Below are 72,089 nucleotides of genomic sequence, written 5' to 3'. Positions count from 1 at the left end.
ATGTAATTCTTTCTCTACCACTCAAACCTTATCTATACAATTTCTTCACAATGCACCTTCCAAATGCAAAGGCAATAGTGAATCTTGCATAATGGGAGCTGGAGCTCTAAGAGGATGGAAGAAACAATGGTGTTTCCCTGGGAGCGGCACCAAAAATGTTATGGGCTACCACACCTCCCAAGAGACAACTCTACCCATTCACAATTGGAAGAAGCAATAGACAACAACTATTGTTGGGTACTTACCAATGCTTCAAGCTCACATCCCTTAAAGCTCCCCAAGCTCGCTTCTGGTAGTTCCACTCCTCCAATCTCCACCTCCACATTGTCACCGCAAAGTCGCTCTCACCACAATGCAAGGTAATCTACCTCTCACTCTTCCACACACACATGCATAGAAGAGGAACATGCACTAGAGTACACTCTCACTCTCTCTCTCTCTCACTCACAAAACAAAGAAAGAGCTCTCATAGCACAAAGGGGGATTGTGTCCTTTCATTATGAGAATTTTCCTTTTATACAACTAGCCATTATTCACATGTGGGTGCCCAAAACTTACTAACCAAGGCCTTGGGTGGCAAGTATCTCAAAATGTATAACTTTTATAGTGCCTTTACATAACACTTATTAATGTCCTCAATTGGAGAAGCATCTTTGTTAATTCAAAATGGGATCAGCAAGCACCCGCTCTAGCCATGGGGCAGGGCTAACACCAAAAATGTTAAGAATAGCCATGGAAATAGGGAGGGGGTGGCTGCGGGCATCACGCCCCCATCAACCAGCACTAGGACCTAGACTAGAACGGAACAAACCCGCAAACATCTCGAAATTAATCACTAAGTTCAATGGGACTAGAGACCCCATCCCACACTTAGAGATGTTTAACAAGATCTGTGAAGCCTTTGGCCATGTGGACGATCAAGTTAAGGTGAGTGCCTTTGGCCTCACCTTAGACGATAAAGCTGGACAATGATTTAGGTCCTTGAAAACTAAGAACAAGGCCACCTTCAAAGCTTTGAAAGATGCCTTCAAGGTTGGATATTCTCATCAGGGAATCAGATGGAGTCCCGTTGAGCAAGGATGATAAAACCATCCGAGATTACATTAATAGAGTCAGATATCTCCACTCCCATTGCAGTGCAAGAGACAAGTTCTCTGATGGAAGGTTAATAGGGAGACTTTTGGAAGGTCCGAATGACGTACCCCTACACAATTCCTTGTATGCCTTGGCCAATACCTCCTTCGAGCAATGCTGTAGGAGTGGTATGGACTTCGAGGAGGACAACTTCAAGGGAGCACGTTCCTAAGAACTCCATGAGGGTACATCAGAAGCCTCATTCAAGACCACCAACACATAAGATCTGATGAAAAGAGAAAGGAGTCCACTTCTGGACAACAAGTCAAGAATTTGGATTTGCTGCATTAATGCAGAAAATGACCCAACATTGGAGAACCAGCCAAGGCTGGGATCGGGTTGGCCAATCCCATCTCTATCCAAAGAGGGAGCTAGTATGGCACCAAATCTATCAAGCTAACCATATAGCATGGAGTGTCCACATTTGCGACCCCATTCCAATTTCTACTACACATATTGCCAAAGATGGGGCAATCTTGAAGTCATGAACTGCTATCAGAAAAGGGTTGCACAAGCTCACGCTCTACCTCAAGCCCTGCCTCCTATAAACCCAAGGCAACCACGTTGGCTTTTCCAGCGCATGCGCTTCACAATGTACCTCAACCAGGCCAAGAAGTGGCCCAAAGAGGAATTCTAAGGGTACCTGAAATCCCCTTACCACCCCCAATTCTCCCACCTCAACCCCCATTGCCGCAAGTCACACTTGTTTGTCACCTAACCCTGACGAAAATTTTTGAAGAAGGGGACGAGGGGGAAGTCCTAAAGGTCCTACCTACGAATGTCTGGAGTCAACGAGTCCACCCTCCCAAATTCTAAGCCACTACGTGATGGAGGGAGACCAAATGTTCCTAGTGTAAGCTTCCCCAATCCCACAAGGTCGGGATATGAATATAATGGCTAAATGACCACCCATGCAATGCTACCATTGTGCAGGACCTCACTAAGTGGCCAAGTGCCCAATCAAGAAAGGGATGGCAAGTACCTCTGTAGCACTTTTGCATTAACCCCTTTATGGGTTGTTGGGTGTGGGATAGACCATATGTATAAGGATTGTCTGCCCCGCTGAGACCAGGGACAACAGGGAAGGCTCGTGAAGCTAATCCCAGCACCAGCATTGAGTGTAAGAGACGGCTTCATCCATACGGTCCCTCTCAACGCCATAATGAGATTGCAAAACAAAGAGAGGGCCACAGCTCATGCTGTAGCAGAGGCATCAACCTCACAAGACCAGGGACACACAAAGGTCTTATCTTCAAAAAATGCCCTTGAACAAGCACGAGCAACTAGACGCTCAAGAAAGAAAACCATGAAAATTGGAAAATGAGATAGTCTGGTAGTTATTAAGAGTGGTTTGGAAGATGGCACGACCACACATGCATCAACCTCATCGTTAGAAGAGGAAGATAGTCTGGTAGTTATTAAGAGTGGTTTGGAAGATGGCACGACCACACATGCATCAACCTCTTCGTTAGAAGAGGAAGATCTGCTGCTACACTCAGCCACCAGGGCTAGGGAACCGATTGACACTAACCAGCTCTCTAAAAAGCTTTCCGAATATCCTAACCCCATTGAGGAGAAGGAATGACTTTTGATAGCCCAAGAATTGGTCTGGGACTGCCAAGCTCAGATAGAAGATAAGCCTCCAACTGCTTACCTTGAGCCATGTCCTTCGGTCTCCAACATGAGAACCACTGAAGAGGCTCAAGTATATAATAGAGAGCTCCCAGACCCGTCACCCCACATAGGCCAACACAAACAGCCACTGCGATAGCTACCCGCCACTAGGGAAACCGAGTAGCTGAATATCTCAAAAACCTGGGGGATGACCATCTCAAAAGAATAGACACATAGATTCCCATCCAAATACCTTATACAAATAAGAGCTTGAGAACAAGCCAAGGCGACCTTCCCCCCACGAAATAGCCTTTGCTCCTAGAGACATTACTTGTCTCTCTTCCTTCTTCTCTTTGTGCAGATCCAGATACCCATTGGCACCTTGCTTCAAGGTAGCCTAAGCTTATATGGAAGGATCTGAAGGATCGGATGGAGGGACGCCTTGAGGCAGGCATGCAAGAATCCATAGAGCTAGATAGCTCTAATGACGTCGAGGAAGATGAAATTGAACCCCACGAGATCACCGACACCCCCACAGTTTGAGTAAATAAACTTGGACAATATTTTGTGAAGGTGATAAGCTCAATGCTACATTGCCAATAACCTTTGGTAGCCTCTAGGTCATAGCAATCCTGGATGGGGAAGCAGGAGTGAGCATTGTTACCAAACAATGCTGGGAAAAATGGGGAGCACCCACCATAGATGACACAACATTATTGGTAAAACTCACTACGGAGCCACTGCTAGAAACATTGGTCTATTGAAGGATATAAAAATAAAGATCCTTGGAACCACCTTCCGCCACACCTTTGTGGTGATGAACTTCAGACCTCAGCCTTTGTGATGAACTTCAGACGTCAGCCTTTCATGAGGAAAACTAAAATGATCCATGATTGGAATACACACCATATCTATAGTCGAAGGAAAGATCAGACAGTTAAGATCAACCTATGCACGTTGAAGGTACATCCCATGAGCAATAGACCCTTTGCAGAGGAATCAGTAAATAACTACCAGATCCACTGTAGTCCACCTATGTCAAATGTGCCATAAAACAATCAATGATGAAAAGGGTAGCGAGGAATGTGCACCTCTTTTGGAGCCAGAAGACTCTGAGAATTGGATGCATATACTTGCTACCCTGGACATATTTCCAAGACAGACGGGAACCAAGTTTGCTATAGCAGATGGGTAGGAGATCACATCTCTCTACATGCTTAGCACTGCATACCTGCCTAATATCGCTCCTCATGAACCTGAACAAGCCAATACAGTAGAACAATCACCAGGAACACGTTCACACAGGACTCGCAAGCGTGATGGATTCCTTGGGTAGAATGCTATGTTTTCCCTACTGATTCAGACACCCACTGGCTAAAATATGTAGGGGTGGTTGAAGCACATGACCACTTCAACCAAATATGGTAAAAGGAGTTCACAAATAACTACCTTATGGTCCACATGACCACCTGAAAGCTAATGAAACCCATTGATCCCAAACCCGAATCTAAAAAGCTTTGCCACTCTATGCACAAAGCATGCAATAAGAAGTTAGCACTAGCGGTAAAAGAAGCCAAAAAACGGATAGAAGAAGAGAGCACTAGGGTAGAAGAGACCAAACAAGTGCCCAAACACTTCAAAACCTTCCAGATGGCTGCCAAATTTATGCAAAATGACTCAGCCCAAAGGTCCCATGTTACATTCCCGTAACGCCGCTACGGGCATTACCACAAGAGGGGACGGCCTCTGGCTCATCACCACCCAGCCATAGAGGAAGAATGAGGATTGCCCCTCATTCCCCAGGCTATATAGTGTGTGGCCTACCGTCCACACTAGCCTGGCCGCCCATGACTCCGCATGGGCGTCCTCTCCCACTGAACCCCGGACATGGCCATCCAGTGGTCTGCCGCCGTCGGTCACAGGCATTACAGCCTACGTGACATTACCCCCCCTTAAGAAGAGTTTTCGTCCTCGAAAACAAACTAGGGAAACCTTTTGGAAATTGCACTACGGCGTTCCATGGTTGCTGCCTCCTCATCTTTATCTGTCCATTTAACAAGTACCTTCTGGTACACTTTATGTCGGGTTTGTCTGTCTCGAGACCCAAGAATCCTTTCCGGTTCATGTGGTATCTTTGGTGGCTCTATCAAGTCCACCAAAATATCTGGAGAAACTGCGTTCTCTAACCCGTGAACTGATTTCTTCAGTTTACTGACATGGAAGACAGGATGGACTTGAGAACTCTCCGGTAACTCAAGTTTATATGGTACGTCCCCAATCTTCTTAAGGACCTTGAAAGGACTGCAATATCTAGGAGAAAGTTTATCACACTTTCCCGTTTTCATGGTTGTTGCTGACTGCGCAGGAACCTTTAAAAATACAAAGTCACCTTCTGCAAAGGTCACTTGTCTGCGTCCTTTATAGGCAAATATTTTAGCGCGATCCTGTGCGCTACGAATGCTGACTGCGCAGGAACCTTTAAAAATACAAAGTCACCTTCTGCAAAGGTCACTTGTCTGCGTCCTTTATAGGGGCAAATATTTTAGCGCGATCCTGTGCGCTACGAATGCTCTCACGTGCAGCTTTGAGCATATCATTCATATCTTCAAGGAAATCCTTGACAGATTGAATCTTCTCCTTTTCTAGGCCTACAGCCATCGGAGATCTCGGCTGGAATCCATACATTAACATGAATGGTGTAAATCTAGTCGTCGCTGAATGCTTGGAGTTGTTATAAGCAAACTCCAATATGGGCAAATATTCTTCCCAATTTGATTGCTTCTTACTTACATAAGAACGCAACATATCCTCGAGTATTTGGTTAACTTTTTTAGTTTGACCATCAGACTCCGGATGATCTACCATACTCATACTCAGAGTAGTATCCAATTTTTTGAAGACTTCCCTCCAAAAATGACTGTTGAACTTTCTATCTCTATCCGACACTATATCTGCGGGCAGGCCATATAGCTTGTAGAGATGTTCAATAAAGAGTTTTGCCAACTCTGGCGTTTTTACAGTTTTTCTTCGTGGTAATAAACTTTGCCAGTTTAGTTAATTTGTCCACTACCACCCACACCGAGTCATTCCCTGGACTCGTCTTGGTGGGTAAACCGGTAATGAAATCCATGGAACAAATTTCCCATTTCCCTTGAGGAATCTCCAGCGGATGGAGTAGTCCTTCCACCTTAAGACGTTCATGTTTATTGACCTGGCACTTACTGCATTTCAGCACGTAAGTCTGGACGTTCTTAAACAAACTAGGCCAATAAAACTGTCTTTTTACTAGTGCATAGGTCTTCTGAATCCCAGGATGACCTGCACTTGGACTATCAAAACTATACTTCGAAGGCTCGGCTAGCCTCTCCGGACTAACTCTCGCCTCGCTACCCGCCGCACCTACGGCCAGTCTCTCCGGGACTAGCATTATGTGCCGGCGAGGAAGGTGGGCGCGGCTGTGAGACAAAGTGTGTACGCGTACAGCACGCCAGACCTCTGTAAAGACAGGATCATGTTCACACAAGCCATGATTTGGTATTTCAACCAAAACCCCAAGGCAAATTTTATGCTTTGATTTTGCATCATGCCATTAGCACAGAAGCTAATGTACTGGAGAGCACTCTAGTGGCGCAAGTTCTTAGACTATGCTACTAGAGATTTGTAGACTACGCTACCATGTTGCATCACCAACTTGCTAAAACTTCTCCTTGGAAAGCTCTACAGCCATAGGAGAAATAAACTAGAGTTAATCTAATCATGCATCATAAGGATCTTAGAGTAACATCTTTGCACAAGCATATGCTCTAGAATCTTGTTGAGTTTCTAACTACCATCGATCTACGGATGGTTAAACTCCACTCCAACTCAGAGTAAATGTAAGTTTTGAAAATTTCCCTTCAAATATAACAATCAAACTTCCTATCTCTTATGCCATACTATATATGCGGGGGCAGACCATATAGTATGTGGAGATGTTTGATAAAGATTATTGCACCACTACGGGTGTCTGGAGTTACATCCAATCACTTACAACTCTTTGTTGCTATTACCAGACACATCCCTTCCAGTATTGTCTGGACTCACACAACCATTCCAGTTTATGTGATATTTGAGGATATCCCTCCTTTCCCTCAAGAAAGGTTTTTGTCCTCAAAAACTCTACTCTTAAGCGGACTACGCGCTAGTGTCATAGGTCCAAGAACAAATCTAGACCGGTTTAATATCATATGTTACATTCTTGAGTCCTTCCAAGAAACTTTTAAACATCTTGCAACGAAGATGTGGTATAGTGTCTACGCACATATGGTGGTACTATTGATAAACTGCTTTGCAACAGATCAGTGGTTTCACACTTGTAACAAAGTGCTTCATTGTTGCATATTATTATCCTTCATAAGCGGTTACACACTTATGAATTATTTGGGTGGGTTGTACCATCTATCAAGAAAAATTCCAAACTACTAATAACCACATTATCAATTCCAAACTACTAATCATATTATCAATTCCAAACTACTAATAACCACATTATCAATCCACAGATAATGACTGAGCTTGCTGCGAAGCCATAGGTTGCTAGATAATTGATGGTAATTACACAAGCCCAATGTCTCATTACATCATACATTCAATATAAATGCAAACATCACAGTACTTCGTGATGATGAACTTAGGAATATCATCCTATCCCTGTTTGGTGTTGGTATGAAGTATAACTATGAGAACATTATTTGCTGCCTCCTCATTATAGCGGCAAAGCTACCTACCCACCATCACAGGTGGCAATCTCTACCAAGCTATAACCAATGACAAGCAAATAAACAAGTACTCTTGTAAGAACTTCATAACCATATCACACCCAACTCATAATCACTACGGATTAAATGCCAGGGCTTGCAAAATTGAATGTTATCTGATAGGTAGAGGGGATCATCAAACTACGGATGACCTCGACAACTCACTAGGACTAGTGATGTGTAACTTTTAAGTTACTCTACTCTTCTTGCTTATTTTATACCATCGAACAAATCGGTCCCTCGATTTGAGCAATGTCAACATATTTATGAGTACCTCGATACTCATGGATTGTGGTTCGGTAATTTAAAATGTTGATCTAGAGTATCTTTCACTCGAGGATCTTAATGTTATTAGCAGTTATGTATTAGTAGTGAGTAACTACGTACCCACTATCATCACACTAGTAGCTCCATACTAGTCAGTGAGTAACTCCGTACCCAATGGTGTACCTCCCCCGAGTGGGAGTACCAGATAAAACCATCTATAACAAGATGCTTAAGTCACTTGCTGCTAAGAAGTGACTACACAAATTGACCCCTTTATTGCACATTACAGTACAATCTCTGGTATTACAACACGAATTTTTGGACGTCCTTATCATAGAGGTCATTTAAAAACTAGTGCATCGGCTGACCTAACCACACCACTGGTGACTTCCTACAAAAAATGTGGCGCCGAAGTCACCACCTATGTACTTTAACTCCGTAAAGTACATGGTCTTCATCTATCATCTATGGAAAGTTGTTAAACATTCCTGCGAGATGGATTTTTATCACCCTAAAATTATTGTGCACTATTTTAGTGTGAAGAGCTTTTTTCCTGGGTACCATGGTTCACCCCAAGCTCATCTTTTGCTAAATTCTCCGATTTAACAAAAGATATGTCTGCTCCCGAACACTCCGGTTCAGCCCCAGACTTTGAGTTTACTTCTTAACACTCCGGTTAAGTCAAAACTCACCAAATACAGTAGGATTTACCACTAAGCTCTCTGGCTTAGCCTTCTATCCTAACTCAGCCCGAGTTTATGTACACTTCATATGTCGGATCCGATACTAACAACAACCAGGCTCATCTGGAGTGAGATACTACTTACTATTGCCATGTAAAACCTTATTAAATCCTAGAAATGCTCCACTCATTTCCCAGGGGTCATACGACTCATAGGGTTTACACGCACATGAACTTTGTAAACAAAATAGCCTGTCATGCAATATTACAATTGCTTATGTAGGAAAGTAATATATTTTCCAAATTCATATGGTAGCAACTAAAATGTGCTCACAATCTCACACTTATGTTGAACATAGGCAAGACTACACTTGCAAAATGCTATAGGGCGTCCCCCATGCATGAAGCTGTCCAACCAAACTAGTCTTACTGCTAACCTCTAGATTTAGATCACTCCGGAACTAAATCACTCTGTTAGCACTAGTACACAATCATGGTCTTGCTACCTAGAGCTTCTCCGAACTCTCTACCTGGGTTTTATCCCAACTTATGGCTATATTTGGTAATTTTCAAAGTTCAAATTTTATCTTGCACACTTTATCACTACAGACAAGTGTACATACAAACTTGCCAAAGAGTCAAGTTACATGCACAAGCCTTGGCGTCCCATTCCACCAAGACTACAATCGATTTCGTGAGAATTTGATGTCCCATACCATCAAATTACCACCAAACCAATTGATGTGACATATAAAAAGGCTCTTTCCCCCCTCGAAAGATCACCACAAACTCTCGAGCAGTGGGATGTCAACGCATGGCAATAAAAAGAAGAGAAAACCATGCTAGTGAGTTTAAGAATAGTTCTCTTCGATCAACTTTTATAAGGGTATTGAGCATTACATCTCAAGACTATACCCCTTCAGATTTATCTTTGATTTCTACAAATCAATCCTAAATTTGTATTATTATCTAGGCGTATGCTAATCCTTCAGATTAGTACTCCTAGATAAACCAAATTGAGTAATACACACCTTAGGGATTACTTTTACCAGGCAATCACGTGACTAAATCAAACTAGTCACCACTCTCTAGGCCCAAGTAGTGACACTATTTTGTTACTTTTAACAAGGGTCAGCTTGCCTCTACGGGCTAAGGCCTTTTGTTGCTACAAACAGTAAGCAACTTGTTTGGACACAAGGCATAACCACATCAAGACTACGCTTGTACATGGTTCCCATTTGCCAAAGTTTATCACAATCTTCTAGCAACTGTTAAAAGATTGTGAAGGGTTATGAGCACTATGGCTCAATTAGGCTTACCTTGATTTCTCATGATAAGCGCTTCGTCTAATTTGGGCACAACTGACGCCATTGCCGGTCTTCTTAGCCCAAGTAAAACACACCGTAGTTTTAGATTTACACTATAGCCAAACTACGTGACTTTTATGGTCAATACTAAATCTATGCTCAGCTTAAATTTAGTCTCTTTGAACCAAATGTGTGATCTCTACATGTGCTACTCTCGAGGCGCTACAGCCATAGACGTGTTCACTAGGCACAACGGCCATAGAACGGCTCACTCTCGAAGGACTCGGCACTACGACCGTGGGATTCGTCTCTCTCTTAACACGCGGCGCTACGGCCGTGTGTGGTGGGTCTCTTTCGTGTAAAACGGGCACTACGACCACACGGCACGACGGCCGTGTTGGGTTTGTTTGGTGGAGTGTCTACAGAAGAACACATTTGTTTGTCACTACAGAACAAACACAAATTTGTCCGAACAAAAACTTTGACTCTAGCAAGACGACGTTCGCAAAAGTATAAACTGAAATAATCTGGTGAGGCTACGCTCCCAGAGTCTTCATAAAAAAAAAAATTTATCGAGAGGCTGTGCCTTGCCAGGATTATTCTTGCAGGAATTATCCTTCCTCCCCTTCCGAGAGAAGATTCATTTGAAATTTTCTCATTTTTAATTTCATAAAAATGAATAATAAAAATATATTTAAAAGAAAAAAATGGTTTTTAACTCTTTTCTTTTTTTTTTCTTTTTCTGGCCGCCTGCAGCGCTAGCTGGCTGCTGATGGCTGGCCGCCGCCGCCCCTGGCTGGCCGCCGCCGCCCGCCGTCGTCGCGCCTGGTTGGCTGGCTGGCCGCCGCTGTCGCCTGGTTGGCTGGCTGGCCGGCCTGGCTGGCTACGCAGCACAGGCGCCCCCTTATACAGCCATTCTCAGCACGCCAATCGTGGCTTTCGCTCTCGGGCTGTTCTTCGCCTTTACAAGACAAGCCCCCCCCAGGCTCTTTAACGCGGCTCGGGCTGCTCTTTCCCTTGAGTGTTTTCGCTTCAAAGGTCGCACATAATGTGCTTCACACACAGCAGGCTGCGTGGCCCCCCCCACGCTCTTCAACACGTTTTTTTTCCTTTTCGCAGCACAGATTCGCTCTTCGCCCCCCTTCAACGCAAGGCTTCGCAGCCTACTCTTCGCCTTGGGGCTGGTGTCGCCCCCCACACGCAGGTCAACGGGAAGATTTGCTAATCTTCGCACATTGTGCTCTTTGCGATAGTGGCAGCTCCACACGCTTGCGTAGCCGCCTGGGCTGGCCCCTGGGCTTGCTTCGCCCCACACACACGGCGCATTACAGCAAAACGGCGCTACAGACGGAGTTTTCTCATTAACGCGTGGGGCTGATCTTCGCCCCCCCCACCCCCACACACAGTAGACAGAGCTTCGCTCTCACCAAATGAAATTAGCTTCAACGCAGCAAAAAAACGAAAATTGCTTACCTCCGCACTGTGTGTGTCGCGAGAGAGAGAGAGAGAGAGAGAGAGAGAGAGAGAGAGAGAGAGAGAGAGAGAGAGAGAGAGAGAGAATTCTTCCCTTCCATTCTTCCATGGCCGCCTCCCTCCACACCCTCCATTCGAGATAAGGGTGAGAAGATTGTGGATGAAAACCATCTCCGGTCCCCGTTCACGCGTGGACTCTCACGATCCCCTCGAACCTGGCTCTGATACCAGTGTTACATTCCCGTAACGCCGCTACTACGGGCATTACCACAAGAGGGGACGGCCTCTGGCTCACCACCCAGCCATAGAGGAAGAATGAGGATTGCCCCTCATCCCCCAGGCTATATAGTGTGTGGCCTACCGTCCACACTAGCCTGGCCGCCCATGACTCCGCATGGGCGTCCTCTCCCACTGAACCCCGGACATGGCCATCCGGTCTGCCGTCGGTCACACAGGCATTACAGCCTACGTGACATCCCACAACAAAAAACCAAGGACCTCATATGATGGTCCATCTAAGGTAAAGGAAATTAACCTAGCATGCCCAAGTGAAGACCCACAGGTGAAGACCCAAGGCTAGTATACATTGGAGATGACCTCTCTACCAAGGAAGAGACCAAGCTCATCGCTCTACTCACAGAATTCCAGGATTGCTTTGCTTGGAAGTACACGGATATGAAGGGTGTTCCTCCCGAAGTAGTCAAGCACACCATTCCGATGGTCAATAGAGTGAGATGACTGGTCAAACAAAGGCTTACCCTATGAACCCAAAGTATTCCAGGATGGTCCGGGAAGAAAACAATAGATTCATTGACACTGGATTCATCTACAAAATAGCACACAGAATGGGTATCACCCATCGTCATAGTGCCCAAAAAGAATGGGAAGGTAAGAGGGTGTATGGACCTCAAAAAGGTCAGTGCCCAAAAAGAATGGGAAGGTAAGAGTGTGTGTGGACCTCAAAAAGGTCAGTGCCGCCACCATACAAGATCATTATCCCTTACCCTTTACGGAGCACGTGCTTGACCGAGTCACGGGAAAGGAAGTCTACAGCTTCCTTGATGGATTCTCCAGCTACAACTAGGTGTTGATCAACCCCAAAGATCAGCACAACTCAATCTTTACCATAGAATGGGAAACTTACGCATATTGCATCATGTCTTTCAGGCTGACCAATGCCCCCAATACCTTTCAACGACTAATGTGCATGGCCTATAAGGAATATCTTCAGAAAATCCTTGAGGTTTTTTATGGATGACCTCTGTGTCAACTCCTCATGGAAGGCACACCTTGACTGTTTACGTAAGGTTGCTAGAAAGATACAGGCTGTACCGCATTTCATTGAACCCATTCAAATGTCAGTTTTGGGTTAGGCATGGAGTTATCCTAGGACACATTGTCTCCCGCCGAGAGGGAATCTCCACGGTGATAACAAGGTGCGGCTCATCCTTGAGCTACCCCCACCCACCAATTTTAAGGGAGTCCGCATTTCATGGGACATGTTGGCTATTATCAGTGTTTCATTTTTATGTATGCTGATAGCTCGACCACTTTACGGACTCTTGATCCTTTCTGAGAGAGGACAGAAGAATGCCAATAGGCTTATACCACCCTCAAGAAAGACTTGGCTATTGCTCCTATTCTAAGGTCCCCCAACTAGGATATTATCTTCCATGTCCACATCAACACCTCTTCCTTTGCTGTTGGATGTGTGCTGGCCCCCGACCTAGGGAACACAATATAGATTTTCCCATCAGCTTTGCCAGCCGCCAACTTAAGGCTGAGAGAAATTATACCACAACTGAAAGGGAAGAATTGGCCAGGTTTACACCATCAAGAAGTTTTTCTATTATATTTTGGCGACCAAATTTATCTTCTTTATAGACCATCAAGCTCTTCTATACCTAGTCAATAATCCGTGTACAACAGGAAGAATCACTAGGTACGTACTCATCTTGCTTGACCTCACTATCACAGTGCGAAAGGGCTCACAGCATGTCTTAGCAGACCACATGTCAAGAATCCCCAATGACGAGCCCCGCCCCCTGGGAGTTGATGATGATTTACCAGATGCCGTCCTGTTCCAATTATATTTAATTCTTGAATGGGGTGAGGAGGTAGCACACTTTCTAGCCAATGTCTTACTAGTTGACCCCCTCCTAAACAAGGACCATGCCTGATACCTCATTAAACAATGGCCCCCTACCAACTCATTTGCAGGCCAACTCTACAGGCAAGGAAAAGACAAGATTATCAGATGTTGTATCTGTGAAGACGAATATGTCTTCCTTCTAGAACAGGCTCACTCTGCTTGTGCTGGGGCACTTTGCAGAGCAAATATCACTATAGGCAAAGTCCTCACAGCTGGGTTATGGCCCACCCTGAACCCTGTTGTGTCCTTGCAACCATTCGAAAAGTGGGGCATTGATTTCATTAGGCCCATTAGTCCCGCAAACAGAAGATACACTCGAGCCCGATATATAATCGTTGCCAAAACGGACTATGGACTATTGCACCAAATGGGCCAAAAGCTGATGCACACTCTATCGCAAAATTCCTTTATGAGTCAGTCATCACATACTTTGATTGCCCCCTTGAGCTTGTGAGTGACAATGGAACACACTTTATTAATAAGGTAATCCAATTCCTCTTACGAGAATTCTTTGTCACTCATAGAAAATCTTCCCCATATTACCCCCAAGATAATGGCCAAGCCAAAAGCGCTAACAAAGTTTTATGTGCCATCCTCACCAAAACTGTTGAGGCTAGCCGCAATGATTGGGAACAAAAGTTATCAGCAGCAACACTCTAGGCTTATCAAACTTCCTACAAGGCTGCTACCAAATGCCACACCCTTTAGTTTGACCTATGGTACTAAAGCGGTTATGCCAATGGAGTTCTTGGTCCCAAGCTTACGCATCGCTATACAAGAAAAACTCACGGGGAATATCCTAGGATGTTGCATGTTCGAGCTTGAAAACCTTGATGAAACATGCCTCCTAGCTGTATATAGCATGATTGTAGAAAAGCTAAGGCGTAAATAATGGTTCGATGAGACCAACTAAAAGACAAGAAAATGAACAAAGGTGACATGGTCCTCCTCTTTAGCACAAAAACACATAAAAAGAAACTCAAGCTCAGAGGCTTAGGACCCTTCCTAGTCACTGTAATAACCCCACCAGGCGCTCTGCACATAGAGACACTTGACGGTGTTGAAATGGCAGGGTATTTCAATGGTAGCAAATTAAAACACTACTCTGGACCACTAACCGAAACCACCCTAAGGACTATTCATGACAAAAAAACAAAGAAAAAAGGACCACAAAAAAATGAAACAAACAGCCCAACAAGAGGCTAAAGTGAGGCAAGACAAACTTAGGCAGAAAAATATAGTGGTCAACATGGCCCAAGTTGTAGACCTCGAAGAAGAAGAATGGGAGGTGAAGCCTACTCGGTTATGGTTAGGAATGACCACCCTGATAAGCTTCACCTAAAAATTAGCTCTGATAGATACAGGGGCTAATTACAACCTAATGTCTCATGAGATATGGCTTTCCATCAGGGAACCCCCACTGAAAGAGACTCCTACCATGGTCACAACAGTGGCATCTCAAAAAGTTCCCTACTTAGGCACAGTCACACTTTTGTTCCACATTGGGAATAATCCCTTAGAAGGGAAGCTTTATGTGATGCTTGCAAGAACCATGCACGAAGAGATACTTCTCGAAAGAGGTTGGATGGGACACAACTGATGCAACATTGACTGGGATGCAAGGACGGCTACCCTATAGAGCTGGCCTCCGGCCAAGTTATAGTCCTCACCACATGAGGGACGAAGGACCCATACCCATACCCACTACTCCCTCATGCCAAGAAGTTACCCCTCCATTCACCACCATCATTCCACCCTCCAATCCACATAGCTCTCCATACTGCTCAAAAAGAGGCCATTCCCCACTCCAAACACACCACTACATCTCACATACTCTCCACTACTGCACTCGGGCAGTAGCCCAATTCCACCTCTCAAAAGCCACCCAAGCTACTGACCCCCCCACAGAAAACTAACCACACTAACCCTCCTAATAGCAAATACACACAGGGCAAGCCTTCTTGACAGTGGGTACCTAAAACGCTATGAAGACACTTCTACTTTGTGGATCCCCTCAAGATCCAGCTCTCATCCTCACATATACCCACAACCCACGCCCAAAGGGTATAGGACGAACAAAGGCCCAAATGCTCTCCAAATCCAAACTATCCTCACTCATGCCCTAAGCCATGCCCAACAACTTCCCAGTGGATCCCCAAATCTCTACTTTCAGGCTCAACAGTATTATGAGAGCATTTGCCACATTTGGGTCCCCAAATCACCAAGGCACAAACTCCCTACTCTTGTCTATCCGGTTACCAACCCTTCAATGATGGAAACCCAAAGTGGCCTCTGTCACACGAATACGGCACAAGAGAAAGGGAAGCAAAAGCTTCACGACGACCTTTTGACCCCCCAATCAGTAGCCCACAATCCATACCGAATATATACCCTCGACATGGGCTACTCCCCCACTCGTCATTGTCAGGCTACCTCAGAGTACCCCCAATCAACCCTCAACCTCTCTAGTCTCAGGTACTCCCTCATCACCAGCCTCTGAACTCCCCAAGGAAATCCCAACCTCACCATCACCTAATTGGAATCGACTCCTTCATTTGGCGAATTGGGCACACAGTCAGTACAAAACCCGCAATGGGGTGCTGGCAGCATAGCCCACATGTATAAAACCTGTTTTAGGGTGCCCTTTTAAAAAAAACTATTTGCCACGGTCGTACCATTCCCCTCTACCTTTTCCACGATCGGACCATTCAGACTTCAAGGTATGCCACGACCGTACCAAACTTGCCCACAGCCGTACCATCCACTTGAAATTCCATGGTCATTTCATTCTCATCCTCTTTTGCCACGGTCGTTCCCTCTTTAGTCCCATTTGCCCACGACCGTTCCATCTTCAGCTCCAACTACCACGCCTATTCCAACTTCAACACTCAAAGGACATGGCCATTCTAACCTTAACATCTTCAGCTCCAATTGCCCACGTCCATTCCAACCTCAACACTCAAAGGACACGGCCATTCCAACCATATGGTATACCCGTTCCAAACCGATGCCACACCTGTTTCCCTCGGAATGCCACGCCCGTACCATCATCTCGCCACGGCCACGTCCTTTTGAAAGCTATATATATGGGTCCCACCCTCTCATTTCCTCACTTTCTACTTTTAGCCTACCTAAACTCTTGCCAATTTGTTTCTCAAGCTTTCCCTCACTGACCACCCTCTCTCACCCATGACCGACACATTAAACTCCTCCCTAGAAGTACTCAAGCACCCCACCCTCAGGAAGAAGCACCCGGCGTGCGGGGGGACGCTTTGAGGAGTACGGCAACCACCCAACCCAATTATCACACTTGGTAGAGCAACTAATGAAGCAAGTCAGCGGCCACATAGTCCACTCCTTTATGAGAAACAATCATAAAGTGGAGCATAAGCTGTTGTACTTCACTAGATCATGCTATAAGGCCATTGTTGTTTGCTGATCCAGCTATTGCAATGTGCCTACAATAGCTGCTGGGGCTCGGAGGCCTTCCCACAATGGAGCCGTGGGGTGGGGACATGACCTATACAACTGTCTATACTTTACAAAGACCTACGACACCAACCAGGGAACCGGTCAAGTGCTAGATAATGGACACGTAGTGCAAAAAGTCCACCTCAGCATAGACCTGATCTGCAAAGCCCTCCATCTCCCCAGACCGGACCAACCGTATGTGTGCCTCACCAATGCCCCATGGTTAACCAAGGGAACTTTCAAGGGAAACACCACCAAAGACGACTTGGAATGGAGTAGCATCACTCAGGGGGAGCTTGTGATGCTAGTAAGGGCTCTCTCTTTTTTATTAACCACATGGTGGACAAACAGATTTAGTCATTGTAGTCTCTCAACCTTGGCCCAAGTCCACCAAGGAATGCCCCGTCAACAACTAGGCAGAATATTTGCATAAGGAGCTGTTGCATGCAAACTGTTCGAACCCCCAAGGCAAGTTCGCCAAGGCAAGTTCGTGGCCACCACCCTCCTCACAAAAGTCCTCTACCATACTATTGGATGGGAGGAGCTTCCTAGGGCTGTGCAGCTTAGTGGACTAGACACAGTCCCCATCTCTCTACTCCCCCCCAATCACCAACACCAAAGCGCCATCACCCGGACCCCAAAGGCAAAGAGCCCATTCCCCCCCCAATCCAGCTAGGGCCCCAGCCCCAAAGAGCAGGAAGCTGAAGAAGCCAAACGTAAGGCCACTGAGGAGGAGGCACAAAGGCAAGCTTTTTTGGAGTAGAATATTTTTGAAACCCCACCCCCCACAGGAACATCTCCTTTGCCCCTCATTACTCAAAAGCGGGCCCTTCCTCTCCTCCATCCTCCCACTTTAATACTGTGGAAACCCTCCACTGGGCAAGGATTGGCAGCTTCAAATCCATGAGGCTTATGCAGAGAGCATCCACTTCCCCATGCATCACATGGGGAAGTACCCAACTTTGTAGGGCTTCTCACACATGGCTCATAACATAGATGACGGACTGCATCTACTTCCAGCAGGAGATTGCTTCATTGGCATAGCAACAAATGTTGCTTATACGAGGGCTCAGGAGTGGCGAAACGCCGAGGATCTGTACACCTTCACCCTGAACAACATTCATCTTCAAAAAGTCATCAATAAAAAGGAGCAGCATTTGATCAATGCTCTCTGATCCATTTTAGAACTCCAGCACACCAGATCCAAGCTGCACATGAGGTAACATAGAGGGCTACCAAAATGACCTATCTCTTGCCCAAGCTGTAGCCACCAAAGACTTCCAAACAAAGAGCTACAGTGGCGGAAGAAGTCCTCAACAAAACAAATCTCGACTTCCAGCACTATCGCGAGATAACAGAGGAGACACTCCACCAGAAAGAGGCCCAGCTGGAAGCCGCAAAAGCCAGAGTAGCACAGCCACCACCAACACCCTCTAACCCCTCCTCCAGTGCCACTAAGAAGAAGGTTGATGCTTTGATGGACAGTATGACATGGAGCTCCCTATCCTCGCCATCCCTCCCCAGACCCCATAGTACTAGCAGCTCCTTGACCTCCACTACAAGACTGTCTGCCTCAACCTGCTGCTGCAACATGACATATTCATCAAGAGAGACGAGCCCCTCTCTCGCACCACATACGCATACATCCTCAGCAAGCTCCCACTCCACATCATCGCCCTCGTGGCCCAGTTCTTTTTCCAAGGCCTCGTTTCCTTCACCCACCCTCTCCGGGCCAACCTCATGAGCTGGTTGCACCTCCTCCACTTTGGGATGCCTCGGGACCCGAATGATGTAATCGATCTATCCATCCCAAACGGGCTGTGTGCTTACCCGTACCCATCCCAATGCACCACAGACGCCCTCCGTTATCTCCACCACAAGGGTTGGGAGATCGTAAATGCAGCTTACCACTCCCTCCACCAAGACGAGCTCCCACCATACTCCACAGCTGGCCTCCTAATCCTTTATCGAAGATGTCATATCCAGATGGAAGTCATGCAAGACATGGGAATCATGCAATTTGATGACTCACATGTGGCGTTCTTCCGATCACACGGCCCAAAATACTTCGACGAAGAAGCAACCATAGCAGCCATGATGACAACAGCGGAGATGGAGTCCTAGGAGCCCAACCCCCTCAACCACCACCACCCTCATCTCCCCCCCCATCAACCTCCACCCCTACCCCTCTCACCCAAGCACAAGCACACAACCGCCCCCACCCCCAACCCCATCCCCTCATGGCACCACAACACTCCCCCTCTTCCCCTCACAATCATCTACACCCATCCATTTTCCCACGACTCCACCTCCCTCACCAACACCCCCCTCACCTCCCACATTGGCATTGAACTTAGGCCTGCCCACCGCCCTTACAGATTTACCTTCAACATCGGCCAGACCTCCCCTAGTCTTTCATGCCAACCGCGCCACTGTTTCCTCATCATCACCCACCCCTCCAACCTTGTCATCACCGCTACCACCAAGAAACCCCTCCCCCCACCCTTGGGAAGAAGGCGAGATCCCACCGTCACCACCACTCGAGCGTGAGGAAGTTGACCCTTCGCTCAACCCACTGAACTAGCATGACCCACTCAATAGAACGGAGTTCGAGAAGGCAATACGGTTCCTGCTTGGTCAACAACTCCAGGCAAAGCCACTCACAAGGGTCACGGATCGTATGGACATCCATGTCCTCCGTCCCTACATTCGATGATGCGAAGCATCACAACTGGAAGTGCAAGCATCCCCCCAACAAAGAGGCGGCTATCATCGGCACCACTGCTTGTCCCATAACGTTCAATCTCATGGGCGAGCAGTCATCCTGGAAGTGACCCTTCTTACTGAAGCTACACATCTGGGAGAGTTGCTGCAAGGTGTCACGCTCACTCCGAATAAACCCTGAGTACCTGCCAATCCAATGAAGATGGGCTTGGAATCTCTTCCACGAGGAACAGTCAAAGAATCTGAAGCTTCAATTCAACTTTCCATGGTTAGCTCCTCTGATGCCCCAGTCGTCGTAAAGCGCATCCACGAATTCATCAGAAGATATGATCAGGTGCCCGATCTTGCGGTGGTCACCACTATCAGATTTTTCAATCTAATCATCACGATGCTAGAGACATTCCCCGACTGGAACCACTATCATGGAGGCACTCAAGGATTGGCCTTTGACATCAACAAAGGGCCAACACTAAAGCGAATCTTTCGCTACTACGAGCGCGTCATGTGGATGCCAGCCTGGTGCCTCCAAACCTTTAAAGACATGATGGAGACCACTTTCTAGACAAGCTACTCTGTCTTCCATCGAGACTTTGTCAGAACCTATTCAATCTACTACCGCTAGATCCGGCCAACTGTGAGGACGGACCTCTTTTAGGGAGGGGGTATGTTAACCACTCCGGTTAACATTATTTCTCTAGCGTGGTTGTGCTTCTTGTAACTTATCTTTTTGTAAACTATGCAAAGCACTAATTGATAAAAGAGATATGGGATGACCAAGCTTACGACTTGTGTAATGCCGGTCATAAGAAAGAGATGTACATAGAGCTAGGAAGCTAGTTTTGGGCCCCCAAATTGTAAATGGGCAGCTGGCCATTGTAAAATGAGAGCTCTTGTATATAAGACATTTTATGGAATATGAAAAGGGACAATCCCATTAGCCTCATTTTAGTTTTGCCTCTCTCTTTCTCTTACTCTCTTGAGCTTGTGGATGCTTGATTGTATTGTTGATGCTTGTATGCTTGATTATTGTTGTGTGTGCATGTTAGGGATGGTGATGATCTAGCTTCTCCTCTCCTCTTCCCTCTCTTGTCTCTCTACCAAGTTCCCTCTTGCACATGCATGTGGTATGGAGTGAAGGTTGAGCTTTCCATAGCTCCCTCGTTCCTTGCTCTTCACCTAGCTCTTGAATCTCCACTTGGGTGACGCAATGGTGGTAGCGTGAGCCCCTAGCGGCCTCACAAAGGGGAGTTGACCCTCATTAGGGTTGGCTAAGTACACATCTCCAACTTGACCCTTGCATGGTTGTTTCTCTTCTTCTTTCCCGCTCTTGTGTGCAAGGTTGTATGTTTAGATTAACAAATTATTATGATATTAAGCATAAATATTATCTAATAATTGCACACCAACCCTATCATAGGCCTAGTACATAAAATTATGTACCCCAGGTAGGCCTTATCATTTTGTAACCACGCAAAGCACTAATTGATAAATGAGATATGGGATGATCGAGCTTACGACTTGTGTAGTTCTGGTTAGATGTACATAGAGCTAGGAAGCTTGTTTTGGGCCCCCAAATTGTAAATGGGCGACCGGCCATTGTAAAATGAGAGCTCTTGTATATAAGACATTTTATGAAATATGAAAAGGGACAATCCCATTAGTCTCATTTGAGATTTGCCTCTCTCTTTCTCTTACTCTCTTGAGCTTGTGGATGCTTGATTATACTGTTGATGCTTGCATGCTTGATTTTTGTTGTGTGTGCATGTTAGGGATGGTGATGATCTAGCTTCTCCTCTCCTCTTCCCTCTCTCGTCTCTCTACCAAGTTCCCTCTTGCATGCATGTGGTACGAAGTGAAGGTTGAGCTTTCCATAGCTCCCTCGTTCCTTTCTCTTCACCTAGCTCTTGATTCTCCACTTGGGTGACACAAGTGCTGGTGGCGTAAGCCCCTATAGTGGCCTTACAAAGGGGAGTTAACCCTCATTAGGGTTGGCTAAGTACACAACATCTCCAACTTGACCCTTGCATGGTTGTTTTTGTTCTTCTTTCCCTCTCTTGTGCGCAAGGTTGTATGTTTAGATTAACAAATTATTAGGACATTAAGCATAAATATTATCTAATAATTGCACACCAACTCTATCATAGGCCTAGTACATAAAATTATGTACCCCAGGTAGGACTATTTCATAAAAATAAAGTACGTGAGCTTACAACAAACATCATGCGTATAGACGTGAACCTAGGCACGTGAACTTAGAGACTTGAGTCTAGCACCATGAGTCAATAAACTTGAACCTAGAAAGACATAAAAAAATTTACAAAAAAACTTCAAACTCAAAAAAATGTGAAAATTTATATTTTTGTAGCTTAAGCATAACAAATTTGTCAAAAATCAATTTCAAACTTGCTTCAAGAAGCACTAGCGAACTTTTCACCAAAGTAAAACCCTTCATGCAAACCCAATCTAGACTAATTGTTGGAAATGATAATACAATCGACTATAGTTCATCAAACCACACTTCCTTAAATCCACCCAACCTTTGGTCCTAGCACAATAACCAACACTCAATAGGTCATTTTTTGATGGGATAGATTCTAAAATCAGTTTCAAACCTATGTCAATAAGCACTATAGTATTTTTCACCAGAGTGAATCCTTTAATATACAAAGCCAATGTGAATTAGTTGTTGGAAACCATAATACAATTGACTATAGTGCATCAAACCACACTTCCTCAAGCCCACCCAATGTTTGATCCCATCAATCAACCAACACTTACCAAGTCATTTGCTAGGATAAATTCTTATTCTACATTGGAATGAATGAATAGGTTCATTTTCTCCTCAAAGCAACGTATAAATGATTAGGCTATTATTGGTCGATTTTCAACGAACTAATCGGTACTACGGACCGCAAGGATTGGAATCCATATGGATTACCACTTAAAGTAATGTATGAACTATGACATAGGCTATCACTCTATCCTTCACAGTAATCTTGGGAGGGACTCATACCCTTTGGGACTCAACCAATTACTGATGTTTATGGTATTGGGCCTACACTTCAAGGCTCAACCAACCATACAAATGAGCACGCAGACATGGGGATGTATGCCTACCCTAATAGAAAAGGGTGTTGTTTGTAATGACAAAGAATGTTAGCTGGAAACATAGTCAACTAATGGATACAAGTGTGGTGCTTGTTAGTTGACTACATTAAATATTACACAAGTGCAATGTAATATTTTCCTTTTCATGAAGGTGTCTCTTGGTTAGAGAAGGCCTTAGTCTCTTCTCCATAAGTTGTACTACCAATGTCAAGGAGAAATCACATTGGTCTAGTCCCCATTAGCCCATGAAAAGGGTGAGGTGCATCCACTCAAATAGCATGAAGAGGTTGAATAACTGTGGGGGCGGCCATGTCAATCCATTGTTTCTAGCAATTGTCTAGCTCCTATTACCTAAAATCCACACCAATTTCATCGAGACATGCTGTTTGACTTTATCTACTAGATAATAGATAACCAATTTACCTAGTAGATAATTGATAAGATGAATGATTTAGAAGAGATCTTTACTACTAGATAAGTATAGTAAAATATTAGATAAGTAGTGGTAATCGCTAAACACCAAAGTGGGCTATGGCCTACATACTCCAAATGATCTACACCGATGGATGGAGTACTAAAAGACTAGATAAATAGCACCAATCATAGTAAAGATAAGTAGAACTAATCACTAAAGACTAGATAAGTAATGCTAATCACTAAAGACCAGAGTAGGTTACTCTGAATGATGTACACCAGCCACCACTTACAAACCTAGATAAGTATGCAAGGCCATTTGACAGGGCCGATAAGTATGCAACAACTAGTCCAATAAGTATGCAAGGAGGACTGATAAGTAGTCCCAAACCCCACCCTAATAAGTAGTTAGTTATGATCTTGTTCTGTCTCACGAAAAATGTTTATTCTCACCAATTTTTCTTGGTTCACCTCATGAGGTTACTTCCCTATCATCGAAAAAGGTTATTATCATCACCAATTGTTCTCGGTTCACCTCGTGAGGTTACTTCCCTACCATTTCCCATTCTAAAGCATGGATTATTATACGATACTCTTGGTTCTCTTTTTTAGTCCTTTCCTTACATAACTGCAAGATGGGAATGTTTTCCAGTCTTAAGCATGGATTATTATACTATAATCTTCGTTTGCTTTTTTACTACTGATACTATTACATACGAGACCAGGGTTCAAACTCGCAGTCTTCACGTCATGAGCCTGACAAGCTGGCTTGATATAAAAATTAAAAAAGTAAAAAATCTTTAAACTAAAAAATAAAGGTGTTTTTTAAGCTTAAGTAGAACTGATGTGTGTGAAATCACTTTTAAACCTACTTCAAAAAACATTAGAAAATACTTCACCACCAAAGTGAAACCCTTGAAAAGGTGCCGGCCAAAGGAAGGCTCTGGAAGTAATAAAGAACATGTTAGATGCCATAATGTTTCAAAAATTTGGTGTCGATCTTGAGTTGGGGTTATCCCAAGAGATGAGACCACAACCAACAAGTAGCCCAACCACCACCATAGTTAACGGTAATCATCGGGAGCCTCCTTTAATGTACCACCTTCAAGGATGTTACTTAAAACACATAACAACAAGTACACACAGTGCAAGAAGGAGTCCCACTTTTTGTTGGGCTCATTATAGAAGCGTCTTCACCCATGGAACCAAGTTCTAGTTCTTCTCCATTCGAACGAGGAGCATAAAACACGAGGAAGGGTAAAGAGCTAATGTCTAGGACTACCTCGAACCAAAGGGATCCACAAAGGCATTTACATAACATGTCCTCAGTCTTCTCACAAAGCGATCCAGCAGCCTCAAAGCCGAGACAATGTAGGATGAGCATCATTAGAAATTGCACATCCCAATCCCATGGGGTAAGAAATCCCAAACCCTGAAAGAAGGGTTTTATGTTACCACTCCCTTAAAGCCGAGACAATGTAGTACGAGCATCATTAAAGAAGGGTTTTATGTTACCACTCCCTTAAAGCCGAGACAATGTAGTACGAGCATCATTAAAAACCCTTAAAGCCGAGACAATGTAGTACGAGCATCATTAAGAAGGGTTTTATGTTACCACTCCCTGAAAGAAGGGTTTTATGTTACCACTCCCTTAAACCCTGAAAGAAGGGTTTTATGTTACCACTCCCTTAAAGCCGAGACAATGTAGTACGAGCATCATTAAAAACCCTTAAAGCCGAGACAATGTAGTACGAGCATCATTAAGAAGGGTTTTATGTTACCACTCCCTGAAAGAAGGGTTTTATGTTACCACTCCCTTAAACCCTGAAAGAAGGGTTTTATGTTACCACTCCCTTAAAGCCGAGCATCATTAAAAACCGCATAGCCCAACCCCATGGGGCAATAAATCCCAAACCCTGAAATAAGGGTTTTATGTAGGACGAGCATCATTAAAAACCGCATAGCCAAACCCCATGGGGCTATAAATCCCAAACCTTGAAATAAGGGTTTTATGTAACCACTCCCTTACATTGCACTACCATGTGAATATATAAAAGACATGCTTAGTATGGCATTTAAAATGGGAAGAGGGATTGCCACAAACATATTACCTAGAGGCTCATATAGTTGGGAAAAACAAAGCCAATACTCATCTCAAGGATGATGACTAAATTTGATGGAACTAGAGATCCCATTCAATATCTAGCAAATTTTGATTGATAATCCCACCAAGATCTGTTCATTTGACTTTGCCTTAAAGCCAAAGTAGGTCAATGGTTTAGGTCTCTAAACCCACATGAGAAGGCCAGCTATATGCGGTCTTGAGATACACATTCATTGTGGGATTCTCACCTAGTGTAGCCCCATCACACACATATTTATAACCTCAAGTAAGAGGAGGGTGAAACAATGCAGCACTATATTACGAGAACCAAGTATCTGTGTATGAGATGTAGCCCCCGAGAGACTAAATGATTGATCTCTCATCAACTGATTTATGATCGGTCTCAAGAGAAAGAGACTTCATGACCATCTCTACATGTCTTGGCACTACATCTTCGATGAGTGTTTCCGCCAAGCAATAGACCTAGTAGATATTCTCTAAGACAAGGATGTAGAAGTCGTCCACCCGAACAACAGATAATCTCTATGAGGCAATAGACCTAGTGGATAATATCCAAGACAAGGATGTAGAATTCATCCAACGCAAACCAAGAGATAGGGGATGCATCATCCAAAGCCTCTCAATGGCTAAGGGTACCCCACCAACACCAGCTAAATTCCTAGTCAAGGACATGAGCATGGACAATATGGTAGGAAATTTGCTAAACCGTTTAGACCAACAATGGGCAACTCCCAAGGCAACCTCAAGGACACATCCATAGCCCCAGCCACCTTAAGCACGACACCCACACCTATTCCCATGAAGAGATATGGTTTGGTGTGCAATCTGCTAACAAAACCATACAAGTACAAAGTGTTTGATGCTAAGGCCTAGACAACAAAAATATTATGCTCATCATTGCTAATCCCATGGGAACCCATTGTTGGTATTAAGGAACCTAGAACAACAACCTATGCTCCTGGCACCAAAGTAACCACTAGCCCTATCATCCATACTAAATTCTTTTCAACTGCCACATAATCCAATGCTGACGCATTTATCAGAACCCTATATTGAGAGGTATGTATAGAACATGCCACTAATTCCATACCCACCTCCGGGATTACTACCCTAACCAGTTCCTCCTGGAGTCACACCAGTACATGAGTACTCATAGTGACATTATCGAGGACAGACTTCGAGAGTCTAGAACACGAGTGTTATTAGTCATATAAGCAATATAATTCATATGGATATCCAAAGCAACCCCTAGCCATTGACTATACGTTTAAAGGTTGGAGGAGGGACTATCTCTCCATAACTCATAAATAATAACTTATTACTACACAAAGTAATAATTACTCATTACTCCACAAAGTAATGAATAAAATAATTTCTAGGACCTGGCACAACAACCTATGCTCCTGGCACCAAAGTAACTACTAGCCCTATCGTCCATACCAACAAATGCTTTTCAATTGACACATAATCCAATGTTGACGTATTTATCAGAACCCCTATACCAAGAAGTATGTATAGAACATGCCACTAATTATGTACCCACCTTCGGTATTACTACCCTAATCAATTCCTCCTGCAACCACATCGGTAAAGAGTACTCATAGTGACATTACTAACGGACTTCAAGAGTCCAGAAAGAGAGAGCTACCCTAACCAATTCCTCCTGGAACTACACCAATACAAAGTACTCATAGTGACATTACCAACGGACTTCGAGAGTCTGAACAAGAGAGCTATAAGTCATATGAGCAATACGATTCATATGGATATCCAAAGCAACCCCTAGCAATGACTTTATGTTTAAAAGGTGGAGGAAGGACCTATCTCTCAAGAACTCATAAATAATAACTTAATACTCCATAAAGTTAGTACTCCACAAAGTAATGCATAAAATAATTCCTAAGACATCTTATCCTTGGGTTACGGGGCCCAAAACAACAGGTGATTAGATGACCTTGCATGAAAGTTGTGATTAGGGGACCTTAGGTTGCAAGGCCCAAAACAACGGGTGATTAGAGGACCTTGGATGGGCATAGAAGTTGTGCTAAGACCTACAATATCTTATTAGTCCACTATTACCCCATCAATAAGATGTATCTTGACTTGCATTGTGTGCCCTTGCTAGTGTGTAACATCCTCTATCTCCCTATGTTGCCATCAAAGCTCCCTATTAGAGCACATGGGTGGGCAGATGACGTCAATTTGTAATTCAGCATTATTCTCCATCTCTTAAAGTTCTTTGTCTTGTAGAAGATTGAATCACCCCCTCCCCCTCTTTGTCCCAAAAAAAAAATTACGTGCCCATTTTGAAGCAATAATGAAAATCGCCCCCCCTCCCCCCTCATTCCATGAGCAAAGGAAAAGTGGGCATGAGATTCCTACTAGTGGGCTAAGCTTGATATTTTTCAAATTCTACCCCTCCTCAATCCTCCAAATTTCATCTCAAACCTCCAAATTCTTGTTATATGGCTACTTCGTGGAAACTATTCCTTTACATTATATAGGCTTCATGACCATCTCTACAAGTCTAAACACTATATCTTTGATGAGTGTTTCTGTCGCGCGAGGCAATAGACCTAGTGGATAATCTCTACATGACTCTCACTTTATATAATATAGGCTTTATGACCATCTTTATAGGTCTAGACACTATATCTTCGATGAGTGTTTTTGTCATCGCAACGCAATCGACCTAGTAGATAATCTCAAAGACAAGGATGTAGAAGCCGTCCACCTGAACCAAGAGATAGGGGATGTATCATATAAAGCCTCAATGGCTAAGGGTGCCCTAATAACACTAGCTTAGTGGACATGAGCATGGATGAGTTGGTAGAAAACCTACTAAACCATTTAGGCCAGCAGTGGGCAAGGCCAACCCTAAGAGTAACCTCAAGGACACAACCCCAGCCTCAGCCACACCTCAAGCAATGAAAATATTGGGGGAGGGGAGAGAGAGCTTGAGCTCTTGAAAGCACACACACACTCTCACAAGAATGGATAACACACACACATAAGGATTGTGGGAGGGGAGAGAGCTTAAGATCTTGTAAGCACGCACACTCTCTCACAAGAATGGATATAACACACACACACACACACACACACACACACAAAGATGGAAGGCTAAAATCTACTTCTTCTTCTTGCTCTCAAAAGAGGTCCACAAAAGATAAGTAAAACTAACATATGTACTAAAGTACTATGTAGTACAAGTGGTCCATAATGTGAACACACTAAACAAGTGAGCTGGCAAGATAAGTATGTCATAACTTGGTTGGACTAGGTAGGTGTAGTCTATCATCACTGGTGAAGATCCATCGTATTAGCTTCCAAATGCACCAATGGTGTAAAGGTGGATTGGTCACCCAGGCATGTCATGAGTGTCAACTCGTTTTGAACTTGACATCTCAACACTCCCCCTCAAGCTTAACTCCATCTCCAAGACTCTAAGCATAGTGCAAAATCTGAAAAGTATCTCTGCTCCCAAGGCCTTGGTGAAAATGTAGCTACCTAATCCTCTATGCTGACATACACGTGTTGACATACACGAGATCAACATCTCCTGCCAAGAACTTCTCTCTGCTAAAGTAATAATGGACCTCTATGTGTTTGGTCTGTGCATGAAACGCTAGGTTCCTAGTCAATTGTGAGCTACCTTCTTCTCTGACGTACACAAGATTAACATCTCCTACCATACCTTCTCTTTGCTAAAGTGATAATGGACCTCTATGTGTCTGGTCCGTGCATGAAACATAGCCAACTGTATGCTACTAAGGTTATCACTATAGATGACAACCTTCATGTCCACATGCAACCCCAAATCTCTAAGTAGCTTACGTAACCAAGCTACCTCACATGTTGCCCCATCGCAAACGCCCCTTATACTCTGCCTCTGTACTCGACAAGGTAACTATCGGGCTACTTCTTGTTTGTTTCTCCATGTAACAGCACCACTCCCAAAGGAAAACATAAACCCACTGGGTAGATCTTCTGTCTAAGATGCTACCAACCCAATATACATCACTGTTTCCATACACCTACAACTGTATTCTAGCCTCGTAGAAGAGGCCATAATCCACTGTGGACCTCACGTAATATAGTGTGTACCTCACCTCACACTATCCAAATGCAACTTCCAAGAAACCTGCATAAACTAGCTCTCCAATCCAATTGTGTAGGTCATGTCTAGCTTAGTGATTATCATGTAGATCAAGCTGCTCACTATCTTCATGTACATAGTGGCATTCTCACTTGCGTTTGCTCTCAGCTTGCCATTTAATCAACGATATAGAAATGGGTTTATAGGCAGCCATACCATATTTGGACAACATGTCCAATGCATACTATCTATGTGATAGCCATATGCCTTGATGAGCTCAATGCTAAGAAAGTATCTTAACTTCATATCAAACGTCTTCTTGAGGAGACCCTTTACATTCTCAACTTTTTCTTCATTGTCACCTCCAACAATTAAGTCATCCACATAGATGGTGATGATGACCAGGATCCCCTGATCCCCTTATCACTCTTTCGCACATAGAGTGAATGATCAATACCATATGAAGGCCAATGGTGGATAAGATATTGTGAAATCTTAAACCTCCAAGCTTACCTACTTCCTATCTTGGGTCGATGCTCTATTCAGCTACCTCCCATTTTTTTTTTTGGGTGATTCTCTGCTCACTGATTATAGCCCGATTATTGTCTTGGAGTGTATTATTATGTTACCTCTTCATCACAGCCTGCACAGCTCCAAATTTGGTATCCACCGCCACTATGGGGATCGGTTTTAATATTGGGACCGTGGCTTCACTTGATTAGGGTTAGTTGTTAAGTGCTGGCTCATGCATACATGATTGTGAGTACATGGGTGGCCTATTTAGGTTCTACATGCAAACCCCCAATCTACATCACCCAGTTGGGTTGTTTGGCGGTCCTTATAACTCAGGTAGAGTGCTCCTCTACTAGTAACTTTTTGTTCTATATGTTGGAAAGCATGGTGACTGTTAATGGGTACTAATTTAAAACTGGTATTGGTAGCATAGACTCTCCTTAATAAGTTTTCAATACTGTTCTGAATGGTTTTGGCAACCACTCTTATGTCTCTATCTATACCTATGAATGGCTTGGTAACCCTAATTTTTGGGACACTAATGATACCTCTGACCCGGGAACTCTGTTAATAGTATCAAGACAAATGAATTCTTTGTGTGGTGTAGGCAGTTATTATACAGTATTAAACTCAGATGGGTGTAGGCAATTATTACGAATCCACTCTTGGACTCTGATTTTACCCTTTAACTGGGACCTATACTTTCACTATGCTGGTTGTAATCCTGCAAATAAAAACTATATTTGGAAGTGATTGGAGTGATGATACTTTTTTTGATTAAGGGTATGATTACACATTTGAAAGGACTGGTAATTTTTTGATTAGTGGGTGTATCTCCACTAGTACTCTTCTGCTCTAATGTTGGTATACAAGGCTGGTGTTTCCCTTTAGATATGAGAAGGCTTTTTTGTTATTGAATGATTCAAATAATGGGGTGTTGAAATGGATGATGGTTGCCAGCTGATGTTACTTGTTAAAGAAAAAAATAAATCTTACTACTACTCTGAATAATCTGATAACCTATTTTTTTATTAGGACTGGCTTTTAGAACATCTGCAATTAGGATAGCAATGGTAATCAATACATGGATAATGATTTGTGAATGGATCTAATTATGGCTTGACTCCACATGTCATAATGGCCTAGTTGTCACTCTCATCTTGTTAAATAGACATCTTATAAAGACTAAACACTATGCCCACAAGACTAACTGTTCCTAAATAGGTTTAATATGAAATAAAATGGGATCACTCTGACAGAGCCTAACCTGAACTACTGATTACTGTTTTGTTGTAATACCCTGGTTCTTGAGGATTGTTGTCTGTGGTTTTACATCTGGTGGTACCTTGACATGGTTTGGTTTCTGGCAGCATATGGTGATTTCTCACATCTGGTTATAATGGGTGGCACAGTGGCTAACATGGATGATCAGTAAAGATCTCTCAGATTTCTGGAATTTATTTAGCAGATCTGAGTGGTATATGCTTGCTATAATAGATTGGCGTATTACTAAAAGTGACTGGCTTGTTGTTTGTTCCATTGATAATGGTTCTACTTTTGGGTTACTGATACATCCTCTAATCCCTTGCATTGGGTAAACTGATGTGAACAGTCATAAGATACTTGCATGGTTGTAACCACTTGGGTATTAGCAATAAGAGCATATGTTATATATTTCTTTTGGGACCATACATGGTTAGGACTTGATGTTGATTATAGATTGAACCCTTTTTGGTGATTGGTGATGGATACATGTGACTGGATAATTTTCTCTCCTCTCTACTAGGATAGGAACTTGTTGCCTAAATCTGATGAGAGTAAACAGGTAGCCTATTTTGACAAAAAAAACTGATCTTGTAAATCATGTATTATGGTTCAATAAGGCTGGCTGCTTCGTTGATCAACGATCCAACATGCTAATCTGGGCTCTATATACTGGTTTAATGTGGTAGGCATCAACAGAACTGTCCAATGATATTTAACCCAACTGGATAATAATTTTTGTTTTGGGAAATACCCTCTAATGTGTACCAGAAAGTTATTTGATGTAAACTATCATTTTCCTTCCTTGATAAAAGCTAGTAAGTATACACATGGTTCTTTGTAACTAACCCTATAGTCTATCAACCTAGGGTTTATTTTGGGAATTCACTAAACACTAGTTTTGCTTGTAGCTTTATACTAGTATGGTTGTTTGAATATTCGGCCAACTATCTAGTTGTAGTCATTACTCCAGGTAGTGCAGACAACTTTCTGATCAAACACTGGATGAGTAATTATATATATTATAGAGCTGGGTTTTGAGGTGAAAACTAGCTGGTTGCTGGCTTATTCCTACCATGTTACTGAATTTATGCCCTCTACATGCTTTATCCAGCTTACTGTGATTAAAAGCTTTTATGAGTATTTGATTAGATGTCATGTTGGTCTGTTTAATTATAATCTATAATTTTGTTGGTATGACTAACAGTTCATGCTCTATTAAAAATTCTGCTAATATATATAACTTATATTTCAGGATTAGATATGCTTGGTTTGATTAACAAGAGGGATTGACCTTGGTACTGTTATTTACATGTTTGGTACTAGTTAACTCAAGCTAGTTAAGTAACAATACTTGTAGGAATTAGGTTAAGGGCTACACCCTCTTATACATAATAATTGTATAACTAATGGCCTTAGCTAAGTTTGGTATGTACTGGAAAGTACTTTCTGATCAAGCACCGGATGGGTAATTACAGGGCTGGATCTTGTGATGAAAACTTGTTGGCTGCTGGCATGCACATACCATATTATTAAATTTTTGCCCTCTGCATGCTTTATCCAGCTTACTATTATAAAAAGCTCTTATGATTATTTGATTGGATAGCATGCTGTTAGCAGGTGGACTATTTAATAGTAAGCTATGATCTTGGTGGTATGACATGGCTAATAGGTCATGCTCTATTAACAATTATGTTGATATGCTTGGTATGATTAACATGAGGGACTGACATAGTTTTGCTATTAGCATGTTTGGCACTGATTAACTCAGGCTACAACCATACTTGTAGGGATCTGGTTAAAGGCTACACCCTCTTTTACATAATAATTGTATAACTAATGGCATTAACCAATTTTGGTAAGTATTGGAAACATCACTCAAAGGTGTTTGATTAACAAAACATATATTTCGGCATTGTTTTTAATTTGGTAGTCTTTTCAACAATACTCTATGAAAGCCTCCACTTCCATTCTAAAAAATAGGTTTTATCTACCTTGATATTAGGAAAAACCTTGTTATACAGTTACTTAGGATGATTGTTTTACCAGCTGGATGATTGTTTGATTAAAAAACTATGAGCTGGCTGTTTTATGAAGGACTCGGTAAAAACAAGTCTGGCTAATAGGTTCACTCGTAAAGATCTCTAAAAAGCGCCTTTACTTTCTTAGTTAAAGGTGAATAATGAAGTGACATTGGTAATATGACCAAAAGTACTAGTGAACCTAAACATGTGTAACCAAACAGTATCGTTGGAATTATTCACATTGAGATTTAACCCATTCTTGTATCGCGTGCATAGCTTTCTTCTATTTTTAAGCTTATGTATTTCTTTCAAGTTGATTTTTAATAGAGAGCCAACCGTGAGCTTTTATTGGTAGCAGAGCCAGAGAGCTAGGGAACACAAAGAATTGTACTGTGTACTTTTCTTGTCAAAAATATAAAAAGTTATGTATTGGGCACTTAGATGGTCCCAGGACTGTTGTCCTTTGCGTGAAGGTGAGAGCCGTCAGCACGAAACCCGAGAGTGAGACCAGTTATCAGAGCGTCACCTGTCTACTGTTCAGAGTGTACGCTACTACAGTGGACAACGCACAGACCACTGGAAAGCAAACAACACCAATCGGGCTAGCAAGTACACCCAGCACCACCAGCACACAGGTGACATCGGCGAGCATAAGAGGCAGTTAATACAGCTGACCGCAAGCGCTGGCAACAAGCTCAATTATCGGCAACAACACCGACAAGAAGCGTCGGCAATAGCGACGGGCGACAGCACGAGCAAACTCCAGCGGACGGACGGGTAGCGTCGACGACTCCACACCTCCCCACCACTCAAACGTGGGTGTGTCCTAAGAAACATAGGTAAAGACCTTCCTCTTCTCTCCTTTATATCCAACGTAGTTCAAGTATCCCACGCTATATGGGATTAATAAGAGACTACGTGGCGTTTCTTGGTGAGCTGTGAGAAGAGAAGTAGAAGGAGAGCAAAAGAGAGGAGGAGAGAAGAAGTAGAGAGATAAGATAAGAGAGAAAAAGAAGAAGAAGAAGAAAAAGTATTGTTATTATAAAAAACCACATATATATATATATATATATATATATGTATATGTATATGTATATGTATATGTATATGTATATGTATATGTATATGTATGTATGTATGTATGTATATCTTTTACAAGGGAATATACTTTTTTTAAAATCTTTGTTTTTGCTCCATCCTCGATTTCTACCAAGCATTTACACCCATGGATTCTAATGATGGCACTCAACCACCAACCCGTTTTGAATGTGTCACCTCTTTCCACTCCTACTTTGGAGGAGTGTATTCTTCTACTTGAGATGCAACTTGAAGAAGAACCCAAATGCTTGCGCGTTCATGAGGAATCTCTTGATGTCATGTCTCGCGAAGATGATCGCTTGAGTAAGATTCTCAAATCCGTTTTTGACTCACAACGGACTCCAAGATCAGCTGTCGCGCATTCACATTCTCCAAATTTGACGGTAAAAAGGATGGTCGTTTAGTTCTTTCTTGGTTGACTCAATTTGATGATTATTTTGTTAGTGAATGATTTTTCGAGGAAGATAAACTAAAGTGTGCTACTAATTATTTGAGTGATCAAGCTTCTTTGTGGTGGAACGCACTTTGCATGGGTCCTATCAAGCCTCACTTGGGATCAATTCCAAGACAAATTCAAGTCTACTTTTCTTCCTCCATAATTCCACCTTAACGCTCGTCGAGCATGGAATCTTCTCCACATGACAGATCGTGATACAATTTATCAATACACGAAGAGATTTTGGCAATCACTTCTTATGCGTAGTATGCTCGAGGATGTTTCTAAAGATTCACTCCAACAAAAGTATGAAGATGGCCTTGAGATAACTATTCAAGCGGATGTGAACATGTTCAAGTTAACTTCTCTTAATGACGCAATCTCTCTTGCTCATGATTTCGAGCGCAAGAAAGGTTTGCTTCGTTAATTACCTCGTAATGGTTAGTATACTTCTCCACCCAATCGATAACCTTCTTTCGTGGAGAATCAAAGTTTCAGATCTTCTTTTCGACGCCCTCAATTTTATCAATCTCTTTCATCACAACAACGACATCCATGGAATGATAATAATGGTAATTTTGGTAATGGTAGTAATAATGCATTCACTTTTTTCAATTCAAATGTAAAGAACAATTTTAGTACTACCAACCCAAGCAATGTACATTCTAAACCCAATTCTAGTCACAATAGTAATGCACCCACTCCTCGCCCTATCCAACCTCATCAGGTCAATAATGTGCTTACATGCTTAAGTGTCATCGAGTGGGACATCTACCTTTCATCTTACTCAAGTGGCACAACTTCACAATATCGAAGATGACACATACTATGATGGTCATTGTGATACGGTTTCGGATTGGACGAAAGAACAACTCAACAATGAAGAAGTAGGTATGTAAAGCGAATCAACAGGTACTTCAATCACTCCTCACTCTTTTCTTCGTATGAAAGGATCTATTAATGGCAATGATATCACTATTTTGCATAATGATGGTAGTACGCATGTTTTTATTTCTGAAAAGGCAGTTTGTAGGTTGCATTTGGAGACTCATCCTTCGTGTTATAAGGTTAAATCTGTATTTCAAGGCACACGCTACACGGGTAATCGTGAAGTACGTGACCTTGAGATAGAAATTGGAGCCTATAACAAAAACAAAACTTTCTCATTGCACCTTTGCATTCTAGTGACATCATACTTGGTATGCCATTTAGACATGAATTCATTCTACATATTAATTATTCCATGCATACTATGGATTTCACACATAATGATACTCTCATACAGTTATTTTGTGATCGTTCTCTTGAGATGTATCCATTATTATCGCATACCCAAGCTAAATGTGCACTTCGAAAACAATCACGTGCATACATGATTTTAGTTAATGAAGTGCAAGCATATGAAAATAATCTCACTCCCTCTCAGTAAGCATTCATGGCTCAGTTTGAGGATTGTTTTGTAGATGATTTACCTCCTACCTTACCTCTTTCACGTCCTAAAGACCATACTACAAAGATTATTCTGGGTAGCCAACCATCTCATAGAGCTCCTTATCGTACAAATCCTCTTCAACAAAAAGAAATAGAATGCCAAATAAGAGAATTATTAGACAAGAAACTTATTCGACCTAGTAGTTCTTCTTTTGGTGCACTGTTTTTCTTGTTGAAAAGAAAAATAAGATTTACCGCATGTGTATTGATTATAGATCTCTACATAAGGTCACAGTTAAGAATAGATATCCCATCCCTCGTGTTGATGATTTTCTAGACAAGCTTAAAGGTGCATTTGTCTTTAGTAAAATTGATTTGAAATCTGGGTATCATTAAATTCGAATGACTAGTGCTGACATTTATAAAACTACTTTTTGTACTAAAACTGATCATTATGAATTTTTGGTTATGCCTTTCAGTCTAACCACTGCATCTACTACTTTTGCACGCATGATGAATCGTATATTTCTTGACCATCAAAATTGTATCATTGTTTTCTTTGATGATTTGCTTGTCTTTAGTAAGAATCATGCAGAACATGAAGAGTATCTTGTATTAGTATTTAATCTTCTTAAAGAAAATCAACTTTATGCTAATCCGGATAAAAGTCTCTTTTTCTGAGATAAAATTGAGTACTTAGGCCACATTATTTCAGGTGAAGGTATCAAAGTTGATCCAGAAAAAGGTAAAAGTCATTGAGACTTGGCCTACTCCAACATGTGTTAAACAAGTTAGACCTTTCCTTGGTTTGGCTAGTTTTTATAGGAAGTTTGTTCGTAATTTCTCATTGATAGCACTTCCTTTGACAATGTTGCTTAAGAAAGTTTTTTGATGGGGTGAAATCTATTAAAAATCAACTTGAAAGAAATACATAAAAGCTTAAAAATAGAAGAAAGCTATGCACAGAATGGGTTAAATCTCCTTCACCATAAGAGTGGCTCATGTCCTCTTCATGGTGTATTTAAATATATTTCCTTCTACAAAAAGCAAGAGCCAAAAATACATGTAGCCAAAAATATGGATCTCCGTATTGGTGGGCTTGCATAAGCCTAAATACAAAAGTGTGAACACTAGGTTCACTCATAAAATAGAACTAATATACATCAAAATGTTGGCACACTAATGTGCACATAAAATATCACTATCGTTATTGAATAAATAATCACCACGTGCCATGCGTCAATAGATTTCTGTCGAAGCAAGCCCAATGGATCCATGCACATTTCGCACATTAACCTTGCTATACTGATCTACACTAACATTCACAATATAAGCTCAAAATATGTGACAAGTTAGAGGTGATCAGTCTCGCTTGCACATAAAATAAATATCCATTAAATAATCCATAAATTTTAAATAATGTAAATAATTCCAACATTCCTCCCTGGTGAAAAGCAACTGTCCTCAGTTGCTAAACATGCAATACCTCAAATTCAGTACCTTTGCATATTTAAACAACTACGTGCAATACCTCAATTCAGTGACCTTTGCACGAAAGTAAATATGAAGTTCAAAATATCCATCACAGAAATCCATAATATCAAAACCTCGTGCAATATCTTAATTCAGTGACCTTTGCACGGAAAAAAATAACCATGTGTGATACCTTAAATCGGTGACCTTCACACATACCAATGTCAAATACCAAAAGAAACTGAGAATCGTGTGATACCTCAAATTGGTGACCTTCACACATATCAATATCAAATACCAAAATAAACTACCAATCATGTGATACCTCAAATCGATGATCTTCACATGATTACACCGGCGATCTTAATACCAAGTGTAAAATTCACTACAACTGTTTGTGAGAGGAGTCGATCAAGGTAGAGTGTGTAGCAAGGACATGGTCTGGAATCCACTGAGATTCTTCTACAAGATGATTCTTGTACTTAACCAAATATCTGACATAGGCATTGCCATTGCGAGTTGTAGTTGCTCGTGAGATCAAGAATTGCTTCTGGAACTAAAATTTATGTATTAGCCTCTAAGAGACGTGGATCATCATAAATGGGGGTAGAAGGTGGTGTACCTTTAAAGGGTCTAAGAAGACTAATGTAAAAGGAATTATGAATATTCCAATGGTCAGGAAGGGACAAACGATAAGCATTGTCATTGATCTTAGCAATTATTCTAAAAGGCCCATAAAATCGTGAAGATAATTTAATGGCTAGATGTTTCTCAATAGACTTTAGTCTGCGTTTTTCTATGCAAAGTCAAAACTAAATCATTTTCCTCAAAAGTCTTTGGTCTTCTATGCTTGTTAGCCTGCTTAGTGTAAGCTTGTTGAGTCTTAAGAATAGATTCATGAGCTTCAGCCAAAATTCGGTTATGAGTCCCGGCAAAATCATCGGCCCCGTTGGAACTTCATAAGAAAGTTTAGTAATTGGAGTTGGAAGTTTCTTACCATAGATAATCTCAAAGGAGCTTTGCCAGTGGTTGTATGAGGTGTGTTATTATATGTAAATTGCAAAAGATGCAAATATTGATCCCAATTTGCAGGAGATGAGATAGTGTAAGACCTCAAAAGATCCAAAATAGTGTTGTTTGTGGCCTCAGTCTGTCCATTACGTTCTGGATAGCGTGAGACCTCAAAAGATCTAAAATAGTGTTGTTTGTGGCCTCAGTCTGTCCATTACTTTATGGATACATGCCTAAGTTTGAAAACAATGCCACCCAAAAATGATTACAAAATCGAGAATCACGATCTGAAATAATGACTTTAAGTAATCCATGATTTGTGAAGATAGTTTTAATAAACAATTGTGCAGCATGTGAAGCATTCAATGTTTTACAACATGCAATGAAATAAGCTTGCTTACTAAACATATCCATAATTGTCCATATCATATCATTTCGAGAAGATGTGGTAGGTAAACCAGTTATAAAGTCCATAGAAATTTCTTCCCATGGTGTCATAAGAATAGGTAAAGGCATGAGTAGCCCATACTATTTCCCTTGGTGTCTTTTAACTTGTTGACATATCACACATTCCGATATAAAAGAAGAAACATCATGTTTTAATTGTGGCCAGTAAAAATATTCTTCTATGGTGCGAAGAGTAGTGAGAATGCAAGGATGACCAACATATAGGGGACAATGCATCTCTTCAAGAATAAAAGATCTATAAGGAAGTGTAATGCATAAACTCTTTTGAAAGAAAATGAAACCATCATTATATGTATAATCATGAAGAGGCAACTAATTATTAGTTTCTAACTTGTGTTAAACATAAAAAAAATCAGGATCTGTAACATATGAATCACGCATATCATGTAAAGAATGAATGTCAAGCACTGAAATGTTAGAAATAGAAGGTTGTAGACTAAGTGCATCAGCCACTACATTCTCTTCACCAGGTTGATATTGGATAAGAGGATAAAAACTGTGAATAAAAGATGCCCATTTAATATGGCGGTCTGAGATAAGAGGTTGATTAAAAATAATTCAATACTTTGTTGGTTGCTCTTAATCATAAACTCAGAACCCATAAGATAATGTTTTCACATGCGTAACGCATGGATAATTGCTAATAATTCCTTGTCGTATGTACGATATGAAAGTTCAGAGGGTGTCAATTTCCTACTCTCATAAGCCAAAGGGTGTCCATCGTGCATGAGGACTGCACCAATTCTTGAGCCACTAACAATAGTGACTACTAGTAGGAAGAATGGTTGAGTAAAGTCTGGAAGTTGGAAGACGGGGCATGAGTAAAAAACTATTTTAGTCTATCAAATTTTCCCAAGATTCCTAAAAAGTGCCACAATGAAGTTAAGAGTCCAGGCTGGCGCACCAATATCCATCAAATGTGAAGAAAATTGAGGTGCTAAAAGAAAGGCAAATGAGGCAAAGGGAGGTGATTTTTGAAGCTCATGAAACTTAAGTGGAGTTGCCAACAAACGATGAAAGTTGCAAAATTTTGGCCCCACAACAACTTTTACCCAAAGCTACATACTTGCAGGAGAATCAATCATTAAGGAGACAAGGTTAGAAGTAGAGAACAATGAACTGTTGCCATGTCTAAAATTTACAATTGGATCCAAACCCCATCAAGCTTGGTTCTAGCTAGTTACATTACAAAGGTAAGGGTAGAAGATTGGAAGTTGTGATCTCAATGGAGATAGGAGTTAAAGGGTGGTACAACTACGAGAAACAAAGGTAGACAAAGGAACAAGGATGAAGAGGTGACCAAGGGTAAAGGGTTCTACAACATGGCAAAATGGAGTGAATAACTATAAGCAATGTGGTATTCAAGGATGCATCAAACTCATCCAATTCAAAGTTATCCATGTAAGGCATCTTCCATGCCCATGAGTGAGCTTCTAATAGTACCTTTTATTAACCTTTTAAGATGTATTTTTAATGACCCTTTATGATTCATGTTAATCCACTACACTAACACCTATAGGTTTTAAAATACTTTTTTGCTAAACTCAGAATTGGACCTAAAAGATGGTGACCTTGATAAGAAGTGGGGGGTGTCTTTAACACCTGCCTTCCAACATTATGATGAATTGCACTAACAATCAGCTTTTTGTTGATGATGGCAAGTAACAGACTCCTCCTTTCCATTCTTGCTAGCTCCAGTTCTGACTCTTCTTTCAAGATTTCTACTGTGGCCTAGTGATCTACTTGCCTAAGTTGTAACCTTTGTTTGTTCATGATTTCGATTGTACCACTAGTGTTGCTTATCATTTTTGTATAATCTTGCATTTAAATTTATGAGACCTTTTGATTCATTATAGACCTTGGTTAGGGTAGTGTTTTAGGGTTTTTTAACTCCTAACACACACAATCACTTGCCCTTCCAAATGGTGAAACATTTGGAGTCCTAACTAGGTCTCAGTAAGCTTTTTTAACAAAATATTTGCTCATTTGATTTGCTGATGTAGTGTATTCCCTCCTAGATCCCGGAATTAGCCACTTTTGGGTATAAAAGCCCACTTTTATCCCTACCCATTTCACCCAAGCCATTCTTGTTTGTATTAATTCTATACCTTTTCATAAAGCCATTATTGATCACAATCTACTCACCCTTGATGGGGATACCCCTTCTATCCTTTTAACTGCCTCCTGCAACAATGACTGGCTTACACTTCTTAATATATATAATGATAAGCCTATCTATCTACTTGAGAAACTCAATAAAGTTATTTCTTGTCTACAAATGATGGAGGATTTTAATGCCAATGAACTAACAGAGTTCAAAGTAATACTTCCTCAACTCGCTAAAAAGCTGGAAGGACTTCTTGGAGACACACCTACTGTCTCTTAGGTCCCCCAAAATCTTCCTAGTAATGGGCTAGTAAGTGCCTCGTCTCTTTCTGACCTAGATAGGGCCAAAATTGCCTCCTTTACTCGGCTAGTAACTCTCAAACCCCTTCCAAATTTAACTCTATAAATAGAAACCCTCTCTCTCTCTCTCTCTCTCTCTCTCTCTCTCTCTCTCTCTCTCTCACACACACACACACACACACACACACAAATAAATTTATACATATATATAATTAATTAAAATTTAGATTAAATTTAAATGATGGGGATGCGTGGTGAGGTGTGCTCACTCTCAAATAAATGCATATTACATGTAATGTCTCTCTCTCTCTCTCTCTCTCTCTCTCTCACACACACACACACACGCACACACACACACGCGCACGCGCACGCGCACGCGCACGCGCACGCGCACGCGCACGCGCGCGCGCACGCGCGCGCGCATACGTATATGCACATGCACATGCACCCTCTCTCTCTCTCTCTCTCTCTCTCTCTCTCTCTCACACACACACACACACGTACATACCCACACTTGCACTAATGCAAACACACTCTCCTCCCTCCATACACACTCTCTCAAACATAGACTTCTATGTCTGTCTCTATCTCTCTGTTTGTCTTCTCTCTCTCTCTCACTCACTCACTCACACACACACACATGCACTCACTCTCTCTTCTCACACACACTCTCCAATCTCTCTCTCTCTCTCTCTCTCTCTCTCTCTCTCTCTCACACACACACACATACACACACACACACACATGTAAATATATATTATATAAAATATTATATTCTAATATATTTAGACATATATACCAATATATACATGCGTATTTATGAAATAAATAAACACACACACATAATTTTAATTAATTAGATTTTAATTAATTAAAATCTTTAAATTAGATTTTAATTAATATTAAATTTTTATGGGTGGGGGATGTGTGGAGAGGTGTACATATAATGTCTTTTGTCTTTTATTTACAATGAGAGAGAGAAGAGAGAGATACCTATGTTAGCTCCACCTTTTAAGAGGGAGGCCCCTATTTTTTCTCTTTAAAAAATCATTAGGTAAGAGAGGATAGCTCTCCTTTCAAAAATTGAAATCACATGAGATGAGAAATTTTAAATTTGAGAAAGGGGCACCGTGAGTATCTTCCCTTGGCTCTCTCTTTGACCACATGGAAGGAGAGAGGCTAGAGAGAGTGACACGTGATAGAGGGAGAAACTTGTGCTTAATAGAATATATAGAGATTACATGTAATGTCTCTCTTTATCTCTCACACACACATACATGCACATGCACCCTCTCTCTCTCTCTCTCTCTCTCACACACACACACACACACACACTCTCTCTCTCTCTCAAATGTTAAAACTCTCAATCTCTCTCGCTCTCTCTTTCACACACGGGCATACACACGTACACACCCACACATGCACTGATGTAAACTCACACTCTCCTCCCCCCATACACACTCTCTCATACATAGACTTCTATGTTTCTGTCCCTTTCTCTCTGCTAGTACGTCTCTCTCTCTCTCTCTCTCTCACACACACACACACACACGCACACATGTAAATATATATTATATATAGTATTATGTTTTATTATATTTAGACATATATACATGTGTATTTATAAAATAAATAAACACACACATGCATGTATAATTTTAATTAATTAAATTTTAATGAGTGGGGATATGTGGGGAGGTACATATAATGTATTTTGCCTTTTCTTTACACAATGAAAGAGAGAAAGAGAAAGATACATACGTTGAAGTTTTCATCATGAAGCGCCACCTTTTAAGAGAGAGGCCCCTATTTTTCCTCTAAAAAATCATTAGGTAAGAAGGGATAGCTCTCCTTTCAAAAATTGAAATGACATGAGATGAGAAAATTTAAATTTGAGAAAGGGGCAGGGTGGATCTCTCGCCTTTCTCCCTTGGCTCTCTCCCTCCTCTCCTTTGGCCACGTGAAAGGGGAGATGGCTAGAGAGAGTGAATCTCTCCCATTTCTCCCTTGGTGCTCTCTCCTCTCTTTTGGCCACGTGAAAGCTACAGAGAGTGACACGTGGTAGGAAGAGAAACTTGTGCTTAATAGAATAGATAGAGCTTCATAGAATGATAGATAGATATAGATATAGAGAAGAGGCAGCCCGTAGGCGCATAGTCTAGTGGTAGAACGGTTGGCTCCCATTATGGGGGCCCGGGTTCGATGCCAGTGAGCTACGCGACGAGGGTTGGTTGTGAACCATGCGACGGATGTTGGCTAAAAAGCAAACAGGTTTGCAGGTTACGTATCTAAGGTCAGTGTCTAAGGTCAGATGAAAGGGGAGAGTACTTCTCCAATGAGTTCAGTGATTTGAGTACTTGAGAAAGCATGGAATTTAGAGGTAACTCACATGAAGATACACTCTGACTAAGAAGAGCATGCCTCACCATTATTAGGCTAAAGCAACGAGACTACAATTTACATTATGAGCAGGACCCCCACAGCGGTAATGCATGGTGTGACTGCAAAGGAGAAGTATACTAGTAAAAAACCAGATTTGGATGCATTGCATATGTACACATTCCTGATGAGCTATGTAGTAAGATATATTCAAAGGCTAAAAAATGTGTATTCCTTGGTTACTCCCTTGAGCAAAAGGGGTACAGATGTTATAACTATTAAAATATAAGCCCAACATTGTCGGCATATGATATGTACAAGCCTAAGGTTGTGTGTAGCTCCCAATGACATAAGCAATGATGTCAATCCACTCATGTATCCAATCATATGGGATGTATCTCTCAAGGCTATTTATGCCTCATGTAGTTGTTCATTTGAATAGGATTAATGATATGAATGTTATCAACTCTCTTTCATCATGAATGGCTCATTCACTCTCCCGCCCTAAATCTAACGTATCAAGAGCAAAATCCTAGGAAAAATAGGGTGATATTCTCCCCCTTGAATAGTGGATCTCACCTTTTTTCACCAACCCCCTACCAGTGGAGGACTCCCAACATGCAAATCCAGGCCGCTTTAGGGTGTGATTTCAACTAGAGAGTTGCTCATTAGGTCTAGGCGCACCGTTTCGTACAGTCAATGCGTGGCGTACGAGAACAGCAGCCGCGACATTAGTAGAATAGCAAGCCAATGCATTGTTTTCCCTAGCTTGCTGGTTGTACCGCAAATGTGCTCTCTGTAGAAGCGGCTCCCTCTTCCTGCCATTGCCTTAGGGCTTTTGAAGCCCTGTATCTGAAGGCCCTTCACCTCAGTCCTCCTTAGCCCAAAAGGAGCTGCGACGCAGTTGCTACATCAAAAAATCCAGGCGGGATATGAAGCTTTCCATGAAAGCTCATTCCAAAACTTCATTTTAGTGTTTTTTAACACTAATCAAGTGTTATTTAAACACTTGCTTGGCCCTATTTCTTCAAGAAAGATTATTTTCCCTAAGGAAGCTCTTCTACATCAACACTTGAAGCACTCCATCAATCTTTCAAAAGCTTCATCAACACTTGAAGGGCTACATCAACACTCCAACTTCATCAACATTTGCAAGTGCTCTCATGAGCCTTTTTGTTTGGAGGTGAGAAGAACACAAATTAATTTCTTTCTTCATTCCTATGGCATCCACTTTTGTTATGGCCTCTCATTCTAAATGCCCTGATAAAGTGCATTGTGGAAAGAACAACCATCCACCTCACAAGTGCTACTACAAAGACAAGAAGAAAGACAAGGCCAACCTTTCTGAAGAAAATCACTTTACAGAAGTGAAGAGTTTTAGTAAGGAAGATGAATCCTATGCATTGTAAAATGTTGTTCACTCTTGTTTTGGTTAAAGCCTTTTTATTGTTATGGGGACACTTGTTGTATGATGGACCTTGTCACAAATGTGGTCCAATCATTGTTGTGTACACCCATTTTTCCACACCTTGATGTTGTAGAGAATAGAGCACACACCCTTATGTTATAAAGGGGGGCCTCTATCTCATTGTTTCAAGGAGGGTTGTTATTAGGCAAAACCTATTGTTGAGTGTCAGTTGTCCATGTTTGGCTTAAGGAGGGTGTTATTATATAAGTCCAACATTCCCTTAGCCATATATCAAAAAGGGCATAGGATATGTACAAACCTAAGGTTGTGTGTAGCTCCCAAAGTAGCTCCCAAATGACATAAGAAATGATGTCAATCCACTCATGTATCCAGTCATATGGGATGTATCTCTCGAGGCTATTTATGCCTCATGTAGTTGTTCATTTGAATAGGATCAATGATATGAATGTCATCCACTCTCTTTCATCATGAATGGCTCATTCACTCTCCCGCCCTAAATCTAACAATAACCTTGTCACACATGAGATGAGGGTGAGCAAGGATATTATCTTTGATAAGATGAAGAGTTGGTATGTGTTAAATGTACTCACATAGAGGCTTAAGAGCTTGCTTCATATTTAATTGCTTGCTTGAAATGCCCCCCTTTTATATGAGAAGGTACACTTTTTGGCTTGTACATCAATGTGGGATAATTCCCTTTGCTCATGCGGCTTCATGGTAGACTTTGCACTTGCTTGGCTTACTCAACTCACTCCCTATCTCTTCCTTGTGCTCTATGGCACCACATTTCTCAACACCCTCCCTTTGCTCATGCGGCTTCATGGTAGACTTTGCACTTGCTTGGCTTACTCAACTCACTCCCTATCTCTTCCTTGTGCTCTATGGCACCACATTTCTCAACACCCTCCCTTGGTGCCATTTTCTTTGAGGGTTCAACCACTTTGAATTGGTTTTCAACCATGCCAAGGGGAAGACCGAGAAAGCTTGTAGAAGTTGTGCAAAATGTCATTCTGGATCAAGCTAATGTGGAATAAGAATGCATTTATCGATGAGGATGCCCAAGTACATTTATCGATGAGGATGCCCAAGTACATTTGGGTGAGGGAAGTCAAATGCATGATGAGAACGGAAATATGGATACCCATGCGGGTATGGCTAGCACGAATCCTTCCATGGGCATGGACTTTATACACTCTATGTTAGAAAGCATGATGGAAGGATTGCATAGTGAAATGAGGAAAGAAATATCATCCCCGTTAAGGAATGAACTGAAGAGTGAGGACATGCATCCTTTGGGGTATCACATGATGGAAGTCCTATGCTTGGTAAACAAGGATTGTGTTTTTCTTCAAAGTTACATAAAGATATGACTAAGCAAGATGGGAGAAAATGATTATCAAGGGCCTTCGTCGTTTGGGAATCAAGACAAAGGCAAACATGTTTCTTTTGATTTCACATTTATGGATGGCTCTTGGAATGATAGAAGACCTTCTACAAAGATGCATGGGGATAACAATGATGAAGAAATGGATGAATTCAAATGGGTAAAGGACAAAGTGGTTCTCACTAAGTTGAAAGGAGAAAGCACTTTCAATGAAGAGTTTGAAGAATGGGTCAACAAAGACGGACATGTACTTTCAACCATAGTTGATGTAAGTGCAGATCATTGGATTAGATAATGAAGGCGAGTTGGTGGTGGTGGTTATATTTTGAGATAATGGATTTTGAGTTTTGAGTGTCGACAAATGTTATTTGATTTTGTGACAAGCACCTCATTTTGGGTGCCATCCATATTTATTAACAATGATTTGGGACATGTGAAAGCTCCCTTATGCATATTTGATTTTACAAGATATGTACAAATTTATATGGTTTTAGGTTCACATCTATTTTTGAAGTAGATTAGTTTGCATGTCAAATAAACCAAGCTATTTTTGAAGAAGTTGACATATTTGTAAAAGGACACTATTTTGAGCCCCACAAGTTATTTTAAGCAATACATTTAAATACACCAAGAGGAAGCGTGGGCTCACTCTTTGTGTAGAGGCAAATTGGGCCCAATCTTGTGTCTTGAGAAATTGTTTATTTTATTCTATGCTTGGTATTTAATATTTTGTAATCGATTCATTGGGTTCATGTCAACAACAGTGGTATCAAAGCCAACGATTGATTTACAAAAATTGAAAGCGATGAAGAACCACAAGACAAAGAGGTCTTCGAAATCCAGAAGAGGTAAATTTTTTTTATCAATTGCAAAGAAATTCAAAGGTTTAAAGAGAAGCATGTTTCTGTCCATTGGTGGATAACTAATCTCCATGTTTCTTTTACTCGTAAGTTAAAGAAAGGTGAAAAACCACTTCCCTAAAATTTCAAGCAGGTTTTCCATTATTTTTTCCTCTTCCCAATCGGTCACCACCACTGATGAATTTCTCTCATCTTGGAGGTTCCAAAACCACCCTTGCCATCTCTTCCACTTCACTTCATCTTCCTCCCTTAATCGACGACGTGTGGAGAATTTTTTTTCCTCCATTACTTTAAAATTTCCACCTACACACTGCATGATTCTCCTGCATAGTAGCTTTTGTTATAAGCTTTATTATTTAAAGATTTAAAGCTTAATGCTTTATAAAGCTTTCTAAAAAGTTTTCAAAATCCTATCCAATTCTCATTTTTATAAAATTTCTCTACTCTCAACCAACACTGATTCTGCGGATTTCTCCCTTCTCATATATTTTTCAAAAATTCCAGAGCTTTTTGGCCTTCCAAAATCATTATTCTTACCCAAAATTGCTTTTTTAGCCCCAATATTCTTAAAAATTTATAGAAAACTCCTTGAATTTGTTTTAGAGTTTTTGCAAGCAATTGACATTGCCAAGATCATTAAGGCTACTTTCGATGCTCAGCAAACAAAAAAGGATAATAAGATTAACAGTTGTACTTTCTCTTTTATCAAATTTGATGGCAAAAAAGATGATCGTCTTGTGTTTTCATGGTTAAGTCTCTAATTCAATTCTGCATTCTTGAAGAAGTTCCTGAAGATATAATTCAATGTTGTTAACGAATCTGGACTTGAAGAAACTATTCAAGAGAAGGTAAACATGTTCAAACCTACTTCACTTGATGAAGCTATTTTTTTAGCTCATGATGCAAAACACAAAAGAGGTTCGCACAAACCCTCTCATCAATTGAATACTTATTTATCCAATAATCGAAAAACCTTAGGCTTCACCAACAATTGACAACCCTTTCCTTGTCATTATGGTGCTCCTACTAGACCACGTTCTTGTACAATTTTAATGCAAATAGAAAGCCTTGGTGTAGCACCTAGTAATGTATGCACAAATTCCAATCAAAATATAAAGGCTATTAATGATAAAAGCAATGTAACTCAACCCAGGCCTATTAGTCACAACACTAATATTGGAAAGAAACCTCACCCTACAAGCTACAAGTGCATCCAACCAGGCCACATTGCCTCTCGATGTTGGAAGACTTCCAAACCATCCGTTACTCAGCTTCATAATATCGAAGAGGTACCTAACGGCGATGGTCCACTACGCTTTAGATTGGTTCGAAGACACACTACATGATGATGGTAACCCCAACCAGAGCAATGTGCCAAGTAACCCTATGTCATTCTATTCATTGCTTAAAATGAAGGGTAAAATTAATGGTCATGATATTACTAGGTTGCATGGTTGCATCATGATGGTAGTACAAATGATTTTATTTCTGAGCGTGTTATTAATAATTAACAATTAGAAACACACCCAATACTTTAACCTCAAGATAGTTGCCTTTTACTTATATGTGGACTTCTTCAAAATAGCGTGCAAGCTAATCTACTTCAAAATAGATGTGAACCTAAAACTATATACATGTATACATATCTTGTAAAATCAAATATGCACAAAGGAGCTTTCACACGTCCCAAATAATATATATACATCATTGATAAATATGGATGGCACCCACAAAATGAATTAATGGCGTTCATTGTCACGAAATCAAATAATATTTGTCGATACTCAAAATCGATTATCTCAAAATATTCATGACTCCACCACTAGCTTGCCTCCATTATCCAATCCAATGACCTACACTTACATTAACTATGCCAATGACCTACACTTACATTAACTATGCCAATCAATTAATAAATTAATTGATTAAAAATACAAATAACCATACACAACTCACAATGCAACCAATACTTCCACACATGTACGGATTCACCTGCATACACATAAAGTACACTACAATTGCTCGGATTTAGAAAGGTGTCCCAATCTAAACCCATCTAGCAGAATTCATAAATAATGGAAAACATGGGAATATAAATATTTCATGAATTAACTCCTCATCATAACATACCTTGGGGGTGACAAGCAACTATTCTCAATTGTCACAAAATCATTAATAATCATCATGGGCTAGTATGAACATAAGAGGCAATCAAGGATGGATAGGCGGCGAGAGCATGATCAGGTAGTCATTGAAAATTCTTGATGGGGTTGGCCTTTATACTTGATGGGGTTGGCCTTTATACTTGATTAAATATTAGTGATAAATATTACCTTTTCTTGTTGTTTTCTGCTCATGGTCTAGAATAATTTCTAGCTTGATGATCTCGAAATCTTCCTCTAATAATGGAGGGTCATCATAGACTAGATAGACCGGAAGAGAACCTCTAAATCATCTTAGTAGACTAATGTAAAAAGAGTTATGAATATGCCAATGTGATGGAATATCTAGACGATAAGCATTGTCATTAATTTTTGTTAGAATCTTGAAAGAACCATAAAATCTAGGGTCTAATTTAATTGCAGGGTGTCTGTCTATACTTTTGAGTCTTCTTTTTTCTACACGAAGCCAAACATAATCACCTTTTGAAAAGTGACACTTCTTATTTTCTTAGTTAGTATATTGTGTTTGGGATTTAGCTATAGCTTCATGTACTTGATGTAGTATATGGATATAGTCTCTAATAAAATCATCAACACATGGACAATATGTGAAAGTTAAGAAGCAGGTGTCGTTAATTTCTTACCATACACGACAAGAAGCTTTCAACCTGAGTGTAGTGTATTATTGTAAGAAAATTGTAACAAATGTAGATGTTAGTCCTAATTAGCTTGTGTAGAGATATTATAAGACCTTAATAAATCTAGAATGATACTATTAATTGCTTCGGTTTGGCCATTACTTTTAGGATGAAAAGAAGATGTGAAATCAATTTTAGATCCAAGATTTGAAAATAAAGTAATTCAAAAATTATTGCAAAATCTAGAGTCACTATCAGATACAATAACTTTAGGTAGACCATGATGTGTAAAGATATTTAATGAAAAGATGTGGAGCTTGTGAAAAACACGATCAAATATAATAACTTTAGGTAGATCATGATGTGTAAAGACGTGTTTAATGAAAAGATGTACAACTTGTGAAGCAGATAATGTGCTTGCTTACTAAATCTATAAACAATAGTCCAAAGCTTATCATTTCCTACAGAGTAACAGGCAAACCAATAATAAAACCAGAAATAGGTAATGGCAGTAGTAAATCCATGCTATTTTCCATGATGTTGCTTGACTCGTTGACCAAACAAGACATTCAAAAACAAAGTCAGAAATATCATTCTTTACGTTAGGCTAATAGAAATCATCTACTACTGCTTTTAAAGTAGTAATTATGCCTCTATGATTAATGCAAGGAGGCTTTTATGCAATTCTTCTAGATGGGAGAGTTATTCATAAACATTTTTCAAAGAAAAGGAATCCATCATGGTATAAATAATTATCAAGGCAAATAGTTGTTAGAATTTAATTTCAACCATGCATCATGAAATTCTAGATCATTTACATGTGTATCACGCATAGCTTCAAAAGAATGCATGTCAATATTAGAAATATTTGTAATGGAAGGATTCTTACTTAATGCATCAGCTATAACATATTCTTTTCCTATTTGATATTAAATGAGAGGATAAAAACTTTGAACAAATGATGCCCATTCAATGTGACGATCAAATGTTGGGAAAGTAGCTATATACTTTGTTTGTCTATTTTAATAAGAAACTCAAAACCCATTAAATAATGTTTCCACATACGAAGTGCATGGACAACAGCAAGAAGTTCTTTATTATATAAGTGATGTATTTAGTTTTAGAGGGTTTGAGCTTATGACTTTTATATGCACAAGAAGATGACCATCCTGCATAAACTACACCAATACTGAATGCATTGGCATCAGTGATGATGACAAGGAAGAAAGGTCGAGAAAAATCAGGTAATTGAAGTACTAAGATGTGTGTCAAAATATGCTTAAGCATGTCAAAGAGTTTTCTTTGGTATTCACCCTAATGAAAACAATTTGCTTGTGAAGAAGGATAGTCAAAGGCAATGCAATCAAAGAAAAATTACAAACAAATTTTTTGTAATAACTGTGAAGACCTAGAAAAGAACGAACCTCAGTAATAACTATAATGACCTAGAAAAGAATGAACCTCAATAATAATTGTAATAACTATAAAGACCTAGAAAAGAACAAACCTCGGTAACATTCTTCGGACTAGGCCAACTCTTAATAGTGTGGACCTTTTTGGGATTTATTCTAATACCTTCAGGTGAGACAATGTGACCTAAATATTTAATTTCCTTTTTGAAAGAAAGAACTCTTGTCTCGATTGGCAAATAATTGATTCTCTTCCAGAAGTTTGAAGACAAATGCGAGATATTGTTTGTGCTCTTCTTCATTTTGACTGAAAATAAGAATGTCATTAAAGAAAACAATACAAAATGTTGGTGTTTCAAGAAAATACGGTTCATTATTCTACTAAATGTGGTAGGTGCATTGGTAAGACCAAAGGGCATAACAAGAAATTCATAGTGCCTTGATGAAGTGCGAAAAGAAATCTTATAAATATCTGAAGTATGCACACAAACTTGATGATATTCAGATTTCAAATCTATCTTACTAAATACACATGCACCACGAAGTATATCTAATAAACCATCAGCACAAGGAATATGACACTTATTTTTAACAATTATCTTATTCAAAGCTCTATAATCAAGGCACATGAGGTAGGTTTTGTTCTTTTTCTGAACTAAGAGTACTAGGGCACCAAAAGGAGAACTACTAGGTCGTATGAGTCCATAGTCTAAAAGTTCTTCTATTTATCGTTGAATTTCTTTTTGTTCTTGACTCTTTCACTCCATGGATACAATCAATTTATAAATAAATTGATTAAAAATTTAAATTACCATACGAAAGTCATAATATCAAGACGATGCAACCAATACTCCCATGCATGTATAGATTCACCCGCATGCCCGTAAAGTAAGCTATGATCGTCCGAATTTACAAAGGCGTCCGAATCTAAACCCGTTTAAGAGAATTCGTAAATAATAGTAAACATGGGAATATAAGTATTCCATGAATTAACTCCTCATAAACAAGGAGAGAGAGAGAGAGAGAGAGAGAGAGAGAGAGAGAGAGAGAGAAATCAAGGTCTCCATCAAAGCACCTTTTAAGGCCACCTAAGTCCTAGGTATCTTCGATTTACCTTTTAGGTCTTGCTACCATGTGTCAGCATAACCCTTAATAAGGACATCTCAATTTCCATGATATGAAGCTCCTCAAAGAACTTTAAATTATGAAGTGAGACTCCCATATGCTCCACTAAGCTGTAAGATACTTGGTTTATCTCTCCTTTCTCTCTTTCAAATACACCTTATGAGTAAAGGAGTAAAGAAGAAGAAAGTTGCTAATGAGCCTTGCAATGCTATATGCAAGGACTCCACCTCTGCTCACTTTGAGCACACAATTGACAAGGACCATTTATGGTTGCTACAAAAACATTCCTCTTCCATCCACTATTAGAGCATGCAAGACCATGGAAATAGGGACACCTTGAGGCTAAGTAGGCTCATATCCCACAACACCTACTCCATATGGTAATAATGGCCACCATGGCTAAACAATGCCACCTTTGTATTCAAATCTCTTGATCAAATAGATTTCACTACCAAATCACTCAATCCAAACAAAGAATATCCATGCAAATAAATATGTGCAAACAAATAAAGTTCAAATTCAAGATTCATTAAATGTATCAACCTAGCCATATAGACACAATAGGTTTCATTTAGACACTCATTTCTAAAGCCCAAATATACTTACGTATCCATATAAAAATGCATCAATTTTATCCCCCACTTGAAAAAAGAGCCAAAAAATAATTATTTTTATTTAAAAAATGTAACATTTGTTTAAAGTAACTTTTTAGTTAATGAAATGAACGTATAGAATGAAACAATCAAAAGAAATCATCAAATAACAACTTTCAAGAAGCCACTTAAAAGAAGATGTGTGGATATCTAATTATCTAATCACAATCCAAGACATTATTTTGACACTATAATGGATTGCCATCTTCACAAAACACAAATTTCAATACTATTGTTGGTTACAAAAGAGAGAAAAAGCCATGTATGTAAAAAAAATTTACGAGAAGTCTCCAATTTTCAATTAAAACTATGGTTTTTCTCATTTGTAAAAAATAAATTGGATAAGCTTACCACATAAAATAACTATTTCCTGTACCCGAAAAATCTTTTTTTTTTTCACATGTAGCTATACAACTTCGTTAATTTTCTCTCTAAATTTGGTCACCCAACAAAAAAAAATCAACAAATTTAGTCATGTTCCTATCAGTTCGACAGTCATGTTCCTATCAAGATAAATAAATAAATAATCAAGTTTTGGCAATTTCCAATCATATAAGTACTCATTTGCTGAGATTCATAGTCAATTGCTGAAATTCCCCACTAAGTTTGAATCATAAAAACTCAATTGTTGATATATTCTCTTTGAATTCAATAATGAGAGTTTATTAATGTTCTACTTAATCAAAGCATTTGATAACACATTTTCTTGTTTCAACAATGCCGAAAAGAAGAGACAAATGGAGTCTTAGGCAAAAGGGCTAATGGAACCCTTTTAAAACCCCCACTCTGGCATAACTGCAGCACCCATTGCTGGAAGCAAGTCTTAAGACTTGCCAAAAAAGCCAAGCTGATCATGCCAAAAGCAAAGCAGCAAAAAAAACTGGGACGAGATATTAAAAACCAAACCTCTGGTACTGGCCCTTGAGCATTCTTAAAAACTGTAGAAAATGTGTGAAGCACCCACAAAACTGAAATATTCTTGACTTCATTCAGATCATTGATCCACCCTTCATTTTGCAGCTGAGAAAAATACAGCTCGAAGAGCCTTGACTATTTCATCCACAGCCAGCGTTGATCCCTCTCCCATCTGAAAATTGAGGCAACATATAGTTGTTAGTCTCCATTGTGTATAGATCTCTTGAACACACACTATGGGCATGTGAGCGCGGTGGGTGTGAAATACATACATTCTGTATGTATGTATTGCATGCATGATTACATACAAACGTATATGATATATCCTTATGAATGTATGTATGCATGTGTGCAAAGCATACATACATGTGCATGTTTGTGCATGCACACACATGGATGGATGGATGGATATACGCATGTATGTATGTATGTTTCTTTAGTTATTTATTTTGTGTAAAAGTGCGCTCTAGAGAGGACACGTTTCTTACGAAATTCTAAGCTCATGCACATTTTGTGTAGTAACCTCTCAGCTGCTAGGATTCTTGATGCTACTGACACTAGGGTGGTTTTATAAAATCCCAAAGAGTGCTAGTAAACGATTCTTGATATCCTATTTAAGCCCATTAGATAAGGGAGGATCTTGCAACAAAAAGGACAAAAATCCTCCTACCTGCGCATTGAAAGTCAACTCAAAATGTTCCCCTGCAAAGGAAAGAACATTGGCACTGAGAACAACTAGATCCAGCTTCTCAAGCTCTCCAACACTTTGCAGAAGAAGCCCTTTCCTTTTCTTGCAATGGACTCGAATCAGGATATTGATGTCGACTATCCGGACCTCAATCTCCGGCGGATCCAAGCCACCTACAGGATCCCCCACTTCCGTGAGTATTAATGCTGATCCTGAAACCTTTTTATGACCTCTTAAATGCTCTTTAGAGCCACCACTAGACTCCTGTATCTGTTCCTCCAATAGCTTTGTTCTCTCTTGTAAGCGTTTGACATACTTGATAGTATCCCCCAAAATGGAAGCTTTGTCTGTCTGCAAGAGTTGACAAAAATCCAGTGTCTAATGTCTAAGAGAATGCATTATAATGTTTCAAAACAATCAATTTGATATAAACATAACCTAGTGTCTAAGAGAATGCATTCTAACATTTATATAAGCATACGCATGAACTTAATGAGGAAACGTCTAAGAGAACCCATGGACACACATGTGTCTTTCCATTTCCAACCCATCCATCCATCCATGCATACATACATATTCACACCCATACATACATACAAACATACACACACCACACATACATACAATCACATATGCATGCATACATACATGAATATATGCACACACAAATGCATGCATGCATACATGTGCATGTCTTTTGACCTCATTACGTTCACGAGCATGTTTATATGAATGTCATAGACATACATACATATATGCATGCAAACATGCACATGAACTTAATGAGGTACAAAGAACACATCAACAGCTTGATCCCATGGTCTCAACCTCTTGAACTAGCTTGTGAGTAGCATACCCTTTTTAAGTCTGGAACAATTGCTGATAATGCAATAAATCGTTGTGTTAATTTTTCTCTCCGTCTTCGTTCGGCCATTATATGGTCTTGCATATGACCTGCTGATACCTTTATGGGACTAGAGGAATTGTTCGTGGTGGTACTAGTGGCACTTTGTTTTGTAAAATCATTCAAAGGAAGCTTTTGTCCTTGCTTTCCTCTCAGGTCTGAACCTTCTCCAAGTCCATAATTGTTCCACTTTCCCAAAGCATAGTTGTCTCGCTCTTCACAATGTGGGAAAGCTTTTGGCACAGCATTCCAATCCAGTAGCTTTTCCGAGGAAGAAATAGAGCTATTCACACTATCAACTGGACATTGGTATGGAAGAAATGAAATCAAATGGTTGACATCTCCCTTTGAAATGATATCCAGAGGACATAGTTGTTGGCCTGAAATTGTATCCGAGGAAGAAATACAACCGTTCACACTATCAACCAGACGTTGATATGGATGAAATGAAATCAAATGGTTGACACCTTCTCTTGAATTGATATCGGGAGGACATACTCGTTGGCCTAAAATTGTATCCCATGAATCAAGAGTCGGTGCTCTTATTTCTCCCAAGGCTTCACCCACCATCCCTGTAGACAATTGACTCTACATCTTAAGCAAATTGTTACAGTATCCATAAGTTAATATATGCCAATGGAATGTTCAGGTTATTTCCATAAGGTAACTTTATTGATTGAGCATCTAAGTAATCATTACCCATGACAGGGCAAAACTGTTGATTATGCTTTAACGAAATGTTTCCAAATTGTTGCATTGGGCTTATGTTTTTCATGACCTGTAAGGAAAATGATGATCTCTCTCTCTCTCTCTCTCTCTCTCTCTCTCTCTCTCTCTCTACGCCTTTGAGGCGTCCAGTAGACGTTAATATATCTTTCTTTCTTTCTCACACACACACAGTCTCCCCCCCCCCCCAGCTGCTGCTAGCAGCCATCTGATGATGACACACAGAACACATCAAAGACCCATGCTCAGCAAAACACCCTCCATGCGTAGAAACACCGAGACACTCCTTGGGGAAGAAAACATTTTCGACATTAGATCTCTGAGGAGCATCTCTGTTAGAGACTTGGCTCAGACCAGTTCCTGCTCTCTCTCTCTCTCTCTCTCTCTCTCTCTCTCTCTCTCTCTCTACGCCTTTGAGGCGTCCAGTAGACGTTAATATATCTTTCTTTCTTTCTCACACACACACAGCCGCACCCCCCCCCCCAGCTGCTGCTAACAGCCATCTGATGATGACACACAGAACACATCAAAGACCCATGCTCAGCAAAACACCCTCCATGCGTAGAAACACCGAGACACTCCTTGGGGAAGAAAACATTTTCGACATTAGATCTCTGAGGAGCATCTCTGTTAGAGACTTGGCTCAGACCAGTTCCTGCTCAACTGTAGCCCTGCTGAGTGGATTAGTCCCTGATTAGCTTTGTAATAACTGTTATTCTGTTATAAAGGTTATTTGTGGCCAGTTTATCCATGGACATGTTTACACTAGTGGACTTCAGTGGTATGATCCCCGGAGTCTAGGTGAATTAGCTCCAAGAGGTGAGCTAGTGGCTCAAGTGGTACTATTCCCACAGCCAAGTGGCAAGATAGATCAAGACGTATGATTCCTGGATCTATGCCAATAGGAGGACCAAGTGGTATGTGGAAAAATTAGGTTTAGGGTTTCCTCCACAGAGAGAGAGAGAGAACAAAACACTAGAGAGAGAATATGATGCATGACTCAACGCTCTGTTGATTAATTTATTATACCTTACATCAAGTACATGCTTTTTTAGACTTGAAAACCTCATCTTTGACACATCACGTAAAAAGGGGGCAATGACACATGGCTAATGCCTATGACATCACTCCTTATCACATTAACATAAACCGCTAAAAGAGGTTCACGCAAGTGGGTACAAAAACAGGGGTACACATATACGATGGATACACACAAAGACTCCGAAATACCCAACAAACCCCCCTTCGGAGCAAAGGTGGAGATGTCCCGAGATAGACCTTCAATAGCCACTGTGATTTGGGCTCAACACTACACTCTAATGCTCCATCTAAGACATGTTCCATGCTATAGACTGAGAGGCTAGTAATCGTGGTCCAGAGGCCAAAGAGATTGGCACAAAAGGCTTAAAGGCTCTGCAAGCATGACTCAGAGGCTTAACAAGCATAGGTGCGCACAGACTAAGGTCTAGGGAACACGTGCCAAAAGAGCTTGACGACTCATGACTTTCACTTACATCAGTCTATCTCCAAATGATTTAGCAGACCGCCTACCTTAAGACATTGATTCTGCATTCGTCACTTAACCTTTCTAACACTTCAAAACACATTCTCGGGTGTCCTTGTTCATACCTAGCCAAAAAAATTGCCTCTTCAAAAAAGCATAAAAATCCTCTCAGCAGTTCTGCACCCCCATATGCAATGTTGCACTGTCTCAGCATCTGGGGCATGCGCAGTCTACTGCAAAAATAGCCCTCCACACTGATTAATGGGAAGGCCACCATGTAAGAAAAACCAAAAGAAGATTGAAAGCTCGAGCTCCCCACCTGCCCTCCTGACCCGTCGCTTCCCCCTACCTCCTTCCCCCCCTTCGCGCTATCCTTCCTCTCTGCCTCCTCGCCTTCACCTCCTAATGTTGCCCCCAGCCCTTCCCTTGCTGCCCCCAACATGTGCCCTGCCGCCCCCAGCCTATGCGCTCCCACCTTCTCCCGTGCACTTGTATCCCGTTGTCACGCTCTTCCTTCACGCTTCCCCCCACCTTCATCCTCTTGTGTGCACGCCACCTGCCTTCTCCACCCTCCTCACGCCCTTGCCTTGCTGCCGCCCCATTCGCACAATCCTCCACCTGTGTGCCCCTTAAGAGCCCGCCTCCTTTCGTTCTTTGCCCCCTCTTGTTGTGCGCACCATCAGAGGCCTCTCCGCCGCCCAAGACCAGGGATGTCGTCTCTTGCCCATCTTTTTCCGATGCAGACCTCCAGCTCCTCACATCGACAATCGCCTCCCTAGAGGCCTTCACCTTGGTTTGCAAAATTGTGTGTAGCCGCCCGGCACGCGGACAGCTGAGGGATCTTCTGCAGGCTAGCCTCATTGGCAAGCCGGGAAAGATTACTAATATACATCCTCTGGAGCGCAGATACTACCAGGTGGAGTTTGATTCACCTGCAGCATCGGGTTGCGTCATGCAACTGAGCCCCGTCACACTGCAAACGGCCTAGGCCTTCTTTGCGAGGTGGCAGCACAACTTCGACCCAGCATCAGACCCTTTATGGAAAGTGTCTACAGTTTTCTTTGCTAGCCTCAGGAAGGAGTACCTTCCCCTAGTCCTCGTAATTAGTAGAGTTATCGAGAGAGTGATGGAATCCCCTACCCCCCCGGGGCTACTTCGGTTCTAGTTCAAACGATAGGGATTCCCTCCCTGTGCATCTGCATCACCTCTCCGGAGTCTGTTCCTCATGCCATTTCTCCTTGGTGCCCTCCAGGAGATCCTATTTTGCAAAGAGTTGGGTACTTTGGCCTTCCTAGATAGTGTTTCATTTGCCGTCAAATGGCTAGAGCGTGACCCCATCCCTAATCCAGGCGAGCGCCTCTAGCGGTCCCTCCCTCCGGTACCAGCACACCTCCTCATCAGGGCGGAGGGGGGGAATCCAACCCTGGAATCCAGAGCACCAGCCCCAGCCCCAGCCCCCGAGGATCCTGGGGAAGGCAAGTGGCAAGCCGGTCTGAGGGAGAACCGCTGCCAGGCCTCCAAGGCTGAGCGGCACCGTTAGGCACGCCAACTTGGAGGGCCCTAAGAGGATACGATTACGTCAGAGAACCATTTTGAGCATTTATCTCAATAGCCCCCAGACGGTAATGGGGCGCGGCGCCAGTCCCCCCTTTCTAAAGATCATTACCTCGTCGTGATCCTCTTCCCGATGTCCAGATGTCTGGACCTCCGGTGGACCCAACCCCTCAGTCGTCGCCGCCCCCTCACCCCCTTCTTCCTCCTGCCAGATCCCCCCCCCCCCCCCACACACACACACACAGCTTTGTTGATTCTGCCCCCCTCTGCTGCGTCAGACCCCCTTCATACCCCCGCCCCCCCCAAAATCCACCTCTCTTGAGCATGCTCCTCGTCCACCTGGCATGCCTAATCTGGAGAGGAGACAGCAGACCAGCACAGTGCACCATTGATTCACCGTTTTACTGAGCCTACTGAGATGACCATTGCTCCCTCTCCGATGCATGCTCTCCCTCCAGAGTCCCCCCCCCCCAAAAAAAAAAAAACCGACTCTTGGTGCAGCCCGTGGATTACAGTTTCTTTCCATGCCTTCCCGTAGCAGAAGCCGATATTTTCGAGAGGACGGTGGCTCCCATCCGCATTTTCATGGTTCTACATCACTCCAGGCCTTACACCACAGAGTGGCACAATAATCTTCCCTTTCCCCCTAAGCATGGCTCCGGGGATGGTATGGAGCACCGAGTCCGTGTCTGCCACCATTCATGGGCAAGTGATAGAGCTCTCTCACCATTTGCACGACCTAGGATTACTGACATGCTCACTCATTTTTGGTCATTGGTGCAGATGGAGGTGACCTCAAGCCTGGAGGTGCTCCTCTTCTTATTTCATGTCTCAATGGCGGTACCCCCCCCCCCCCCCCCCCCCCTACAAATACCTTCACTGTGACAGATGGAGTCCAGAGTGCGCCTACTCTACGGCCCGGATAGAGTGGTTCCACATGGAGGGCAAAATTCATGACCACCTGGTGAGGCTTCGCCCCAAGACACATTGTGATTACTCACCATCCAAACCCACAATGCTGCCTCCCAATGCGCTTAGATATGCGGATTGTCTCATGGAACATTCAGGATTTGGGTGGACTGCAGTGCTTGAGGAGGCACAGGATCCTCAAAGAGGAGCTTCACAGAGCCGTAGTCGATGGACCTATTGACATACTCCTTCACGAACACCATCTCACCAATGGAGGAAGATTCTCTCAGGCAGAAACCAAACCTTCTAGCCCCATGCCTTTGGCCCTTCAAGATCCAAGGCAGGGTATGCATCTCTGCTCTTACCCAGAAGTTATTGATTCAGGCACTATAGTTGCAAGGAGAGCGCAATGGGTGATCGTTAGGATTGGAGAGGACACACTGGGTTTCCTTAACCTGTAGCAGGCAGAGCCACTTTTTGAAGCATGGTCCGTCAATCCCTCCCACAGGCTGATTTTTGGTGCATAGGTGGTGGTTTTAACGTGCTAGAGGCGGTGGAGGACACACTTGCAGGAGGCATGGACACTGTTTCAGGCATGGAGTACTCGGCCTGGGTGGAGGTGATTTTGTCTCTACAAGGACAGGATCCATGGCACTTACTACAGTTAAGTGCCCGGGCACAGCCCAGTGAGTCTGAGCTTCTCAAGATCAGACAGGAGAGGTAGACGCCCCAACCTCCCCAAACTGGACCATTTTTACATTGATGAGTGGGCTTGTGGACGAGGCAGCATGGTTGGCATTCTCGCGAGTACTTTCTCAAATCATGCCCCCACCATCTTTTCCTAGGAGGCCCCATGGAGGCAGGACAGACACTCAAGCACCCGTATCCTCGAGTGCCTCATTCAGGACTCAAGATCTGTAGAAGGATTGAGGAGATTTGGGAGTCTTGATTTTCACGATGGTTCGGCCGCAATGGCCCTGCATGCAGAACTTGGAGAGATCACCGGTTTGCTGCAAGAGGCCACGCAGAGAAAACTGACTGAGTTCAAAGAGTAGGAGGAGCATCCGTCAAAGCCTGGCCTCCTTGCGGAGTCTCCGAGAAAGTGTCCCAGACAGCCCGTGGATTGAGGCCCAAATGGCGGCAGTCCAGGCAGAGCTGAGTTCCATCGAGAGGAGGGTGGAGTACAAATATCATGCTAGAGCTTCCTTCTGGACACAAGCTAGAGACAGGGTCACCTACAATTTCTTTGAGATCACAGGCCCACACAAGCAAAGGGGTGGTATCCACAGATTGTGTGGCCAAGATGGACCTATTGTTTCTGATCCCCCTCAAGTTTGAGCCATTGCCACGGAACTTTTTTTTCAAATTCCTTCTTTCTGGAGCCCCTCTCTCTGCGCAGGTGATGGACTCGAGGCTGGCTAAGGCTCTGCATGCACTTCCCCGAGGCAGGATGGGCTTCTGGTCTCCTTATTTCTTCATCATTGGGATCTCATGGAAGGTGGCTTCATAGCCGCTCTAAATGAGATTATGGCCACGGGTTCGATGCCAAAGAGGCTAACTGAGGGTTTGATCCATTTGATTCCCAAGGAGGGCGGAGACAAATTGGAGATTCAGCAGTGGGGAGACCCATCACCCTCATAGGGACCGCCTACAAAATCCTAGCCAAAACCATCAGCCAACGCCTTCAGCCTTTCCTCCCCGACTTGATGCATGGCACGCAGACAAGTTTTTCTCATGATCAGAGTATCCTAGACAACATCTTCACTTTTTGGGAGGCAACCATCTCGCCTCATTTGAGGCATCACGATTTGCTAGTTCTCCTCCTTGATTTGAGAAAGCCTACGACAAGGTGGACTCGGACTTTCAAGATGGGATATCCAGTGGAATGGGTTCAAGGTGTTTCTGGATCTATTCAGCCTCTCACAGTCAGGTGACCATCCAACGGGCCCGAGGTGACAGATTCCCTCTTTCTCGTTCGGTCCAACAAGACTGCCCTCTCGCACCCTTCCTTATCTTGTTTGTGTAGCCGAGGCCATGAGCAGTTTCCTCTCCGCACAGGAGACCGGTTTATAGGAGCTGTACCTACCCATCCGCTCACAGGAGCAGCTACTTGACTCAGAGTACGCCGATGACACATTAGCATACCTTTCAAGAGATGTGAGGAATCTCCAGAGATTCGCCAATGCCATAGAGATCTTTTTTGCCGTGCGTCCGGCGCACAGATCAACTAGCACAAACCATGTGGATTTTGGGTTGGCTCCTTGCCCACCCCGACTTAGAGGGCAGTTGAGGCTTTTCAATGGATCCTAAGGAGCACTCCTGTTCGTTATCTTGGATGCTAAGTTGGTATTGACATTCACGCTGTGTGCTCTCGAGGTCTTCAATCCCTTTGCTCACGATTGCTCTGATACCATGTGAGGGCAAAAGGATGGAAGGACCAGAAATACGAGAGATTAGAGTAAAACCACACAGCATGAAATATGTGAGTGAATATATATAAAAAGGTGAGTGCAGATATGTAGAAGAGCCCTCATATGAGAGGTGACTCTGAGCAAAAAGAAGACCAGTGCAAAAGCGCAGAAGAAAGTCGGAGCTGAAGTACGGTCGATGACGAAGGCTCGCGTCGATGTGAGGCAAAACACTCCGAGGTGATAGTGGCAGCGGAAAAAGGTAACAACGATGACGCTGATGGTGGTGCAGTCTCTGATGACACAGGTGCTGCATACCTGAAGCAGAGAGGGCTACCGTCCCGTGTGGTGCAAGCTCTAGTGACACGGGTGATGCGTATCTGAAGGAGAGAGGGCTCCGTCCCGAAGTAGCAGAGGGGGCTGCTGTCCCGATGTAGGGCTGAAGTGAGGCTGAAGATAAACGCTGATGTCAGCCCAGATGTAAGTGCTGAAGACAGGCTGAAGTAAGGCTGATGTCAGCCTAGATGTAAACGCTGAGGTAAGCCTGATGTAAACGCAGATGTAAGCCTGAGGACAAGCTGAGCCCATACGGCTACCCCAGAAGAGAGAGTCAAGCTCTTGAGTGGGCATTGGGTAGGCTTTAGGCCACCCAAGAAGGGCCAAGAAGGCCCAAGGCTTTGCCCACCAACTCAATGAAGGGCTGGGCAGGCTGTCGGCCAGCCCGGGCCCCAAGGGGCCTGGCCAAGCAGCCAACAGACCTAGAGGCCCTGCCCAGCCAGGCAGCCAAGCATAGAAGCTATCCCACAGCCTTGCACAGGCTGGGACAGCAGCCTGGACAAACAGCGCAAGGCAACCAGAACACATCAGAAGGGCAGCCAGTTAATAGATTATAGTAGGAAAAGCACATCATTAAAAGTGTGCAAGACTTGGTCATGGGGAAAAAAGCAGCAGGCCAACCCCTGCAAAGCCAGCCGACCAGCTTTAGAAAAGGGTATAAATAACCCAGCCAGAAATTCATTCACTCATCTCATAGTTCACAAAAGGTTGCTACAATCCAAGGGCCAGGACAGCCAAGGGGAGTGCTACAACCAAGGTGAAGAGTGCAAGTCAAGAACCAGATTTTATTTGCATAATTTGCATCATTCTAATAAAGCAAATATACCATTCGTGGTGGGGGCCCTACAGAGGGTATTCGGGACCCAATATTGAGTCCGATTCTCTCTCTCTCTCTCTCTCTCTCTCTCTCTCTCTCTCTCTCTCTCTGTGCGCATCTCTCTCTATGTTGTGCGTTATCTTCGTCGCGAACGATTGCTGAATTTCTGAGCTCCCTGTATTGCTGCGCACTCCCCTCTCCCTCCATCTGAACACTTTCCACCTGTGGCCCACCATTTCTCCTGCTGCCATTCGCCTGTTTTCTAGCCTTCTGCCCTCTTCTACCTGCCATTTCTCCTACCCGCCTTCTCCTCCATCCTTCCGCCTCTGCCCTCTGCAATTGCCCCGCCTTCACCTTCCTCCTTCCCCTCTTTGCTACACACTCCTCTTCCGCAACACCCCCCCCCCCCCAGGGCGCGCGCGCCTCTGTTTTTTCCGCTTTCCAGCCCTTCTTCCTGCCCCTTCCGCTTTGTTACTTGCCCCAGCATACAGAAAGCTCCTATTGTGTTCAAGTTGGCCATCAATTCCTTGATTGGCATTATGGCTTGTGCCAAAGCCAATCCTTCTCCACTCCCACAGGCTGTGAGAACTATCAATTTTTCACAAGACGAGCTTCTCATCCTCCAAAGCGGTATCAACAATGAAATGAAGACCTCTCTGATTGGGAGGGTCTACAGCTCTCACCCTACCCGCTTCGCAAGTTAGAGATTGCTTTTGGCAGCCCTCTCGGAGCTAGCTAGGCAGTTTCTTGAGTACCGGCTATACTTTGATCATGTGGCAAAGGATCAACCGATCTCTCTCAAATTTCCCGCTCTCCACACGTTTTTTGGAAGCTTTTGCCTTCCATAGGAGCTGCATTTGGTCAGATCTTGGAAGTACTTGTCCTGCCAAGGCTACCTTAATCTACTTCCACAACGGTTACTACCACCTCTAATGAAGTACCTCGAGTTTTTGTTCTTGTTCTTGACCCTTCCATCATTGATGGTTACATCATTGTCTCATGGAACATACAGGGACTTGGTGCTTTTCTACGTCGTCGGAAACAACTCATCAAGAACCAGCTTCACTCGGCGGTCACGGAAGGTTCTATGGACACTTTACTCTTGCACGAGCATAAACCAATGTGGTAGATCTAGCAAGTTATTATCCGGTCACACCTTTTGGTTGGGAGCTGCAAGGACCAAAGATGGTGTATGTATTTTAATGTCAGCCCCTATCTTGCCTTTCAGCATTGGCCATGGTATCATTCTACGATTAACGACTGTCGTTTAGGATGGCCTAAACCAAAGGAAGATAATGCTCCCACTTTGACTGCCTGTCATGGCAATACGATTTGAGAACACCAAATGCTAGCTAACTATAGATTTCTGTCTAGCCGTCTGTCTACGAATGGAATGCACTGGACAGATGCAACTTGGTCCCAAAGTTGTCGAATAATGCACTTCAAAAATTTGAAGTAAACTTGGGATCCCTATCTAATGTTATTGTCCTTGGCAATCCTCCTATGTGGTATCAATGGCAAATGAACAGGCGAGCGATGTCTTCAACTATGGTCGTTTGCTTGCACGGGATCAACATGCAAAATTTACTAAATCAGTCCACAATGTTCATGCACTTCGGGGCAGCTTGGCACAAAGAGCCCTAATTTCAAGATCTGATTTTTTCCCAAAAAAACAACAAAAGCAGTATGTATAGATTGTGCCTACCTCAAATATGCATGAGGACCTCCCACGGGCATGGAGGTGCGTGTCAAGGGCCAGAAATCTAAAAAACAAGCTTCCCAAGTTGATGCGTTTCATGCACAGAAGCCTGCAGCCATCGTTTTTTTGTTTGTAGTATGATACGTGAGTCGCTATCAGAGCCTTATCTAATCCCTAGAAAATAACGATTGTCCTCAAAAACATTTGTATGTATGGTAGAACTCTGATCAACAAATAATGCTGATAGAAACCTTGAAAAGGCCCTCTTCCCTTTGTTATTTTATCAAAATCAGCCACTCAAAGTACTGGACACTTCCATAAATCTGGGCCTAGATGTACCCTTAAATCATCGATGGCAACAATGTGCCATGCCTAGACTGGAGGAAAGAAAACATGCATACTTTCCATTTGAGAACACAAGTAATCATGCTGAGATCAAAAGTTGGCCTCTCAAGAAGTTTTCAATGCCTTGGTCACACCTGTTGTACTTTATAACATGGAGGTGTAGGGGCACCATCTCAATGTTTACTTTTTTCTTTTTCCAGGAAAAGCTCTTTCTCTCAGTAGACAAAGAGCATCCGCTCAAAAGCAGACTGCAACCCTCTCATGAGGCAGTGATATAAACGAAGGCGGGGCTCCCTCCATGGCTGGCCACTCTCAGATGGAGGCTGCATCAGGGACGGGGTGTTGCCAAACTAAGCCAGAGTCCCCTTGGGTGAGCAAGGGACCTAGGCTCTAGGTTCAAAGGAAGGCAGCTAAGCATTGCTGCATCATATCCGAGTCTCTGTAAGATGCCCCCATGGTCTCCACAAACCAGTTGATGGAACCCTCGCCACAATGAGCCCGTGCCAGGCCACTATGTTGTTGATAAGCTCCCATCTCCAGTTGCGCGAGTTTCTAGGCTCTAGGGGGTCACCGGGGCTGACAAGGCAGGGATGGCTGTGGTCTGAAAATGAGTGAGCTGAAGTGTTAGACCCCCGTCGTACTCCTCATTGAGACGTGCCCATGGTCCAGGGCCCAGGCAAAGTCCTCCAAGTGATGGTCCATTGGGTGCCAGGCGTGGAGGTAAGAATCCTCCACCTAACCAGCTATGCCTGTGGACAATCCCCAAGGCAATGACGTTGAGCCTCCTGAGGGGCTCCGCACCAATCGCACGTGGCAGGATGGCCTGCAATGGCTAGCCAGTGTCCACTTCATGGCTCCTCTGAGCCACCAACCAGAGGAAGTGGATGATCCTCCTAGGGCGAAAGCTGTCCCATAACCAGTGCCGGAAGTCTGTGAGGAAGGAAGAAGAGATGTCGTGGGCCTTCCAATTGAGGGGCTGCAATGGGTGTGCCATCTATATCCTGTATCTCACATCTAAAGCGGCCCAAACAGACCAAATACTGCCTCAAGGACATACTTGTACAGCGTACACCATGAAGTTACCTTTCACTGAATATGTTGAGAGCCCTAGTCCAAGGACAAGTCATCAGCTTCCATGTGGTCTAGGTGTGTATCAAGTCTGTCCATTGTCCTGCACGCAATTGCAACCCACTAAGATTTTTCTTTGTGCAAAGGTCCAAACAGCTTAATAGGCCAAAACCTGGGCACCAGGCACAGTCATGTTTAGAACCATCAGGATTGGTGCAATGTTGAATACCCAAGTCCCTAGCAGCAAGGAAAAGAAGTGCATTTTGGGGCACCAGGCAGGGGCAGACAGCAGATGGGAAGATTGGACAGCTATGGGCAGCACATCATGTGGCAGGTGAGTCGGTGACCCAAGCAGCTGTGGAAACACAGCCCTTTTGCATACTTTTCCTAGTCGTCCACTCACATGTAAGTTTGCAACAGCTGCTTTGGCACACCATCATCATATACTGTATATGCTGGCATGGAGATGCGTATGCGTGTCAGGGGCCAGAAATCTGAAAAATGAGCTTCCCAGGTTGATGCATTTCATGCACAGAAGCTTGCAGCCATCGTTTTTCTGTTTGCAGTATGATACGTGGGTCAATATCAGAGCCTTATCTAATGCCTAGAAGTTAACGATTGAAACATGTTGTGCATAGTAGAACTCTGATCAACAAATAATGCTAATAGAAACCTTGAAAAGGGCATCTTCCCTTTGTTATTTTATCAAAATCAGCCACTCAAAGTAGTGGACACTTCCATAATTCTGGGCCTAGATGTACCCTTAAATCATTGATGGCAACAATGTGCCATGCCTAGACTAGAGGAAGGAAAACATGCATACTATCCATTTGAGAACACAAGTAATCATGATGAGATCAAAAGCACCATCTCAATGTTTACTTTTTTCTTTTTCCAGGAAAAGCTCCTTCTCCCGTAGCATCCACTCAAAAGCAGACTACAACCCTCTCATGAGGCAGTGATACAAATGAAGGGGGGGCTCCCTCCATGGCTGGCTGCATCAGGGAGGGGGGTGTTGCCAAACTAAGCCAGAGTCCCCTCGGGTGAGGAAGGGACATAGGCTCTAGGTGCAAAGGAAGGCAGCTAAGCATTGCTGCATCATATCTGAGTCTCTGTAAGATGCCCCCCTGCTCTATTCAAAATCCCCATAGATAGCCTAACTCTCATCCCCCATTTTTTCTTCCAGGGGATGCTCACCTTCCAACACCCTCACGATCTCTTTGAACTCCCCTTCCACCCCCTTCAAGCCACCCTCACAGCCTAGAGTTTACTACTTCATTATGGCTTGTTGATAAACTCCCATCTCCAGTTGCATGAGTTTCTAGGGTCTAGGGGATCACCACGGCCGACGAGGCAGGGATGGCTGTGGTCTGAAAATGAGTGAGCTGAAGTGTTAGGCCACCGTCATACTCCTCATGGAGAAGTGCCCATGGTCCAGGGCCCAAGCGATAGTCCCCCAAGTGATGGTCCATTGGGTGCCGGGCTTGGAGGTAAGAATCCTCCACCTGACCAGCTATGCCTGTGGGCAACCCCCAAGGCAATGACGTTGAGTCTCCTGAGCCCCAAGGCAATGACGTTGAGTCTCCTGAGGGGCTCCGCACCAATCGCATGTGGCAGGATGGCCTGCAATGGCTAGCCAGTGTCCACCGCACGGCTCCTCTGAGCCACCAACCAGAGGAAGAGGATGATCCTCCTAGGGGAAAAGTTGTCCCATTACCAGTGTCAGAAGTCTGTGGGGAAGGGAGAAGAGATGTCGGGGGCCTCCCAATTGAGGGGCTGCAACGCGTGTGCCATCTATATCCTGTATCTCAAATCTACAGCAGCCCAAACGACCAAATACTGAAAGAGGGGGTGTCGCGTACACCCGCTATACTAGGGTGCCTCAAGGACATACTTGTACAGAGTACACCATGAAGTTACCTTTCAGGATGAGCACTGAATATGTTGAGAACCCTAGTCCAAGGACAAGTCATCAGCTTCCATCCGGTCCAGGTCATAGGTGTATCAAGTCTGCCCATTGTCCCGCACGCAATGGCAACCCACTAAGAGGTCCAAACCTCTTAATAGGTCAAAACCTGGGCACCAGACAGTCATGTTTAGAACCATCAGGATTGGTGCAATGTTGAATACCCAAGTCCCTAGCAGCAAGGAATACCAAGAAGTGCATTTTGGGGCACCAGGCAGGGGCAGACAGCAGATGGGCAGATTGGACAGCTATGGGCAGCACGTCACGTGGCAAGTGACCCAAGCAGCTGTGAAAACACAGCCTTTTTGCATACTTTTCCTAGTCATCCACTCGCATGTAAGTTTGTAACAGCTGCTTTAGCACAGCACCATCATATACTGTATATGCATCTGCAAGTAGTTTAAGTATCAAATAAGACTGGATATACACCCAAATTAGGCATGCCACAAAATGCTAATGGTGAATAACCACACAAAGAGAAATGGGAGAAACTATTGAGAGAAATTTGATGCACTTGCACTTGCACTGCGCCTGTGAGCTGAAAAAGTAAACATGAATGATTTCTATATGGATTGTCATGGCTGCCAGTTGTGCATGGACTGCCTCCAAGTCCATCCCAATGGGCGGAAAATGACGCGCAAAATGCCCTAAGTTACCATCAAATAATGCTAACATACCACCTTGATGGTGATTAGTTCTTGATGTGAACTAGATGGGTATCCATGCTGGAAGCAGCCTTCCCATTTTACCTTCATACTGTTATGGCCATGTCGATGTGGCTAGAACAATTTACCATACTAATCCTAAGGCTTTCCCTCACTATCATCAATAAAATCATAAATTGCAAATGCAAGCTTTCTCACACAATCGCCCACAACAGATGAGAACGAACGTAAGAACGTCCACATGCACGAGGCCTTCTTGCATCCGACACTAAGAAGATTCACTGCCCAAAATGCAAAAGTTCAAGATTCAAATGATTGTGGGGCGGGAAAAGACTCACAGCTTCTGGGTGACCCTGGGTGCAGTTGTCGTGGGCGAACCTTGCCGAGTCCATGCGTGGCGCATCCATCTTTTAAGTCCCAAAGAGGAACAGAACCCAACAAAGAGAACTAGCACAGAAACAGTTCAAACTTCAAGATTGATGGGCACTCAGATTTTAAACATTTGTGTGTGTGTGTGTGTCTGTGTGTGTGTGTGTGAGAGAGAGAGAGAGAGAGAGAGATGATTCCTCAAGTAGTAAGATTTCGAAGTCAAAAAAGTAGACGAGACAAGCAACGTTGCGACTGACCTTTCAGCAGATGCCACCATAGCAGGTGATTCGATATCTCGGATCTAAACGTATATGTCTTTTATTTTTTAATGTATTACTAGTACTAGTACTAGTGTAGCGACCAGTCTCCAACGAGCAAGAAGTATTTTGTATTTAGGTACATGCAAAAATATATATGTGTAAAATCACTCTTCCTTTCTTTTTAGAAGCTAGGCACCTCCAGTTACACACAAACACCCATAAAGATGTACTTATGTATGTACATGTACTTATGAGTACGTGTACATGAAATCCATTGAAACCATATATGTCACAATTGGAAGATATATGTAAGTGTGTGCGCGTTTATAAATGCATGTGTGCATGTCACATCACACATGTAAATATATGTTAGTGTATGTGCACGCACCTATAATATCCGTAGATACTGGTCACACTCATACATATATGTATACATCGCCTTCAACTTGCCAAACTAATATATAAAAACATCGTGATTGCCATATATATCCATATAGAAGCTTCCAGCATTACAAACCCATAAAATGATGAACACACATGAACACAACCTCAAAACAATCTTCGGACAATAGGATTCTCTCTCCTTGGTGCCTATATCCCGCACCTCCATCTGGCAAAATATATACCATAAAAAATATTAGCATTGAAAATATAACTCTCGTAGAAAAAAGTTGGATAAAGATAAAAGCTTACAAAACTCATTTAGTGGATCAAACCAATGGTTACTAAATAATAACACAACCATGTTTATTTTCGAAGTAGCTTATGCTTTGGGATACATAGAAAAAAGTTGGATAAAGATAAAGCTTACAAAACTCATTTGGTGGATCAACCCAATGGTTACTAAATAATAACACAACCATGTTTATTTTCGAAGAAGCTTATGCTTTGGGATACATTTGATGACCTCATCAAATACTTGTTTTGCTTAATCTTTATCACCATGGACATTATAGTCTATTTCATAGCGATCAATCAAGCCCAGGTTTTCTTGAATAATCAAGAGCACAATATTTTCATCTAACTTATCTGAATCTAATCGTATAGTAATTTGGAAAACATCGTTCCAATTAACAGCATAAATCGGCCATGGCCCAGACCAACTTGGAACATGGAAATAACGACTCTCAAACTCGGCAACCAAATTCACCCTTTCCTCAAAGCAAAGAGTGCTTCTCATGTGCTAAAAAACAATGCTAATCACCTCTTCCATCTGTCAATCATACATACAATTATATAAGTAAGTAAAAGCATGAATACTATATACGTCGAGGTGTGTCAAATATACTAATGCGAATACATTGTGTGTGTAAATGGATGTTTGGACCTATACATTTGGGTGCTTAACATTTGTGTGTGTACATGTGTGCACACACAACAACAACAACAACAACCACACACTCACACACAAACACACATACACACACA

The 72,089-nt window shown here is 42.4% G+C and overlaps 1 protein-coding gene across 6 annotated transcripts; it reads right to left on the bottom strand.

Annotated features, from left to right (window-relative positions):
* Positions 1–54,040: 54,040 nt before the first annotated feature.
* Positions 54,041–70,769, bottom strand: LOC147631386 (transcription factor bHLH25-like). 6 transcript variants are annotated; one of them, XM_086809787.1, is made up of 6 exons: positions 70,659–70,769; positions 70,371–70,479; positions 56,735–56,813; positions 55,988–56,607; positions 55,114–55,482; positions 54,041–54,615 (listed from the first exon to the last, which is right to left on the bottom strand). In XM_086809787.1, the coding sequence occupies exons 2-6, from the start codon at positions 70,437–70,439 to the stop codon at positions 54,538–54,540; spliced, it is 1,215 nt and encodes a 404-aa protein (XP_086665913.1). In that variant the 5' UTR covers positions 70,440–70,479; positions 70,659–70,769; the 3' UTR covers positions 54,041–54,537. The 6 variants fall into 6 exon arrangements, with proteins under 6 accessions (XP_086665913.1, XP_086665915.1, XP_086665916.1 ...); XM_086809789.1 differs by lacking the exon at positions 70,659–70,769 and having other exon boundaries at positions 55,988–56,415; positions 56,534–56,607; positions 70,371–70,600; XM_086809790.1 differs by lacking the exons at positions 56,735–56,813; positions 70,659–70,769 and having other exon boundaries at positions 55,988–56,415; positions 56,534–56,607; positions 70,371–70,600.
* Positions 70,770–72,089: the final 1,320 nt, after the last annotated feature.

Source organism: Cibotium barometz, chromosome 15 (assembly GCF_041138505.1).
Source record: "Cibotium barometz isolate CiBa-2024 chromosome 15, ASM4113850v1, whole genome shotgun sequence".
Classification (NCBI taxonomy): domain Eukaryota; kingdom Viridiplantae; phylum Streptophyta; class Polypodiopsida; order Cyatheales; family Cibotiaceae; genus Cibotium; species Cibotium barometz.
This window is presented reverse-complemented; position numbering and strand designations above follow the sequence as displayed.

Coding starts and splice junctions, on each gene's coding strand:
- LOC147631386 (XM_086809787.1), bottom strand. CDS start 70,439: ATGGATGCGCCACGCATGGACTCGGCAAGGTTCGCCCACGACAACTGC. Junction 56,814..70,370: donor CCCAGGGTCACCCAGAAGCT/GTGAGTCTTTTC, acceptor TTTTCCTTACAG/GTCATGAAAAACATAAGCCC. Junction 56,608..56,734: donor ACAGTTTTGCCCTGTCATGG/GTAATGATTACT, acceptor AATTGTCTACAG/GGATGGTGGGTGAAGCCTTG.